Source organism: Epinephelus fuscoguttatus, linkage group LG8 (assembly GCF_011397635.1).
Source record: "Epinephelus fuscoguttatus linkage group LG8, E.fuscoguttatus.final_Chr_v1".
NCBI lineage: Eukaryota > Metazoa > Chordata > Actinopteri > Perciformes > Serranidae > Epinephelus > Epinephelus fuscoguttatus.
This window is the reverse complement of record NC_064759.1, coordinates 11193991-11266079: the sequence shown is the minus strand read 5'-3', so window position 1 is coordinate 11266079 and position 72089 is coordinate 11193991. Positions and strand designations below refer to the sequence as shown.

Genomic DNA, 72089 nt, shown 5'->3' with positions numbered 1-72089 from the left:
GCAGGGAGAAAATGAAGAAACGTATGTGATGGTAAACGAAACCTTTTCACAAAATTCCATGACTTTTCCAGGTTTTTCCTTGACTGCGGGAACCTTGAACATTGTGTAATCTCAAAAGTGAGAAGATCCTTCAGTGAAGCAATGATTACGTTACATGAAGACCACAGGAATGCAATGAAAATGGTCGGTGGTTTGTAAATGTCATGCTATCTGTGGGCATCTGTCGCCCTAGTTTTTGTGGTGTGTGCCGCACTGTTGGCCCTTGTCGGTAGAATCAGCATGCAATCGACGTGGGAGAGGGTAAAGCCCATTGGTGAATGAAATCACTTGGTTGGCAGTTCGGCTCCGTGCATGAGAAAAGAAATGGTAGTGAGGAAAGCAAATGAACACCTAAAGCCAAGACGGATTGAGATCGAAACAAACTTGTTATGCTGAGTAAGTTTTTTTTGTTCGTCTGTTTTTGCCATTGGGCTCTTTCGCAAAAACGGTCGTTTGTGTTATTGTTTGCTAGCATACGGTAAGTATCTTTTGTTCTTCTGACATCAGGTTGTGTTGTTAATGTGCTAACTGGCTAACTAGCATCTTGAATTTACCTTCTTGAAGGTGTGTCTTAAACCGATGATGGCTTGTCTTTAAAGTCCCCTGTTATTTTTGCTGCATGTGTTTTTCCACAGCAAGGCAGGTAAAAGAAGTTTACCTGTTGGAGGTGAGCTGTTTGCAGAGGTGCAGTAAGAGTCTGTTGTCTGCAGCCCTTCATCAACATCTCACTGTGGCTGTTTCTGGTTTCATTTTCCACCCTGCTGTATTATTAGACTTGTTCTAATAAGAGAAAAGCTGCTAACAAAGTTGTGCTAATTTAATTTCCTATACATTCTTAACAATAAAAGTCCCCAGTTATTTTGTTATGTATAAACTTTTATAGTGAAGCACCAAAAAAAGGAAATGTTGCATTATTTTGCAGCAACTTCACACAACTTCTCATACGGCTGATAGCAAACATGAAACATTAAAATAAAGCAGATATCTAAAGTAAAAACAGGACGCAGGAGAGAAACTAAACTCCGTCCGGGTGGGCGGTCTAGGTTTTGGACCTACTCTGGAGAAGGTCCATCTCCGGTGCATCTTGGCATGGCATGAGTGTCTAAACTGATAATGGGAATGCAAATCGGCACAGCGTGGCTTTACTCGGCGCAGTCAAGAGTGACAATGGAAAAAGGATACAGGTTTCCCTTTTTGAATAATAAAATCCAGACTACTGCCGCTTGCTGCTATGGAGAGTTATATCCTCTCTCACAGGCACAGAACATACCTGCAAGATGGAAGTTGGCTGTAGCCTTTGAATTCAGGTGCAATGGTCTTCATCACCACTAGTTCTTTGGTGTCGTTTTGGTGTGTCTGGACTTTCAAAGGAATATTTCACCCCCAAATGACCATCTGTATTTCAGTTACTCACCCCACGTTACTTTAAATTTATGAAGAAATCTGTTTTCTCACATGCCTCCATTAAACAAAGAATCCAAAACTGGAGAAAATTCCTGAATAACTGAAGCAATAGTCAGGTATTACTATTGTTAATAGTAACAACAGCATAAGTAGATCAAAACATCTGTATACAAACTGTCACATAACTTGTGTAGTATAATCCAAGTCCAGTGTTTCCCACACATTTAAACATTAATCTATCAAGTTTTGGAGCAGCGTCTCTCTCTCAGCAACAGAAAGTTTATTTTTACGCTCCTTTGCAGCAGCTGCTCCTCTAATGCATCAATCTGACCTGATCATTTCTGATCGACCGATCAGGATTCACAACTCAGACTCACCAAACTGTTGCTAAGGGAAAAAGAACTCATTAAGAGTTGTTCCTGTGCTGCATTCATGGACCTGTGAAAACCTCAGAATACAGAGAGGGGACACAAACAGCAAAGCCCCACAGTATAACACAAACCAACTTATCGAGGCAGTGGTAGACCAGCAGCTCCCATGTTCAGCAAGATAAAACTAGTTTATGCCAATGGAGTCTAGCTTTGAGGAGAGGCCTCAAAGGCAGATCAAGTCCTCCTTTTGTCCCTCTGGTTTACTTCCCACAACTTCTGTATATACAGTATATGCTTTTAATTGCCTGTAATTAAGTACTGGCAATCGTTAACGCCTTCTTGCAATCTGGTGTTTTCCTCTGTGTCTTTATCAAATGCCATTATCGCAGCACTTGCAGAAAGAGCAGCTTTCTGTCACACAGAATATATTGCATGTTAATTGCACCAGTAATAGATTACAACAAACTGAACCTGGATCTGTCATGAATGATCCAGTCACATCCCCACTGAGGTATAGCAGCCACTGTTGGTAAAATGGATGGTAAATGGACCTGCACTTGTATAGCACCTTTCTTGTCTTCTACTATGCTTTAACACGACATGACACATTCACCCATTCACACACACATTCACACACTGGTGGCTAAGGCTACTATATATATGGAGCCATCTGCTACTCTGTTTTAATGGACTCACACAGCAATGAAACAGCCACTGGGAGCAATTTGGGTTGGGGAATCTTGCCCAGGGATACTTCAACATGCGGACCAGAGGAGCCAGAGATCAAACCACCGATCTTCTGATTAGTGAACGACCTGCTCTACCTCTAGAGCCACAGCTGCCCCAAGTTTTGTTTGGTTAGAGTACAAAAATCATAGACTGTAAATATCATGGACGTAGCTACCATGACATCTCCCACTGGTTTGTTGACTGCCATTTTGAAGCCTAAAGTTTGACATTTTGGCTGTCGCCATCTTGGTTTTTTGGAGCCAGAGGCTGGAGCTGTGGAGACGGACAGTCTGTCTCCCAAAGCAGCCCGCACTTTATTAAGCGAAACTTTAAGCCTTAATAAAATGGAAATAGGTAGGTTATGTAAAACAGAGCCCATTGCAATCAATGCGGTAAACTCTGGCTGTGTCACAATCAGGATTTAAGGTACAATATTTTGGCCTTAAAAACAATAATGCTGGAGTCATTATTCAATTTTGGTTTTAGACGCCTGGCAACAACATGAAGCAGCTTTAAAATATTTTCTTGCAAAGGATGAGGCACAATGACCTCGGACACCCCTGATGTAGAGGAATAACTGTAGACTTTGTGTCAGACTGCACCATTATGAAATATATTGTCTGTGACACTCTTGCCAAAGTGCTCTCTCCACAGGTGGGCATTTTTTCACACACCAGCCCAGCGAGGGTGGTATGTGTTTTTGACCTTCAGCTTTCCAGCTCATGAACTCTGACAGGATGGGTTGGTGTTTTGCTTTCAAGTCCTTTTCAAAGTACAAACGAGAGGGATAGATAACTGTAAACTCTGAGGACTGAGAGGCTGCAGTGTGCTCTGATAACTCTCAGCTGGCTTAAGATCAATAATACAACCATAGCTACACTTTAGTGATGCAATGAACTGACAGGACGGACTAACTAATAGGGTTAGACTGTCTTCATATTGACAGTAGCTGTGGATGAGGTGATCTGCTGTGTGGGTCTGTTATCATCAGCATGGTCTTCTCTGTGAATTTCACTAAACTTTACCATGAAGACTGCAGTACATAAATTCGAGAGCTGGAATAAATATTTTTGTGTCGATTTTAGGTGCAAGCATGCAAATATTTAATCTTAAGTGGTATTGATTAACACTTCCAAGGGCAACAAGACAATAACATCAGTTTTAAAGGTTTGTAAGTGGCCTTATTTCTTATGAAACAGAATTTTTCCTTATCAGTCGACATTTTTTTGTCAGATTTCTTAAAACTCTTTGTAACCAGCTGACAAACTGCCGGTAGTAAATGCATCTCAGTGTTGCCAATGCACATTGTATTGTGAGTGTGAAACTGCACAGATTGTTTATACTCCACGGATAAAGAGATAATATGTAGAGAAAGGTGCATTTTGAAGTATGTCACAAACATACTTTTGCCCAAGGCATCACCACAAGCACACTTCATGGTAGAGAGAGTGATACAGGAGACAAGAGATGAGGATGAGGAAAGAATTCCCAATCAGAGAGAATCCCCTTTACATCTTACATCAGCGTTTAAATTCACTGAGGGTGATCAGACTGCAGTCAAATAGTGCTTGACTACATGAAAGTACAGGTACTGAGGACGGACTGTGATCCAATCAGCCAAACCACCTCCAGAGCTGGTCAGGGATACAAAATGACCACATTGAACATAAGAGTAAATGCAATTGTATTGTCATTCCACAACTATGTGGGCATAAATACCTAAGCTGTCAAGCTCTCCTTTTCCGGACGCTGAAGTTGCAGCTCTCATCTGATGCTAACACTACTGGGGTGTCTCTCTCATCTGTAATGTTCTTCCTGTCGATCACTGTCTTTGCAATCAGGTAGGCCTCTTTTGTCTTTGTCAACCTTGTTGCTACCCTCTAAATCTTCCTGACTGTCTTTGTTGCATATAACAAAGAAAACTATGAACCAGCAATGAATGCACACTCTTACGTAATGGGAATTTTTTTCAAAGTACTAAAACTTTTTATTAAAATCAGTTGTTGACAGGCAGGGACAGGGCCCGTTTGGACTGTAGGGGCTGCAACCGTACACTTTACAGGCCAGAGACAAGACAAGACCAAGTGCCTGCTTTCAATTTGGCCAGATGAAAGTATACAAGCAAAATTTGGCGATTCATATCACAACCGATCCATCCATGAAGCAATGGCTGAGTTAATAGTGAAGAACGACTTCACCTGTTCCATTGTGTGAGCTGGACAGAGCAATCTGATCTCAATGTGGATACTGGAGATACATATTAATACCAGGTGTAAATGTAATCAGGTTAAATCATATCTAGATACAATCTGGATACAAGACACATTTTAGTATGAGGTGTAAAGGGAATCATATACAGAAGTGAGGTAGAGGTGTGTGTTCAACCAGAGAGCAAAGCCAAGGAATAAATACAAATGTCTCAGTTCCCAAATATGAACATTTACTTTAAACTCAGAGTGCACTGATTGCAATTTTCTTGGGCCATTCCGATTTCTGCTTTTGTTTTAAGTCTGACCTGCCGAATCCCATTTTGCCTGTTTCTGATTTTAGAACTCTAATTGGCAGCATACACAAACATATTAAGCATTTTTCTTTAAAGCCACTGGAAACTGTTTCATTATACAAAAAACTGAGTGAAATTAAATCTTCATAATGTTAGAAACCTCATTCAAAAACAGCTCATTTGGCTGCTCAAGTCATTTCTCAGGATTGTGTAGGCATGATCGGATCACCTTGACTGACGGCTCCCTTTCAGCTCAAGTAACATTACCAAATTATTTTCCATTATATCGTTAGCATTAAAATCTTCAAATCAAATAGAGAGAAGAAATCCATCTAGACTAACTTAAACACTAAGTTAGACAACCCAACTCAGTGTTTTTAACTAACTATACCTCCCGAAATATGGCGCTAACTGTTTAAACATTTCCATTCACTTAAAAACAGTTAGTATCTTTTCTATGTGAAACTTTTGAGCTCATTATCAACTACCCCAGTCGTCTGTTAATTATCTTGACTAAGCAGCTAACTAGGAGACTAGAGTAGACCACCTATACTTGTGTTTTTATTGAGTTATACCCTCCAGACTAAGTGTTTTAGCGTCTTCCATCCACTTACATGGAACGGTTAGCATTAGCTTTGCTATGCTACACTTCGGAGCTACTTAACAACTCCCTGATTAATACAGATTTGGGTGGTATATCCAAGTGTGCTAGTAATCTTAACACAGTAGCTTTCAATCCACTGGTCACCAGTCATAGCTGATCAAGCCGAAAATCGGCCAGTTCCGGTCACCTACTGATCAATCAGTGCATCTCTACTGTAAACTGCACAATGATTTATATGTCATGTACATTTTTCTACATGCTATTTCCATATTTGATATACTTTTAGGGCTGATCTGTTTGACTTCCGTATTGTTAAATGTCATGGTTCATCACTGATCGACTCATGACCTACATCAGCGCATGTCATGCAGATGTTTCAGTTGTATCATGTGACGTTTACCTTATGCTACAATTGGGTTTTTTTGTTTGTCAAATTAGTTTTACTTTGTATGTAAAGCTCTTCTGCCTATAAATGTGTTATACAAATGACGTTTGATGTAGACTGATTAATGGTAAAACAGGCAAGACCTGTTACATTTATTCAGCAGGCGTCCTTTAATTCTGTCGTCTCAACAGCTTTAGACACTCTCCTGCTCAGGCTGTAAGCATGTGTGTGAGATATCGTGTGTTGTGGCTTCTGTACTGGTCTGTTGGGGGAGGTGTGTGTGTGTGTGTGTGTGTGTGTGTGTGTGTGTGTGTCTAGCTAAGGAGGAAACTCAGGGAGACAGTTGCCACCACCATTTCAGCACCCAACAGTTAAGTATTGATCTCTTGTTTCAGCAGCTCTCTCTTTTTACATCCCTCTATCATCAATCTTTCGTTCCTGTTTTTTTATCCCCTTCTTCAAGCTATTTTCCACCATTTCATTGCAACTATGTTAAATTAAATTTCATTTTTGTGTTCCATTTTCTATTTTTATATATGTAAAATCTTCCCTAACCATCAAGAAACAGTCTATGTCCTTTCCTTTCTTCCCCCCTCATCCTCTCTTTACTTTCTCTAATTCTCCCTCATTCAACCCTTCCCCCTTCTCCCCTCATGCTGTTTTTTTCCTCTCCTTGCATCCCTCTCTTCCTGACTCCTACAGATGTTAACCTTGTAGCGCAGTTTCCTCAGGTTGAAGAGACATGCACACTGAGACTGAGAGAAGAAACGATGCAGAGCTCAATACCTCCACCCTCAGGCCATGATGTGAACTTTTCTCTCATAGCTTGATGGTAATAAAATCAAACCTTGATAATTCATGGATTTTTACAGCAGCGCTGTAGAGGGCTATAAATCATTTTAAGATATCGTCCTCATAAACCTTGGCACAGAATCATGGTTCCTATGCAGACAGAGATGTATAGTAACGGGATGCTGCTCTCATGGGTCTCTGTTGTTCACCTGAAGACGCTGAGTGGAACTTAAATAACCTTTTTATTTGAGCTATTATTTTCAATGCAGTGCTGTAATCTTTGTAAGACACATAGAAAGACAGACAGACAGATAGACAGACAGATAGACGCTAGCTAGATGGATGCAAAGAGCTTACAGGGACTAGAAAAACAACTCAACATCTGTGAAATTAGCTGTGTCTCAGCGGAGTTTCTTGCTGTTGAGACAATAAATTATCTGTGATTCTCCACATGTGCAAGCATAATATTAATGAAAGTAATTACACTGAGACAAAACACAACAACAACAAACAAGCCGTATGCTAAATAAAAGCAGAACAAGGGAAAGTGATGCAGAACTACTCCCTCAGCTGAAGAACTGAGCCCTCCAGGATAAAAGCCATGGGACCATGCTGTTGATCTTTAAGAGTATTCTTAACTAAGGTCACTTTCAGGTCACAGAAGTCCTAAAATACACTGGTTATTTTAACTTTTATATCACCTGCCAAAACAACAGACATGTTACAGTCCAAAATTACATATTTGTCATGGTTTGGACTACAGTTTGGGATTGAGGGACTAAACAACACAGACACACAACAAGTATCTACACGCAGGTGTTTGCTTGGTGAAAACTGACTTCTCACTAAAACACAGACAACAATATGAAAACCCCTTTCACTTGTTTAAAGGGACAGTTCACCCCAAAATCAAAAATACATATTGTTCCTATCTGTAGTGCTATTTATCAGTCTAGATTGTTTGGTTTTGAGTTGAGTGTTGGAGATATCGGCCACAGAGATGTCTACCTTCTCTCCAGTACAATGGAACTAGATGGCTTGTGGTGCTTAAAGCGCCAAGAAATACATTTGAAAAACTCAACAGCAATGTCTCTTTCCAGGAATCATGGCCTCGTTAGTCAAGATATTCCATAGACCTTGTTGTGAGCAGTGTAATGTGGAACTATTTTCTTTCTACTGACCTACACCTGCAAATGTGTCATTGCACAGAAGTGAGAGTGCATCTTCAGTGGCTTGGGCTTAAGACACAGGCCACCAGGAACACCAATCAGCCTCCAATTCAATTTATAAAGTCCAATATCACAAATCATAATTTGCTTCAGAGAACTATTAAAACATTCGGCATCCCTCTGTCCTTGGACCCTCACAGTGAATAAGGAAAAACTCCCCAAAAAAACCTTTAACCGGGAAAAAAACTGAGGAAACCTCAGAGGGAGCAACTGAGGATGATCCCTCTTCCAGGACGGACTGATATGAAATAGATAGCCTTCTTTCCATTTTATCCCCGTGGCCACTTGTGGTATTGCAGCAAAAAATCCCCTGTGGCCCAAAATGCATTTTTCCCATAGACCACTATTATAAAAGAGACGCCTGTAACACCGTTGACAGGACACCTCCAACTGGAGCTCTCTCCCCAAACACACTGCGACTGCACTGACCTCTCCCGATTCAAATCACTCCTCAAAACTCGTCTTTTCAAAACAGCTTTTAATGTGTGAATGATGTTGTGTGTATTTTGCCGTATTCTATTTTATATTCGTTTTTAACTAATGTAAAGTGTCCATGGCCAAGGCTACCGTACATGGTGCCACCTGCCACTCTGTTTTTAACATACTCACACAACGATGGAAGAGCCACCGGAAGCAATTTGGGGTTCAGTATCTTGTTCAAGGATACTCTGACAGGGTGGAGGAGCAGGGGATTGAACAGCTGAACTTCCCATTAGTGGACAACCCGCTCTACCACTGAGCCACAGCTGCCCCAAGTGTATTATAATTACAATTTTCAACTGCACACAAGGTATATTCTGACTCTGTCTATAAAGAATTTTCAATGACGGTTTTATATTTGTAAAACTTTCCTTGAGTCGAGAAAAGTGCTTTTAAAATCTGCAACGGCATCACAATGTCAAGTTTTTGAGAGAGAATCTACTGTGCATTTTCAGTGGGTCGCATACCTCGAAAGTAAACCTGGAAGCTAGAAGATTTTTTGGCATATATACCAATGAGCAACTCTCACTAGACTGAAGAGGTGTCATCTTAAGGATCCAGTATCTGGATCTAATAATATATCCATGTTGTGACATTAGGGGATGTTAACAATATGTCTAGTTCCATTATATTGGAGAAAAGGCAGACATCTTTACCGCCAATACCTCCAACACTCAGCAACTCACACCAAAACAATCTAGACTGATAAATGAGCCCGGTCTCACTCTGAAGGCGTCGAAATCCGGCGCTTGGGCAGTGAGGGGTGGTGGACGAAGTGCATTTTTTTAAGAGACTGTATGTTAATGTTAAATTTCCTGTGAAAATGGAGGTGCATTTTAAAAGAAGACAATGCATGTAACAGGCTGAACTTGACACGGTGTCCCAGAACGTCAACAACCAACGCACCCAGGGTACCTTGCACGCTGTATCTGGACATGGAAAGTCCATGACGAAAATGTCAATATGTGACGAGGTCGGAGTGAGAATGTGTGAGATATATAGTACTTTTTCAATTTTGGGATGGCCTATCCCTACAGTAATAAGGACAAGGTGGAGGAGAGAATGGAAGAAAAGAGAAAAAAGGAGAGGCAATATAGGGAAGGGACAGATGGAGAAGGAAGAAGCAACAAAAAAATAATGGAGTAAAAGAGTAGAGTCATGTAGAGAAGACAAAGAAGTAGAGAAGAAGAGGGGGAGAGAGTGAGGCAGGATAGTAAAAAAAGGAGAGACGGGTTAGGTGAGAGTGTGACGAGGGAGAGAACGATAGCTCATGATAAGTGAGGTGTGTCTGTGTGGGTGTAGGTGTGTGTGTGAGAGAGGGAGAAAGTGTCTGTTGTCAGTCTCATTGCCGTTTCTGCTCCTTCACTGTCAGCCTGCGTCAGTTGAAACGCTGAAATTGGCATTTTCCACAACACGCGTACACGCACACATACACACATACAGGTAGTAGCAAACGTGTCAAAAGACACATGCGCACACACTTTCTCATGTCAACTTTAGGGGAGAAGCTCTTCTCTTTCTTCAATAAATAAGTGGACCTGTTTAAATCTAACAATCCTCATTATTCTGAACACCCACATGGACGTGAAGTTTGATGCTGCTGTTTATAAATTAACTTCCTGCATCTCCCAGGACCAATTTAAATGATTGAGCTCTTATACTGTGTTTAATGCCGGAGTAAAGTTTTTCGTTGTTGCCAGCAAATTTCTATGAATCATCGCAATTTATCAGTTTATATTTTACTGTAATAACAGTTACATAAATCCCAGCTGGCTCATATTTAATGGGACACTTAAGTGAATGAAAGTTAGGAAGAGATGAAATTCCCGCAGATTTGAAGCAGTTAGCAATAACATCTCTACAATCAACTAACCCTTCATAAAGAGGCTGCAAATAATCCCTGCTATGCCCCTGGTAGCTCTTCTTCAAATAGCAAGCACACACACACACACACATAAACACACATAATCACAGACACATGCCCATGAAATCACAGATACACATTTGAATATAAAGGGATAAACAAACACGTGCATAAAACACACACATGGAAGTTTTCATGCACACACCTCTTCTGGCAGCAGATCAAGAGAAGAAAGCGTGTGTGTGTGTGTGTGTGTGTGTGTGTGTGTGTGTACTGTGTGTTTTGTGTCTGTGCTTGTGGGTTTAAAAAAAAAAAAAAAAAGGGCTTCTTGGACAAATCCAGTCTAAATAATCATCCTATCCTAGCCGTCCAGATACCAACACTGTGTCCCATGTGGCTTCATTACTGTTGCTGCTAATTAAGCAGCTCCAAATAAACACCATCTTCTGCCTTCATTAACACAAACACAGCAGCATTAACACATGCTTAAACTGGATGTATTTGTTGATGCCGGCATGGATAAGTATGGAAATACATTATAAGCCGTTGATAGTGTAGAAAATTAACATTAGTTATAAAAGGCTATGCCATATTTAATATTCCATGTAGAGTTCACATATTTATATCTGCATTTTCTTACTTCTTGGCAATCTGTGGTTAGCAGCCGAATAAAGATGCCAGACTTTAGTTTGTTGATGGGAATTTTATATTTAGTATAACAGTGCTTTAGAAACCATAAACATGATGAAACAAGTATACTTCTGTGTTGAACTGATGCTGTACCTACACTGTAGCCCGACATGCACCTCCCCAGAAATGTAACCACAGGTCGCAGCGACGCACACCTCCTAACTATTTTTGTGAACTGAAACCATTTCCCTCAGTGGAAACGAAGCTTTTATTTACTTTAATTTCACAGATAAGAAACAATAAATTGTGAAGACAATAACGGCTCCATAAAATATCATTTTATGTCTTGTGTGTGATTTATCCTGGCTTCATATGAGTAGAGGAGATCTCCACTCATTGCTAGGCTAATTTATACAATGTAAAATGCCACAGGCTTGTGCTAATAACATTAGCATGTTAAATTTGTTTGGAAAATGTGTTCAGTATAAGACAGTTGTTTTGTCGGTGAACCTTGTGAGTATTAATGGAGCTGAATTTTATAACATCACCTTTGTTAAATGTTGCTGTTGTCCCTGGCTTCACATAAGAAGAGGAAACGTTTATTAGCTGCTAGGCTAATGTATACAATGTAAAATGCCATAGGCTTGTGCTAATAACGTTAGCATGTTAAATTTGTTCGGAGAATGTGTTTAGTATAAGACAGTTGTTTTGTCGTTGAACCTTGTGAGTTGTACTGGAGCCGAATTTTATAACATTACCTTTGTTAAATGTTGCTGTTGTCCCTTGCTTCACGTAAGAAGAGGAAATGTTCACTAGCTCCTAGGCTAATTTTTTCAATGTAAAATGCCATAGGCTTGTGCTAAAAACATTAGCATGTTGTATTTGTGGGAAAATGTGTCCAGATAAAGACAAGTGCTTTGTCTGTGAATGCTGCGAGTTATAGTTAAGCTGATTTATGTACTTGTGTTTGACATTGTCTCTTAAAAGCCATGTTTAATGTGTGTTTAATGTGTGTTTTGAATCAACTAAACTTTACAGCACTTCACAGAAACCCCACCACCAACTAGTGTTTTGGAGGTGTAACTGCAGAGTGACACAAACACACCACCACACAAGTATAAATGCTTACAACAGCGTAGGCCACATGTGTAGGCTATGGTGTAGGGTCGCACCAGTATAAATTCCACTTTAAACACCTTTAAATGACAAATTCATATTTCTCTGTGTCAAAATGCTTGTCTGCAGTGTATAAAATTACCTTTTTGACTCAACAGCCAAGGGTACTGGTAGATGAAAAATCTACCAGCCAGACATATTGTCTACCAGCCAAAAGATTGTATTATTTGCCTTTTTCCACAAAAAAATAATCACAACATGAATTGATTATTTAAGTAATCATTAACTGCAGCCCTACCAAATTTCATTTTCATTTTTTAGAGGTATGGCATGTTACTACAACGAACAAAGAAATGGAGACAGATCCGTAGCAACACCCTCACCCCGCACATGTCCACAGTTGTAATGTATAGAAACTGACAGCACAAGTATTTAAACTGTGCCAACATTACTGACTAATACTGGAGGATGAAGCTGTCCTATATCCATAAATCAACCTCATGACCACTAACTCACTGTATGGATAATAGGACAGTCACAATATATCCACCTCCTCGACTGCATCACTGAATGGTGATGTGATTTATCAGCAGGCGGCGAGAGGGCAGACAACAACTGGAGATCTACTTTAATTAATTTGAGTCTGCCGTGAAAAGTGTGTAATTACAAAAGAGCTGAGCGTGGAGAAATCAGTGAATTGAGGTGAATTACATCAGAATTGTTCAAGCAAAATGCTTCAGAGTCCTTTAAGGACAAGACGCACGCCTCAAAAACTGTGCATCTGGCTACACGCAGTCCATTTGTGTCAGCGCATATACATACTGTACATGTCCTTTGCATTCATACTCTATGTATGCACAGCAGTGTGTGTGTGTGTGTGTGTGTGTGTGTGTGTGTGTTTGCACTGGTGTGTATGAAATAATGAGCAAAAGATAAAACATAATTGTATGCTGAAATCTCAGCACTTCAATTTATTCCTCCATTACAGCTCAGAGTTAGACACAGTGCAGAGAGAGAGAAGCCTTTGATTATGAAGCTGTTAAAAGCCAGAACACAATGTAAACAACAGCAGACCGCCACACTGAACTTGTACGTTTTCTTTCATCAAAAACAGAATTGATCCCTGATTTGCATACAAAGACATTTGGCTACAAAATGCTTAGAATCTGCAAATGTTTGAGGCGTTTGTTTGAGGACTGCAGTGTTGCAGTTTTTTCAGAGAGTTTTGCTTTCACAAAGTGTGAGGTTGATAATGTCAGAGGAGCTGCAGAGTCAGAGAAAAGCTGTGATAAAATGCTTCATAACCCCGTGACTAAAGGACGCCTCGCCTCTCTTCTCATAACCCTTCAAATCTCCATCTTTCCCCACCTTTTCCATTTTCCAAAAGTTTACCCTTGAGTACCCTTTAAGGGTAAAAAAAACAAGTTGTACTAGTATCCTATTTTGAAGTCACAGACCAGAGGGTGTTGGAGATAAAGGGGGGAGACATTATCTGTACCTGAACAAAGGTTAAAGTGAAAGCACTGCAGCCTAATATTTTGAGCTATTAATTTTTAGGGGAGGAGGACACTGCTATATTTTACAAAATCAGATAATCTGACTTAATACGGGTGTCACAAACTGACAAATTAGCATCTTGTGTAGTATTCTGCACTGCTAATGAGCTCTGATTTTTCGGTGACAATTATATGGAGTTGACAAGTTGATTAGAGTGTTGTTTGTTCCTTCAAAGAGTTGATATGTGACTCTGGGGCAAATGTTCAAAATGATCAAAGTTTCAAACAGGGTTCATCACATTTCTATCAAAACATTTCCATAACTTTTCCAGGCCCTTGACAAACATTTTCATGACCACACATTCTCTGAAATCTCTGTGTATAAATGAAAGAAAGAAAATCATGTCAAAGTTGAATTTAAAATAAGGAGGCAGTCTGAAAGCACATATCCAGTACTTTATATCTGTATATCATGCAAATCTGGCAGCTATCAAGGAACATGGCCTGAACAAGCTGACTTGTGTTCACATGACTTGTAGGAATAGTGAGAATTAGGGTGCTTTCAGACCTAGAGTTGTCTTGCTTTGGTCTGAATCAGGGACTAATTTTGTTACAAATTTGTATAATTGCCTAGAGTAGGTTCGTGTTCTCACGGCAGCATTTGCAAGCGGACCAGATAAAATGTCTTGTGTCAGAAAGCTGCTCTTGATTGGTCAGGATTTCCATGCGGGAAAAATCCAGGGAGTAAACAGAACGTTGAATTAGAGTACATTTGCAAGATAAATGTGACACTTTCTAATGTCACAATGGAGGGACAACTACGCAGGTTGATTTTAGCACTGCTCATCGTGGACTATATTGCTGTCATTGTTCATTTTAGTCAAACCATACAGTTTGAAAACGAGGTGCGGCTCCAACTAGAAAACAATGTTTTGATGCATTGGATGTGCTGAATGTGCATATTAAGGCAGTACAGGAGGAGGTGCACATTAATAATCCTCCAGGACTGTAACATGCTCGTGTTTAACCCAAACAATATGTCATGTGACTGCAGTTGGTTCGGATCCAGGTCAGAACACATTCTCACCACAAATGAACCGCACCAGAGTTCGTTTGTAACCGGACCGAGACCACGTCTTCAAGAAGATCTCGGTCTGGTTGATTTGATGCACACTCGAGTGCGATTGCTGTGTTCACACCTGCCCAAATGAACCGCACCTTTTGGGCAAACAAACTTGAGTTCAACTGAACCGAACCAGACAGGGCAGGTGAAAGCACCCACAGACACCTTTAGCACCCATAGTACATCTGCAGTACCGGGTTTGTTTCTGGACACAGCATCTGAAATGGTCCTTTGCAGCTGGCAGCAGGTGTCATGTTGGTCTTCAGGGTGAAAACTTTATTTGTGCAGCAACATCAAACCAGGTGCTTAACATTAACTCCATTAGCTCCCAAGATCGAAATGTTGAACGTTTAACTATACAGACACATTAGTCTCTGCGCCTGTCTTTCTCAAACCCCACCTTATATTTGTCCAACTGAAGCCAGGCATCACACAAATTTACATCTCGTCAAGGTACGAGCTGCAACTCAAGTCGAAGTCTGACATTATGAACAACATAACGTCAAGTGACATAACTGATAGATAGATAGATAGATAGATAGATAGATAGATAGATAGACTCTATTATACAGGTATTTGTGAAGCAGTTTTCCATGACTTTTCCAGGTTTTCATAACCATGCGAACACTATTAAATCATCTCCAGGCTATATACATTCATATTAAGCCTATATTAAGAACCACCACTTTATTTTCATATGTTTTATTTGTTAAATGTCACCAAATGTAACCATGTTGAAGTTTAATTGATGAGTTAGATGTGAGCTAAAGTTTATGCACATGACATTGACTTAAGTTGTTTTTTTTCCCGAGGCTTCCTGAACCTTCATGAAGCCTCAAAAGAATATCTTTACATTTTGAATTTCAGTCTGTTTTTTCATCACCACACACAGTTGTCACATTGTGGGGAAAAAGGGGGTTTTCAACTGTCTTGCTTCAATAGATACGGTTCATTAACCTGCAGCCACCAGTAGCCTTATTTATTGTTTTGAAGTGTTTAAAAAACACTAACAAGGTTTTTCAGGATAGCCAAATCAGAATTCTATGCATTTATCAATTCATTGTATATCTTATTTACATACGTACATTTTATTTTTCCTCAGGGTCTTTAATTTTGTGAGATTTTCCTTAAAACTAAATAGGAGTGAATCAGAGCTGTGGGAGAACCAATTAAAATAAACATTTTCTGTGGTGACGCTCTCATGGGAAAAGTGTCACAATTAACAGCAAAAGAAAAAAAGGGAAGATGTTATGACATCATAATGTGACACCCCATTGAAAATTCATGAGAATGAATTAACGAGTGCACAAAGTGTCACCTCCAACAGATCAGCATACTGCCATAGTCCTGGGTTGCGTGTGTGTGTGTGTGTATAACTCATTCATTCCCAATGGTAGAATGACTACTGCTGCCACACAGTATCAAGCTGTGTTGTATTGGTCCTTTACAATAAATGATATCAATGCCCACATCAAAACTCAAAATAAAATATGGCACACGGTAAATATATATTTTAGCAGAGAAATACTACTCATTCATTTCTGTTAATAAATAAAAGGATAAATATTGCCTGCAGAGATATAAGCAACCAATAAGATATTTAATTTCTTCTAAAAGTCTGATGATTCTGTATGGGTGAAGTTTTTCTCTTTTAAAAACACTGTACATAATTACCTTTAAAGGGGACCTATTAAGCTTTTCTGTATATCCTGTCTTATATATAGAGTTCATATTGATAGAGGATTAAGCTTCAAATAATGAGGTAATACTTAGGTAAACTCTTTGAAACTTCAAGTTTTCTTCCGTTCTGAACAGTTTTTCACCTATTTTCAACTCTGGCTACACCTGACCCTAACAACTCACATGGTGGCCAGGTGGGTCAACAACTCACATTGTGACCTTAATGACGCTAAAACTAAGAGCTCACGTGACCCCTACAACTCTGCAAGGGTTCCCACCCACACAGGTTTGTACCAACACAGGTTCATTTAGAACTGAAGAAGCTTCTTGGATGAGAGACGAAATGTCTTCAAGAAGCGCAAGCAAGTCCAATTGCCTACTATACAGCACTTACCATTACCATGACCTGGATGACTGAGAATCTTCTCCGACAACTCTGGCTACAGTATGATGTCATAAGGTGCCGTTTTTGCTCCCGGCATGCCACTGCATGTGTTTACATTATGTAGCCTTCATTGCTAAATGTAGCTAGGGGTGTAACAATCAATCGTTTTGAATCAATATATCAATTCGATGATCAATGATTCAGTATCGTATGCAAAGTGAAAACATCGATCTATATCGTCATCTTTAGGGTATGCTTTATTTTGAAAGTGTGTGTCACCGTCAAACAGTGGCAGGCAGATGATAGCAAGCAGCCAAGAGAAAGGCTATGAGGATAACACTCTGTAGTCTGGAATAAATCAGTAGCATGGAAATATTTGGGATTTTGGAGAAAATACAGGTCAGACCACATGGCATATGTAAACAATGCTGGTACAAGTTAAACCATGACGTAACATTACCTGCCTGGACGGCATCTCATTCTGCTAATTTTTCACTACAGTAACACTGAGCTGCTCTGTCAGGAGACACAGCAACTTAAACCACTGGTGAGTAAGAAAAATAATAAGGTTACATGTAATTTGTTAAGCTACAAGTAGAGGGAAAATGTCTGCTAGCCGCTAGGCTAATTTATACAATATAAACATGCTTGAGCTAATTATGGGTGACTAGCAAAAAACAATAGTTTTGTCTATGAACCATGACGGTTATTACTGAGCTGAATTTGGTACTTTTGTTATGATCTTGTTGTCAATCTGTGTTTTATGTCTGTTGGGAGAAGTCTGCTTTATGGGTTTTAAGCCAGACAGCTCTAACGTTTTATGAAAAAGATGATGGTTTTCTTTCAGAAGGGTCTTTCTGGCAGAAAGTGCTGTGCTGTTTTATGTGTGTTAGTGGAGTCAATTTAAAGTAAACTTTACTGCACATAAGCCATTAGAGTTATTTACATTATTTAGCCTATGTGTTTTTCTTTTCTTTTATGGTCAAAAGCATAAGACAAAGGGGTAGCAGCCTCTCCTGTAACAGATTGTGTTAAATGATAATATAATATCGTCTCATATCGATCGCTGGCCCCTGAATCGCATCGAATCAAAATCTAATCGTGATTTTACGTTTTACGTTTACTGATGGCTTTTCATGGTAAAAAATGCTTCTATTCTCTATTACATTAATTCCCTGGCTGCAATGACAGTGCTGTGCGGTGCGGTGCTGAGACTAATGCTGGTAAATAACTTCTCTAACTAATCTAGGTCACTCTGCATGGACAGCAGCTAATGGTTACAACCTACTACAATATTACAAATGACATGTCAGCAAAACATTGACATGCAATATGTAAATTCATAAAAAGTTTATTGCCATCATTTAAACCTTTACATTCATCTGCCATATTTCTGCATAGACAACACCAACTCGAGTCGGCAACTCGTACCAAAACTTTCACCAACTTTTCAAGTTGTTGTTCCAACCTGAGGGGACATTCACATCAGTAACTCAGTTTTCCGACAGTAACGCCACATGAATGCAGGATCAATAATGTATCACATGATGAGCTGTCTGTGTAGTGTTTGCTCATAGTGACGAGCTCAAGAGAATCATCACTGCGGTTTCCCCTCAGCTCCATGGACCTTAATAGAGTCTGTGTATTTGTGAGGTTTGATCTGAATCAGTCACAATCACTTTGCTGTAAAATGACCAAAAGCAACTCCAAGAAGCAGACGCTAGCCTCAATGCCTCCCTTTGTGCTGGACTTTTTACATCAAAAAACATCCTCACCAAACCCTGTTTATTTTTCCTGCATGGACCCTGAATTCACACAGCATGCAGGTTTGAAGGTCTCTCCACTGAAACCAGATCTGATGAAATTCTTTTAGCCGGGGAGTCCAAACTCACCTATTTCACGGTAGGAAACACACAGAGGCTACAAATGAAACAGATAAAATGTTTCTCCATTCTGTCCCATACAAAATCATTTCCATTTTACATCACGCTCATATAGCGAGTGGTGAATGACATTTCCCCGGGCCAACTGTTAAGCATGGTCTGCTTCACATACACACACGCATGCACAGATAAAAAGCATGTGTATGAAAACAAACTGTCTTGTCCCTCTCAGCTCTCTCTGTCTAACTCCCACTTGTGCCCTTTAATATTCTGAAGCAAGTCAAACTATTTTAGGTGGCATTAAACTCTGCCTGCCGCTCGCATGTGTGCGATGAATATCACAACAGTGGTAAACCGCTCTGATTGTAACCTTCTACGTGATATAATTATCTCTGAACTTCAGTTTTGCCATCTTTTTTTAATACAATACAACACCGAATGCCAGCGGGGTAGAGAGTGAGGGGTTCAGAGCAAACGTGACATCTGACAGGTTGTGATTCATACTCATACTTCATTCATACTGACAACTTTGTCAGCATGGAGCATGTGTTTACAGCCAATGAGACCCAGGTGTTTAACATCACAGGGCACCATGAATGACAGCGATGTTTGACACATAATAAGGAGGGTTTTTTTTTATATATGTCATCAAGATAAATTATGATGTGATGACAGGCAAACATAGTGTTTGACTGAGAGATGTTTCTTTTTCCTGAAGTGCTGTTAAAGGTGTTTTTTTTGTAATAAGTTTGTCCAAATTCAATAAACAGCAAAGTGCTGAAGCTGACTAGAAAGCACAAAGTTTATTGACTGGCTATGAGGCTCTGATGCAAATAAGGAAGTTGCGCTGAATAATGTGAATGGACAAAATACAATTGCTGTCCTCAGGCACAAAAAATCTGATACTCTCCCTCTCAAAACTAGGCAAATGCAGTACTTTCAATTATTTATAAACTGGTAGAAATTGGTTATTTGATCATGATATAAATCCTTCAAGGAATACTTTACTGATTTTCAACCAGCTTTGTATCATAGCAATGTGAGTAGTATGTGTGAATGAACTACGTTAAGCTTCCCTCCATCTTAACAGGGCCCAGATCTCCCTGCTCTTTTTTCAGCGAACAATCAGATTTTCACTGATTCTAGGGCTGCTGCTCAAACTACAGATTGTACTTCCTCATTTCCATATTGCCACCATGGAAGCTAGGGCTGCCCCCTGATAGTCAACCAAACGTTAGTCGACCAGAAAGGATATTAGTCGGCAAGATTTCATTGGTCGCTTAGTTGGAGAAAAAAAAAAGTGAAACTCTATTAGTCAAAATAAATCAAAACCTACAGTGTTTCCTCTAGGAATTTTTTTAGCAGCGGGGGCAGGACATCCAACCACCCCCCCACCTGTCATTTTAAAAATTAATTTTTTACCTTCGTTTTCGTTAAGTGAGATAGTGGAGCTCTATGAAGCACCTTGGACATTTTGGGGACTAATATTAGGTCTATTTCATAGTAATATTATTTCAATTAGACTATTTATTATTAGTATCATTTTACCTTTTGAAATACAATCACACAATATATTTCTGTAGACTAAATTTTCTCATCTGTCTAATGTGGTCTGGATGTGGAAATATCAGTCATAACACCCTTTTTCTGTTTTCATAAGTAAAATATAGGTTTCACAAATCTATAAGTGGGTTAAAACAGCTTTTGCTATAATGTCTAACACTTTTTTGGAGGTGTAAGTGGAAAAAACAGAGAATCAGCTGCTAAATATTATTTCACTTTGTTTTCTCAGACAACTGTCTGTCTTAAACTGTGACAGTGATCAAACTGAGCGAGCAAGTGTTGAGCACAACGAACGCGTAGGAAGAGTCACGCGCGCTCGTCACAGCCCCGTGCACGCGGATACGGTTTGTAAGCTCGCGGAGCAGAAATAGGCCCTCGCTGTGATAGTTTCTGCTCGCGGTGACTGTTCTCTGCGCTCGTATCACTGGTTTATATCTGCTCGGGTGTTGGCATTTAAACGCCATAAAATCAACTCCATTTTATTTTCTTGAGTAGGCTACTTTACTGTCGGCTTGAAAACGAAGCTTAACGCATCCCCTGCCCTCGTCCGCCCCTCCCCCTGTGTCAGACTCAGAGGAGAGGAGAGGTGAGACAAAGTGCGCTGCAGCTTGAGCTCCGCAGCCATACCGGAGCAGAGACGTGCATCTGCCCCAATTCTGAAGCAGTGGCGGCAATAATTTAGCAGCGGCGGGCCGCCGCGTCTAAATGAATGTAGTGGAAACACTGACCTATATGACAGAACCATGTGGGAATTTAATTTGAAAGGACAGACACAGGAAGTGGCCATGCTCAGCAGTCAGACAGGAGTCATGTTACAAGATATCTTTCCCTTCTTCTGTAAATATTCAGTCTGAAAAATACGGAAAAGTTGGTCATGTTAGTGCAGGGCTACCCAGAGCTTTACATCTGTCCCACAGACGATAGGCCTACACACTTATAAACAGCTCCTGGAAGAAGATCAGCTCTGCACTCAGGGTTTCAGGTAAATAGGCTATACAATGCTTGTTAAGGTTGCTCAGCAACCTCTAATGCAACCTGCTGCTGCGCTCTTGAAAGCTGGCACAAAAAAGGCACAAGAGTAGCACCCAGTGCCCGACCTTGCGTTTTCCACACAGCTAAAGACACGGCATGTGTGCGGTCCCTAATTTCCAGGGCTGGTACCTGTGGTTATTCCACAGGCTAGTTAATAACATGTCGGGCAGGAAATCCAAAGTGCGGGATCATTTTGAGAAGGTGAAGGACGAACCCAAGGTGATATGTAAACTCATCTTCATTGGTCGACTACAAACATGACGTATCATCTGGAACATGGAAGTAGCTACATGCCCATTAGCCCACAGCGTCGTTAACAGGCGGCTCGCTCAGTGTGTGACGTGCACTTGTAGATAAAATATAGGCCTATATTAATGAAGGTTCATTAGTACGGTTTTGTATTTCTCTGTAATGTAGCACAGTGTTAACAATGTTACTGATACTATTCTTTCTCACACCTTCAACTCAAACCATTGTGTTGCCCCGCCTAAAATATATCATTTAATAATCAAATTAATATCATAAACATGCCAGTGACAAATCGACTAATTGTAAAACTCAGCAGTGCTGATCAAATATACAACAAGATTCTGTTACTGTATCACCTGTTTCTCACCCAAAACGTCTTCAGAAACATATTTTAGTGCACTGTTTAGCAGTTATATGAGAATTTGTAGACAGGAAGTTGGCACTTTACGGTTTCCTGTATTGTTAAAATGAAGGCCGATTAAAGGGTAAGAGTAAGCAGTGCTGATAAATATGAACCAAGGTTATGTTTCTGCGTCGCCTATTTCTCACCTCAAATGTTTTTAGAAACTAACCTTACCATTTAACTTTAATAAGTGAATCACCAGCTGGCGGCCATATTGTTTTCGGATGAGCCAGAAAACTAACTCGCATTACAACACCCCCCAGCAAGAGTGTTTATTGGTCCGAAGCAGCGCAGTTAGTTTAGTTAAGTTTAGTTTGGCCATTTTCCAACATAGATGACTCAAATACACACAAGAAAAATTAATAATAACTACAATAATTCATGACATTTGAGGCAATGTTGACCGTAAAGGTGTAGCTGAACCTTTATTGCACCTATCCTTTATACATTAAATGTTTTTGTACTGTTGTCTTTATATTTATACAATGAAAATTAAAGTCATACTGACTCACTCAAACTTTGAACAACTTCTTTACACAGTCTGGAAGCAAATTGTCTTTTGATTTTATACAATAATTGTGCAGTTTTACCTACAAATCTCTAAATTTGAGAATGTGAGATTATAATTAATTTTTGGTCAGTTCTTGATAATGAGCTCTATTTACGAATCTTATAGCTCTCTTCTGTAGCATAAAATTTGGATATGTGGGTGTTTTGTATGGATTACCACAAACCTCCACACAGAAGGTAATGTATTAGTTGTAGGTCTTCTAGCTCTTGAGCAAAAGCAAATGTCAAAGCTGTTTTCTGTGGTCATGAAGCACCAATTTCAAAAGTATTTGCATCTTACTACGGAATAGTTTTATGAAAAGTCCATCTTTCCAGCAATAAAATATTTATTTAAAAACTAATTTTCAACAGCAAAAAAATCTCAGATGACGTCTGGGAGTAAAAACACTTCAGGCAGACACTATTAATCAAGACTGAAATCCATCAAATTACCAATATTCTCACTGAAAGTCCCTAGAGTCAGAGCCAACAACATCTCTTTCTTACAGTAAGTGTGTATTTGAAAAAAAATAGGCACAGAGAGCTGAGGAGAAAAAGTCTGTTTTTAAAACACAAAAGAAGGATTTCCAGAGTGCAGTGTGATTCAGCAAGGAGGGGACCCTGCAGGGTTCTTTAAAGAATGAGCTTTCAGATATATCAGAAAACAGGAAGTTGCTCTGTACTTCTGAATCTCCTGGCTGAGAAGGTTATCCCACTGTTAGAAAGCTAAGAGAAGCCCTCTAGTTATTTCTCCCCAGGGACAGATGAGCTAAGAGTCCAGTAATACAGCATGCAAGGGCCAGAACACTGAACTGACCATGATCTGGATGGGACAGCTCTGCTAGCAGCTTGGTTGAGTTTTCAGTTTGATACATGCAGCTACATGCAGCAGATCTATTCCAGGGTCCTTGACAAGGGGAAGTTTGGTATCATTTACTATTTCACCGCTCTCCTCCTGATTCCAGTCCTCTAGCAGGAAGTCCATCTCTTTCCCTCTCCCTCTCACCCTTTGCCTCCCTCAGACACGCGGAGATGGATGGACAACGTGTGCAGGAGTCCTTGGCTGAACTGTAGAAGTGCTGACGTGGCGCCAAGCCCTCTAACAGCGTGATGACGCCTCTATCTGTCTCTCCATGATGCACTCTCTATCCCTCACACGCATATACACACACTCACAGGTGCATGTACAGATAGGTACTTCACTTACTAATATGAGGCTGTACACAGAAAAGTGCACACTTGCATGGATTGTATCTGCACATGGATTTATGTGCAGGCTCCGGTTCATGCACAAACACACATGGCACACATCTCTCTGTCACTGTCTGTCCATCTAGCAGCACCTTTATCACTCCATCCAGTCTCCTATATAATCAGCATCAGTCTCTATTGTCACACTCCTTCCATCACAAGCACACGTATACACGCACAGGCTGTCACACAGATGCATCCCCAACACACACACACACACACACACACACACAAACACACTCAGGTCAGCTGAGTGATGTTGGAGTGTGTATTTCTCTTCTGCCTGTGTTAAAGTGAGTCATCTATCCTTCCACAGCTTCATTACAACCTGCAAGGGCAAACACTATCTCTCGCTCCCTCTGCCTCTCCAGATGGAGGGAGAGAGAAAGACTGAGATATTCAATAGATAGAAAGCGAGATCTCTTTCTCTCTCTCTCTCTTTGTATCCCCCCCATCTTCCTCTTTCTCTCTCTTGTTCCCTCGCCTCTATATTTATCTTCTGTTTCTCCATCTATGGCCTTATATCTTAATGTTTTCAATCACACACTCCTTCTCTCTTCCTCTCCCACCTCGCCTTGAGCAAGTGCCAGCACGGTTAAGTAGCTTGTGATGTAAACATTTTAACCCACTGAAAGATGCAACAACGTGAATGCAACAGAGTGAATAGAGCCACAGAGAAACGTGGTCCAAAGTATGCGGACACTCCTGTCCAGATAACTGTGTGTTTGGAGCGTTTTTTTTAATGGTTGGGGCAAGGTGCCTTTGTCCCAGGTGAGGGAAGTGTTAGGCAAAACTCTAACCATGCAACAGCATACAATGATACTTTGTAAACTAACTTTCCAACAGTAAGAAAAGGAAAAAGAAACACAGAAGAGCTTGACTGCCCTGCCAAGAGCCCCCAAAACGCCCTGATCACACAGTAAGTGTTTTAGCAGCTGGAGGCGCCTTTTTCTAATTGTTTTTAATGAGAATGAAGCTTTTTGCCTGCGGTTTTTGTGTTGCTCGTGCCTCGCGTTTCTGCACTCCTGGAGCCCTCTGAACTCCTCAAGTTGAACGAGCTTCAACTCAAAGCGGAAAAATGCCCCACGTCATCTTTTTCCCCATTGTACAATTGGTTGATTTGAGAGGCGGCGGGTCCTCTGTTGTGGTCACGACAAGTTTACAGTTGGTAAACAATGGAGGAGAAACTGGTGGTAGCGGTTGCTGGATACCCAGAGCTATACAGCCCAACAGTAGACAACAGGTTGTTAAACTGCCCCCGAGTCATCCTAAAATATGCCTGGAAACGTCCATCATGAGGGAGAAGCTCTTGGACCAACTGGTGGTACTTCCAGTGATCCACCCGTTTTTTAGGGTCTCATGTACCCACACAAATCTCTGTTTCCCCGTGCCCAACAAACTATTTACTGACAGCCTCTTACCCTCAAACAGAGCTACAGCAAGTACCCTCTGCCTGAACATTGGTAGATAGGTTGGCAACAATAAAAAGGTGCTAGTGGCATTTGCAACCTGCAAAAAACCTGTGTGATCTGTACACAATAATGTGATTCTGCAATAAGATGTTCAAAATGTCATACATGGGTGTAATGTAAAATTAACCACAATGTGTATGTAGACAGATAAATGCAGATATTTGAAGTCAAAAAAGAGGTATTAAAAAGGGAATAGGTCATTTATAGGTCATGTTTCTATAGCAGGAGGCAGGAGAAAAGGCAGAGACATATGAAAAGAGGAATTTGTTGTGTTCCACCTGCCTCTCGCAGCTCAGACAGAGAGCTTGTAGAAAGCTTCAGTTTTTGAGGCCCTACAGAAAGCATGAATAATGCATAGGAGAAACCTCTTATTCTCTAAATTTTAAATGGCTAGCTGTTATCAAAAATAACTTCATCTGAGGAGCATTAGCAGACTTGCACGCAACAGAGTGGCTTCCAGAGTATAGGATTGGAAAGAGAAGCTCAGCTCTGATTCATATTTCCAACTTTCTAAATTTGCCTGCAGAACCATTTTAACTGTTTTACTATCAGTTACTTTTATTATTGATACTAATTTATACATGTATGCATTATTTAATAAGAATAAAGGTGTTGGATTATCAACAGGGCATTACACTGAAAATGTTTTCACAAAACATGGACTTCAGGTTTTGCAGCTGGGACCCTCAAATTAGACATGACAAAATGGCATGACTCACCAAAAGGTTGAAACAGGATTCAAGTCTTGAACTCCCTCTACTGGCTTGTAGCTCAGGCTGATAGAAAATGCTGTGGAAGCTGTTGCACCACTGTGGGTAATGAGACGTCCTTCAGTTGAATCAGACCGCTCAGCCTCTCTGAGAAAGATTATAACAAGCTGTTAGAAAGGACACCAGACAGATGCTGAAACTGTGAAGGAACTATGCTGCGTTTGTCCTTTATAATCAAACAATAAACTAGCTTTTAATTATACTGCAGTCACCACAAATTAAAAGACAAAAAAGCAAGATGAAAACCAAGAAAGCAACTTGAGGTGGAGCTTAATATCTTTTAATGGTTTGGGGAAAACACCGTAGTTCACAGAGGAGTTTAAGAGTTAAAACAATTAGTCATAAGTTTCCTATTGATCCCTCCCCAAGGTCTCTTATCCCAACAACTGCAGACAGGCTCATTACTCTAAAAGACAACCTTATAGACAGTAAGGACTGATAAAGCTGGATCAATGCCACTGATCAGTTCCCAGCACAGTATGGATAAGCACACAGAACTGGAAAAGACAGAAAGGGCATTCTCATTAAATGAAAGCTTTCAAACAGTCTTTTGGCTGCAATGCACAAAGAGTAACTTACAGGGTGTGATGTGATTATCCCATTTGTTAGTTTCAGTGAAGATAGCTGAAATCCCAAATCTTTACAGTACTTCGGCCATACAGTCAAAAGAGATCTGTATCTTTAACAAAGCTAACAGGCCATATTAGCCATTAGACACCACAAAACTATGGATGGATTAAAAGTAGAAACACTCATTTTCTTATATCCACTGTTTTTGTGAGATGTGTTTTTATACTGAGGGGTTTTTTTGTTTTTGAGGGAATAGGTTGTGATGTTCATGCTGAATTGAAAAACTTAAAATAAGATATTCAAAAATAAATAAATACATAAATAATGGACGTAGCTACCATGACAATCGCCCATTGGTTTGTGGACTCACATTTAGAAGCCTTAAGTTTGGCATTTTGGCCGTCGCCATCTTGTCTTTTTTTGGAGCCATAAGTGATCATATGCTCTGGTCCTTAATCATACATAACTTGAAGCCTTAACAGTCCATTGTGTAGGATTTAGGGGGATGTTTGGCAGACATTGAATAAAATTCAATCGGTATGTTTTCTTTAGCATACAATCATCTGAAAATAAGAATCAAAGTGGTTTTGTTACCTTCAAATGAGCTGTTTATATCTACTTAGGGAGCAGGTCCTTGTCAATGGAGATCACTATGTTGCACCGCCATGTTTCTACAGTAGCCTAAAACACATGTGCCAAACACTGGCTCTACATAGGGCCATTCACATTTTCATGTCGGCCACCATAGTTAATAGCCTCTCTGCAACAAGAGAGTTGGAAAAGACATATTCTTTTTAAACATGAAATGGCTTTATTCAGTGTTTTTTCCTGTTTGAATCACTGGGTCTGTTATTTTGGAGAGTAAGAGACCTCTGCGGACAATTTGGCTCGCGGCAAAAACCTCCTAAAAGTCTGATTCAGAAATAAAGCAAGCACACATAAGTTATCAGAGAAAATAGGTGAGCACACATCAGCAGGTTCTGGGCAAGTGGGCCATCTGCAACATGCCAAACAGCGTAGGAGAAACACAGATATTTAATGTGAAACTGCTTTATTCAATGTTTTTTACCGGGTTTAATAACCTGGTCTATTTGTTCTTTAGAAGAAGAGACCTCTGCAGATAATCTGACTCCCACCTGAATAATGAACACTGAAGGAATTCTAACCTGAAAAAGTTTCAGCTGGTTGCAATTTACAATCCTCACCACTGGCTGCCACTAAATCCTCTTAGATCTTCCACACTGGATCTTTAATAACATGTAAATGGGTGAGTTATACTAAAATTCACCCCAGGTACAGTTTTCATGAATGGAAAAATGAGCTATAGAGGCCAAAACTGTGTGTTGAACCAGGCTGTAAATGTGTTCATTTCTGCTGTAAAGCTGGGCATTTTAATTTGGGGGTCTATGGGGTTTGACTCACTTCTGTAGCCAGCCTTAAGTGGACATTCATGGAATTATTGTTTTTGCACTTTCGCATTAGTTTCATTTTTTTTAGCCCCAGAGGTTGTCGCTTGATTTTGGAGAGTGGATCCAGAGGAAACACCATTTTGTTCCCTAAATCATTGCGTGACATCATTCTAAGATTGTTAGGTTCAGCTCCACATCATCAGACTTAACTCAGATTTCATTTGCCTAAGCTGCATCGGCTCTACATCCATCAGGCTCTGCTGTTTTTATGGTACCTTTGAGATGTTTTCATAAGAGTCCATTAATAGGACCCATTGCTGTGATGTCCACTTACTGTTGTTAGAGGCATTTACATATTGTTGTGATATCCACTTACAAAGCCAAAAAAAGGCCACTGGCCCAGACAGACTAAAGGCATGTATTCTGGGATCTGTGGACGACAGGCAGCTTAATCAGCTCCATTTGTTTATAGTGAGCCATTGTGACTTTTATACATACTGCCCTACATGTAAAAGAGAACAAAAAGCCCTTAAACAAATTATCTTCTAATCCACCAACTATGATCCCATTTTGTGTCGAGCTAAAGGTTTTGGAGGCTGCTCTCTCATCAGCTGTTTTGTACGGGTGTGAGGTTTGGCTAAAAATACGCATGAAGTCTGTTGAATCTCTTCACATGACTTGGGGTGAGGTCTACAACATCTAACCTGCCTGCTGGAGGCAGGACTCCCCTCAGTGGAAGCTTTAGTGAGGTTTCTGACCAAGATGAAGCAGCATCATGGCATGCCTCGTGACCCCTCGTGGTATGTTCTTGAAGTAACAAGAAAAGAGAACCGTAGACAGATGATTGGGCAATTACAGTCTAAGGAGGGAACAAGATACAAGACCTACTAGTCATCAGGCCAGATATATCCATCCAACCACCTCAAACCAGTAAAACACAGCATGTTAAAGACCATTTGAGAATATCTTATATGTTCCAGTTGTCATCTCACAGACTGTGATTGGAAATGGTAAAGTGGAACCATACATCACCTGAAACATATTTCTGCAATACTGGCGTACAAAATGACCAACACGTATTAATGTGGCCTCGCACACAGGATATACATGGCAAAAATAGACGCAACTCCACTGATCTAAGCTCACTCTTTGTGAACACTGATGAAAGAATTTGAGTTCTGTTACACGCTTACTGTGTGCTATTGACGCACCAGCAAGTCTCTACTGAATGATGGGATTTTGTGTTAATTGTTTTTCCTTTAAACAGTTTTACTAATGAGTATATATGATTTTTTACAAAGTCTTAACCCAAATGTTTTATTTGTTTGTGTTAATAAAATGGCTAACTGTTATTAAAGTCTGTGCCCTCCAATTAAAGGTCCCATTTGCTTGAGAAACAGCAAAAATTGCATATGACATTTAGAATTTATACAGAAAATACTGACCACAGTTTAGATTTATTTCGTTTACATGGTCAGCTAAAACACTCACAAACACTTTTAAGCTGTCTGTACAAAGGGCTTGACATGCTGCTGACCAGAGATAATATATCTCTGTCTATCTTTGATTATAACTGCTTTGAATCTACGTCAGATTTGGGAAACGTTCGGTTACTGTTTGTCAAGTGTTTGTCATGTTTTGACGATAAGAGTAGTTTAAACCACAATTAATCGTTTGGTTTCTTCAACTTTCACTCAAGAGAAAAAATGAGCCTTTAAACTTGAAAGAAATTTTACATTTATCATGATTATTATTGATATCGAACAATGTGTTTTATTGTGATAACATTTATGGACATACCAACCAGTCCTCACACACACACTGCCTAAATCCTCCCAAAAAGCCTAAAAGCAAGTATACCGAATAACCTCCCACCAATGGCTATAACTTCCATCCTTTGTAAGTCCATGGAGAGCGTTCTAGCCAGTCATCTAACTTGGTCTGTAAACAGGCACTTAGACCTACTTCAGTTTGCTTAGAAAAGTTACAGAGGCACTGCTGTCTATGTTTAATGTCATCACTAAACATCTTAAGGATGCCAGAGTGTTATTTGTGGATTTTTGTTCAGCTTTTAAGTCTTTGAAGACACAAGCTTCTAAATCTGGCATGTCTAAAGTCAGGCCCGGGGGACCGATTTTTAACAGCCCAGGCTTGTACTTAAATATAAAATGTGGCCTAGCACACAATATTGGTTAATCAAGCACAATCGCAATCACCTCATGCTGGCAGGACTATCATACAGTTTGTTGACAGGCACCAACTACACAAGCAGTACTAATGCTCCTTCATAAACAGACAGTAAACAAACAAACAAACGGTTACCTAGGAGCAGACATTTCCTGCTAGGTAGCAGACACGACCACAGGAAAAGCAGAGGCGTCTGAACACACTTCTCAACATGGAGGTGGCTAAGCTGCCAGCTAGCGGCTAATAGTGCTAACTCCATAAAAAGAGCTAAGCAAAGGCAACAGTGCTGACAGAGCTAAAGGTGTTAACCAGAAGAGGAACTGCAGGTCGGGCACTACACTTGCGTGACAAAAACGCTGTCCTTATATCTGCAGTAACTGCCATATGACAGCAGTGCAAAGTGGCAGTGAGCTAGCTCGTGGGATACACATACGCACTAACATACATAAACAGCTAAACCGGCTTACCATAACAAACCACAGAGAGGCTCGGATTTTAACACACACAGTGGTAGTGTGATATCATTCTCTGCTCAGTTCATGATTGTTCTTGATTGTCAAGAGTGCTATTCTTGCCATCTTTCCGGCTGATATCGCCAACACTCAACAACTCACACCAAAACAATCCAGACTAGGCATGTCCGAAATCCGCCCCGGCAGGCCAACTGTGGCTCACGGATTGATATTAAACGGAACTTTGCTTGTCTTTCAAACTGTACTATATGTTGCCCACCACACAATATTGATTAATCAAGCAAGATTACTTTGCATCTTTTTGCGTTACTGTCACAATGGCAGAACTATCATACAGTTTATAGACATGCACCAAGTAGGAACTATGCAGGTGAAACTAATGTGTTTTCATAAACAGACAGCAAAGAAACAAACAAACAGTTACCTAACAGCAGACACTTCCTGTTACATAGCAGACATGGCCACAGCAAATAAGTGTAAAGTCAACAGCGAGGGCTGCCGCTCTCTGGAGCCGTGGAAAATTACATACTTTTCCACTGAAAGATGATGATGGACAGTTGAGTTTGTCTCATTTGTATGTGATGTTTTTTAAACAACCCATGTCATGAAAGAAGCAGCTGCCCCCAGGTATTTCCACATTATCTAATCTGCCCACATTCAAAAAAGTTTGGACACCCCTGATGTACAAAGATAAGTAATACTACAGGTAGGAGGAAAAATATGTATGTTTGATTTTGGGGTGAACTGTCCCTTTTAAACTCATGATCGTATTTATCCATGTATTTTGTTTCTGTAGCTGTCATAGGACACAGGAGTCCCTGCTGTAGTGCAGTGGTTACAATAACTACAGAGGGATCCTCAACTGGTGTGTGGTCATGCTGGTAAGACAAAAGCTATGGTTAGATGGTGACATGCCTAGTCGCAGCGACCCAGAGCTCTCTCTGCTTTAGCAAAATTAGGACTGAGACACTATAGACTATTTAATTTCATTTGAACATCTTATTTAAAAATATAGATATGAATGTGTGTGTATGTGACTGTAAGAATGATGTGATGAGCGAGTGTGTGTTGGTGTATCTAAAGTATCTACCTTTCTAATCTCCTAGCATTGTAGTGTGCATAGCTAATCACTCTTTCTATTTTATCCAACAGTGTCATAGATTTTACAGCTTCTTTGTCTTTAGTTTTTGCACATCTCAGGCTCCTTAAAAGGAGTTTAGTGACCACCTATTCATCTGTGTAAATAATTTCTGAGTTCTGTGTTGTTTGGTATTCATTTTTAATTTCTCCTAGCCATTTGGAGTCAGTAGGACACGATAAGCATAAAAAACGAATCATTGTCAATGATAATATTGATAGAAAGTCCTCAAATGACTGACAATAAAGTTGCAGCTTCTTTAAATGAGTACTTACTAACAATGTCTCAGCTTGTTACTGATGTTACAATTGGTCTAATTTGTTGCCATATCAAATTACACACATTATTAATTATAAATAAACAAGTTTCAACCTTAAAATGTGATCACGTTTTAAACCTTGTCCCCTTTTGTATCAGGATCAGCTGCAGGCTGACTTGGCAGAGATGGCTGCCATCTTGTTTTTACATGGATTAGTGTATTGTGGTCTTACTACACTAGATGGCCTAGATGAGGACGCAGGATGTCAGGATGATATGACACAGGAGTCCCTGCTGAGTTCAGCCAGTGGTTACAATAACTACAGAGGGATCCTCAGCTGGTGTGTGGTCATGCTGATAAGACAAAAGCTATGGTTAAATCTACTGGCATTGTGGTGTGCATAGCTAACAGCCAAAAAGTTTGGACTCCCCTGTACTAAATGGAGGCGTTATTATTTGCCAACTATCCTGTTGGCTCTTTTCATGCATCAGATACACAGAGCCATCTATTGTATTTGGGTCTATTGTGGGAGGAGCCTTGGCTTCATACAGACTGACAGAGAGTTAAATACTTCCTCGTTTCTCCTCTCTGAATAGACCCTCAAGGGTCTGACTCACCTGTCGCTTTCATGTGCAACAGTCAGACCAGTTACAGTACTGGGCGGCTGTCACTTCATGTGGCGTCATGAATACACTCCTACCTCCCATGTCAACACCACGGATATTTGAGCTTAGGGCGGATTGTTGTGCAGCCCTTTCACTTCCCTCTCCTGGGCTACTACGCGAGCAGCAACAGGCATGCTACCATCAGGAGTTAACTGTTGAAGTTCACTTTAAGTAGGTTAAAAGCTGTTTCTGTCATCATGGGTGACTCGGAAGCGACCGGGACCTTGACTCGCAGGAGAAGGGCGACCTTTGCGGCGAGGAGAGGAGTGAGCCTGCTGCCGATGAACGGGAGTTCTGCGGCGGGGTGTCACAGCTCAGTGACCGCTGACATTAACGGGGATAACAGCCAGGGGAAACAGGAGCTTTCACTGGAAACAGCCCGGAGTAAATCAAAGAGTGAGAAAAAGAAACGCAAGAATGACTTAACTGACAGACTGAGGTGAGTTTAACTCAACTTATCAGACTGTTTTTTTTTCGGAACTTGAAAGCCTCATGTTTCATGGTCAAAAATGTGACGCTGGCTCCAAAGCAGTGACGTCGCCTCACTTTGAGCTAGTATTTTAGTTACGGTGGTTAGCATAAGTTAAAGTGTTAGCTAGTTTTAATTTGCAGCGGACACCGAGGGGTTAACGGCTGGTCAGGGTCACTCCAGGTCGCCCTCAACGAGCCCTTTTGATTTCGTGTCTGTTGTCGCCCATTCACAACATCATTCCCACTACTTGGCAGCACTTACCCTTCATGGCTAACGTTAGTCCATGACTGTGTGTGTGTGTGTGTGTGTGACTGGGGCTGTTTCATTGATCAGGGGTGTATCTGACATGGACCGCATGAACAGGGTGAATTGTGGGTCAGATAATCCCCTTAGGCCAGTTATATAAAAATAAAGTACACCCTGTGAGCTGATACGGCACTAGTTGGTATTTAGTGTACAATAAATCAGTTGGCAATACCTAACTGTGGTGTATTAAAATATCATTAGAAGTAGTGTTGTTATTATGGGACATAAATTCAACCACACCTTCGGAAATTTGACCAGTGTCACTTTTAGTTTTCTGAGCTGTTTTATTATTGGCTGTAGCCTGTTGTTTTTGATGCTAAGATCTATCTTCCTTTCTTTTTACTTATCAAAACTGCAAATCTGGAGGTCAGTGTTGACATTCACAAAAGACAACAGTGTATGTTCCCTATATCCTCCTGAGACCCGAACTTTTGCTTGGTATGCATTTTCAGTTTCTCCTTGCTATTTGGGATCAGTAGGACCTGATAAGTACGAAAAACTAATTATTGTCAATGACAATAAAGTCCCAATGTCCTTCAACGAGCTGATGAAAAATTCCTAATGTCTGTACATGAGTACCTTCTAATTAATAACATCTTAGCTTGTTGCCATTGCTAAAATTGGTCAAATTTGTTGCCATATCAAACTACAAATGTTACAAATTATTTAAAAAAAACAAAACAAGTTTCAACCATTAAATTTGATCAGGTTTAGTACTTCGTCCACTTTTGTGTTGGGGTCGGCTGCAGACTGACTTGGCAGAGATGGCCGCCATCTTGTTTTTACATTAATTAGTGTGTTGTGGTCTCACTACCACCACATGTCACAAAAAAAGTGTCCACAAAAGAGGACAACAGGTCTAAGCTAAGTAAAATGAAGTATAAGGTCCAGTAAAACTGATGACACAGGGTCTCAGGAGGATATTTACTGTGTGATGATATGTAATCAATATGATACCAGAGTCAAATGGAAATAAATGTATTTTAAAGGGACAGTTCACTCCAGGGGCCAACTGTGGCATCAAGGACTGATTTTTAAACGCCCCTTGGCTTGTCTTTCAAAATATACTATATGTTGCCCACCACACAACATGATGCATTACTGTCACAATGGCAGAACTATCATACAGTTTGTAGACATGCACCAAGTAGGAACTATGCAGGTGAAACTAGTTTGTTTTCATAAACAGACAGCAAAGAAGCAAACAAACAGTTAGCTAACAGCAGACACTTCCTGCTGCGTAGCAGACATGGCCATAGCAAACAAGTGTAAAGTCAACAGCGAGGGTCGCCGCTCTCTGGAGCCGTGGAAAATTACATACTTTTTCACTGAAAGATGAAGATGGACAGTTGGGTTTGTCTCATGTTATGATGAAAGACGCAACTGCCCCCCCAGGTATTTCCACATTATCTAATCTGGCCCCCATTCAAAAAAGTTTGGACACCCCTGAACTAGACTGATAAATAACACTACAGGTAAGAAGAAAAATATGTATGTTTGATTTTGGGGTGAACTGTCCCTTTAAACTCTTGATTGCTCTTGATTGTCTCACCTATTTATCTGGGTAATCTATTTCTGTAGCTGTCATATGACACAGGAGTCCCTGCTGAGTTCAGCCAGTGGTTACAATAACTACAGAGGGATCCTCAACTGGTGTGTGGTCATGCTGGTAAGACAAAAGCTATGGTTAATCTACTGGCATTGTGGTTTGCATAGCTAACAGTGTCATAGATTTTACAGCTTGTTTGTCTTTAGTTTTTGCACATCTCTGGCTCCTTAACAAGAGTGTAGTGATTACGTTCAGGTTACATTATTAATAATAAGTGAAAGCAAAATATGAGTGAATCCCAAGTGTGTGCTGGCATGATACCCTGTTTGTACTCATCCTCTCTTTCATAGAAGAACTCACTGTAAAACAGAATCTGAATACTGAGCAGATAATACGCTGATATGCATTGATACAGCCGAAGAAACCAAAATTTTATAAAATGAGGAAGAAATAGTCCCAATTTTTCTATAAATAAACTGTGTCTGATACTGTGTCACATCTGGTTTACTGCGAGCTTAACCACAGTGGGTGTTAGAAATAACATTACGTTTCATTAAAGAGGCTCTTTGTAAAATTCAGAGTCGTCTGGACAAGCTTGTGATCATGGAGGTGGTGGGGAGTTTTTCCTTATCCGCTGTGAGGGTCCAAAGGACAGAGGGATGTGGTATGTTGTAAAGCCCTCTGAGGCAAATTGTTATTTGTGATATTGGGCTTTATGAATAAACTTGAATTGAATTGAATTGAATTGAACTGAATTGAATTGAACTGAATTGAGCCGCCAGCTAGCAGCTAATGGTACTAACTCCATAAAAAGTGCTAAGCAAAGGCAACAGTGCTGACAGAGCTAATGGTGTTAACCTGTGGGGAACCGGAATGTGGGCGCTGTACTTCCTTAAAAACGTTGTCCCAATATCTGTGGTAACGGCCGTATGAGAGCAGTGCAAAGTGGCGGTGAGCTGTGGGATGTACACATGCACTGACATGCAAACGCGGCCGGACAGGCTTACCACAACAAAGAAGCTCGGATTACAACACACGCATTCATGCTCTGAACGTTGCATACACAACCTTTAAATCAGTGGTTCCCTACTGATCCAGTCACAGGGTCCAGATTTCTCTTTAATCATTAGTTCAAGGTCCACACAGTTTAATACATTCAGCGTCATACTTGTGTTTGAACATGTCGTCCAGCTAGTTTGCTATCTCTGTTAAGTAGCTGTCTGTTAGTCGCTCACTCCACAGCAGGAAATGGCACTTGAAAGTAAAAGCTCTGTGCTGGAAATTAGCTACACTTCAAAATAAAGACTTGACACGTTTGTGAGTCACTTGCGGTCCATGTAGAAAGGACCTGCAACCCACTTTTGGACAGGGACCCACCAGTTGGGATCCACAAAAACATCTTACTTTATTTAAGATTGCTTATTTTGAGAAATTCAAACCCTTTTCTCAAAATATCAAAATAATGTGCACGTATAGTAAAATAATTCATGCCAAGCTCAACAGCTTTTCCTCCGTACTGGTGCGAGGTGACAGAATATGAGGGAATGTGGAGAAGACAAGGCTGGCAAAGCCCTCTGTTAATCCAGGCTTTGAACACAGATCGTTGTGTTCATCGCAGGAGGTTTTCCTTCACTCCCACTGAACTTCTGTCCCATCCCCAGGCACAGAGCCTTTGTGCTGGGTAATGAGATATTACAATCCATTTAGAAAGAGGAAGAGCGAGGAGGAGAGATAAACAAGAATGTGGGGAGGAGGAGGATAAAGAGGAGCAGAGATGAGATACAGGGTGAGGTAGGAAAGAGTGGAGCAACAGAAGAAGAGAGATATTCTGAAAGAGGGGTTTATATGAAGGGATGAATTTACTGGATTAGACTTGTTGGAATGACAATATGAACACATGAAAGAAACAGAGAAGAAGGTGTTATTGTGGATACACACATGAGATAGCTGGGTGAACTCTTGCTTTGTGTTACAGGTGCTGAGTAATGCTCGCCTCTTCTTAGAAAACCTGTTAAGGTAAGTACGTTTGGACTCTTCTGAAAAGCGTGTTATTTTTTACTCCTGTCTTTTTTCCTGGGCGCCTTTTCCCAGTATGTCATTCCTAAACAGAGATTCCAGTGATGTTAATGATGAAAAATACCAAACAGAAGTACCAGCTTCTCAAAAATGTCACTGTCTTCTAGTGTACTAATTCTGTAATGTCTCTTTATTGCTCAGTTTGAACAGTAGGCAAAGCATTTTGACATCTCTTGTAGAAAAGCACAGGCGTAATTGATACAACAGTTTCAGGGTCCTGGTATTGTGCATGCTGATACTGGGCCAATGTAACAGAGCCATCAGTAGTGTTAGTAGTCACACCTGCATTTTTCCTGCCGTAACAAATCAAAATTTCCGCTGTAAAAAAGTCTATATAAATAAAACATAAAATGAAGCCTATACTGGGGTAAATCGAAAACAACTCACTAAACTTAAATCACCCATTTCTTTTGTATTATGCAACAGTACTTATATTTGTATGTGATCTCTCCTGTCTTTTTTATGTATGTTTTTTTACTTGCTGTGCAACTAATTGCCCTCTAGGGACAAAATGAAGTTGAAGCTGAGGCACAGTTCTTAACTTATTTAATTTCAGAAGGAAATTAACTTCATTAATTGACTTTAGAAAACACTTCCTTATTTCAGCAGTTTACACATGCATTTTAAATATATACTGTCTATGAATTGTTGCTTACTGTTTGTACATAGCATCGCCTGTGAAAGTGAAAGCCGACTTCTAGCTCACCTTTTCAACTGCGCGTCCCATGTAGGCAGAGTCCTCTGCAGCAGCGCAGGCTCCATTCTGACCTGTGACCCTTTGCTGCGTGTCGTCTCCCTCTCGCTCCCACCTTTGCTGTCAGGCTTCAGCTGTACTATCACTAAAAGGCAAAAATACAAAAAATTATTTTAAAATAATAAAAAAAGTGAAGCTAATCCCAGATTTTTTCAGCCTGTGTCCATGATTTTTGTAGCTTCTTCCTTCTCTTGTCCCTACTCACTACCTTTTTATGAAGTCCAGACCTCACCTGTGTGCTGTGCCCAGGATCGTTCCAAACAGGGCAAACTAAAAAATAAAAACTAGAACTTCGTCCTCGTGGTTGTATGCCTCTGCCAACCAGTCAAGGTGTACATCCATGTCTGTCCAAACTCATGTAATATATGTAGAGAAGACTTTGAAGGGATTTGGTAATGGTATTAAGTGTATTTTTTGGCAAAATGTGGATACTTCACACACTTCAGAGGATCGGCGAACAACCTGTTAACACCCCGACCACTGAGTAATCAGATTATTGGAAAAACTAGAATCACCACGTCAAGGCTGTATGCCTCCAGTCAAGTTGCAGTGACAGTTTACGTATGTCCAGACTCATATGTAGCCATGACGTGGATGCTTCACATCTTCAACCCAGCAACACTTAAGATCTACACAATCAACAGTCTCAAGGTGGACACACAAGATTACTGTCACCAATTCAGTATCTGAGCAAATGTCTCCCGTCTGTTCCTGAGATGTGACATTAAATAATAGCCAGAAAGGTGTTTTTGCAGAACATTATGATGTCACAGTGAAGCTGACCTTTGACCTTTTGAATATAAAATGTCATCACTTCATTTTATTCTATTAGACATCTGTGTGAAGTGGATTAGGGTAGTATAAGGTACCTTTAATTTAGATTTGTCTTTTTTCATCTACCATTTCCTTTTTCTTTTGGTTGTGTTTTCAGGTATGGTGTTCTGGTGGACCCTATTCAGGTGATTTCCTTGTTTCTGAAGGATCCCTACAGCTGGCCAGCAGCATGCCTGGTGATTGGTAGGTAAACTTTTAATCTGTCCAACACAATCACAGTCGCCAAATTAATCAGGCGATTAATAAGATGAGATAAAAACTGTTGAACATCAGGAACACTGATTTATAATTAAAATAAGGGAAGAAAATCACATAAAATGTCACTGCTGTTAAAACTGAGCTTGAAAGGAAACTAGGATGAAATACAGGGATAGATGTCGAACCAAAACTGGAATCACTCATAACCACCAAAGCCTAAAAAATGATATGGGACACATGGAAGTGAGATTGATGTACATGAGTACTGATAGTTTGTCTACTGCTAAAATTTCATCTGGCCATGTCCCCTACATTACAACATTGAGTCATTTAAAAGCAGTGTAGCAATAACACTTCAAAAACATGAAGAAAAATCAACTTTTTGATTTTTTTTCTTTCTGAAATGAAATCACAACATTTTTATAATTAGGTAGAATAACTGAACTGTGTTTGAAGCGGTGTTTCCAGTTTTTGGTGGTGTGATCTGCCTCATTTCAAGCTTTGGTTTACTCTCAGGCGCACGCTACATTCAGAGTTTTTCCACTATTTATTTTTATGGTATATCGCACTGAAAGTCTGCAGTGGTGCAGCTTACAGTGTCTCTAGAGGGACAATCACCTGCCCTATATACTGCACACTGGTACTGTACTGCAGAGAGAGGAGGAGAGTGAGAGAAATGGGGAGCAGGAGAGGAGAGATGAGTGGGGGTGAAAGGAGAGAAGCTCTTGGGGGGGGGGGCTTTAAATGGAAGAGAAAATAAAGTGATTTAAGTTCTATAGAGAGGGCTGGAAAGAGGGAGAGGATGCAGGGATGAAAAAATGGAGGCATGCTGGAAAAGGGGGAGAGTAAAGGAGTGGGGAGTGAGAAGAGAGAGGGCTGATGTAAAGTGCTGCATCGGCACAGGGCAGGAGGAGAGGGAGGGAGGGAGGAAGAGATGGATGGAGTTAGGGTAAATGACCGCACTGACGATAGTTAAGAGACAGGTGAGAATGGGAGTGTGTTTACGGTAGCATGGACAGTAAAGCGGCTCATTCCCAGAGGGCATTCTGTACTTCTAGAGTCACTGCAGCAACTTGCGCACACACACACACACACAATGCTACACACAAACACCCCACCAGCGTAAATGAGAAGTCCACAGTTTGTGGTAGCCTACCAGCAAAATGGGTAAAGTTTGGAAAACCAGCCTGGGGAGTTTTAAATTTAGGCAACTGTGCCTGTGAGTCACCAGAATAAAAAGGAAAGCAGACACTAGTGTAAGGTATCTCACTACACTACAAGTCTGTTGCTGCCAAAATATCTGCCAAAAGCTGCTGTGCAGATACCTGATGAAAGGTACGTGTGTCTAACAGGTGCTAGATGGTGCTGTTTGTTCCAGTTTGATGCTCGACTGGGCTCAATAGTTGCTGTTTGTCAAAGATGCTCAACAGGCCTGTTTCCAGAAGAGATAAAAAAAGAACATTAGTGTGATATGCGTTTCCTGAGGCCTCTGCTCCTGGGTAGAGTGAAGTGTGTGATGAAGAATGTAAAATAAATCTTACTAGAGGGTTTTACTAAACTTTTGGACTTTTTCAGTGGAGACAATTTTGCATAAATGAGTGACATTTTTGCAAATCATAATGTAGCTTTGAGTGTAGGACTCAGATTAAAAAAATATGTTTTAAATAGTATTCCGCATTTTTAGTCAATGTACTGGAGGGATCAGTATGAGGTCAGAGTAGATAATTATGGCAACTTTAACATTTTAACAAGGGAGAGGGGAGTGGCACATATTAAGCTGGGGGTGTGGGGGAAATGTGAAGCATTTCCTACATTCTGGTGAATTTTGAACAGGTTTTCCACCAAAAAATTCAACACAAAACAAAATTCAGGCAGCAGTTGACAATTCCAGATATAGAAATAGAAGATATAATTGAATATAATGCAGTGAAGCTCTCTGGCATTGTGAATTGCTTTAAAATATTTTTCCCCCATAGATCAACTTCACTCATTAAATGTTATCCCTGCTGAGTCAGTACACGTGTTTGCATGATTTATTCTTCCCTTCCCTCTTTTGTTTGAGGAAGTAACCACTTTAAATGTGCATGCGGCACCTATTCATGTCAGTGACACAGTAAGTAATTTGAATTCATTTATAAACCCCTGTATTTATCTGGATTTATTTCTCTATCTACTGTAAAACTTCAGTTAGTAGCCTGAGCTATTATTTGCTTAGATTACGGAAATCAACAGGCCTATATTTGGGACAGGCCTTTAATTCCTTGAACACAAAACTGTTGCTCAGCAAAGATGGAAAATACAGTCAAATTGTTTATTTAAACCAGTATGAATATTACTTGTTTAAAAATAAGGCTTCAGATAATATATCAGTTATGACATATTCAATTGATCGAACTCCGACAGACAGCGCATCAGAAACAGAGAGTGACTTACGGCGCTCAAGGTCACAACACCACTTTATCCTGTGAAATTAATACTCACAACTTTAATTAATTTCTTTTAATTTTATTGACTTCTCATGGAAATTTAAGCTTAGTGATAGTTATGTGACTCAGACTCGCTCTCATCGAATGTCAGTCACCAGCAGTCCGGCACTGCTGAAACTGGGACAGTTTACCACACATGGCAGGCTGACAGATACGCAACCAAGATGTTGAAAATGTCAAGTGCAAAGATGACCCCCAAAAGTCAAGTGCCAGAAGTGCCAGAGGAAACTGGCATATATCAAAAATCTACTAAGAGCAAAGCAAATCACCTGAAACCTGTAAGCAACAGTTTAGCTGTCCTGTATTTATTTTTGTAGCTATCTTCTTACTATATAATGACGAAAACTGTGTGTGTGTGTGTGTGTGTGTGTGTGTGTGTGTGTGTGTGTGTGTGTCTGTTCCATTTGGCACAGTGGTAGAGGGTCATGGGAGGATGCGAATGAAGCAATATTACATCAATTGGCCAAAGGGGGGCGCTATAGCAACCGAGTGAAATTGCAAACTTTGAATGGGCATATCTCATGCCCCGTATGTCATAGAGACATGAAACTTTGCACAGAGATGCCTCTCCTCTCATGAGGAACAAATTTGCCTCAAGAACCCATAACTTCCGCTTATATAGATTTTCCACCATTTTGAATTTTTTGAAAAACACTTAAAATCGATCTCTTCCTAGGAAGTTTGACCGATCTGCATGAAACTGGGTGAACATAATCTAGGGACCAATATCTAAAGTTCCCTCTTGGCAAAAGTTGGAAAACTTACTAAAACTGAGCTTCTACAAGGCAATGAATATTGCGGAGGGCGTGGCTCATCACATAAAGGTGTATAACATCTCAAGGGTTTCACCCATCACCACGCAACTTTGTATGCATATGACCACACATAATCTGAGGGGACCCCTCCATTATTGACCCCATCAAACAAAATGGGGGCGCTAGAGAGCTAATTTCTTATCTAGGCCTAACTGCCATATCGATTTTTACTAAAATTATAGATATATAGAACAGGACGCCTCAAGGTGACTGGAGAAATTTAACTCTAATTTGCAACTGGGTGGCGCTATAACAACAGAAAAAAGCTTAAAAATGGTTAAAATGCGACCGATCGCTGTGGCTCCCCCTGTGGCCCAATGTTTTTTGTTTTGTTTTTTTCTAATTTTTGGTATGACTAAGTCATGGTATGGTATGCTGTACATATTCACGGAAACTGTCAGTGTGTCATTCTGTCAGTCAGTCATTCTGTCTGTCCCACGTTTTTCTACTCACTGACGTGGTCAATCTATGTGAAACTGCACACAGACATTGAGGATTGGCATAGGTAGAAGGTGACAAAGCTACTTTTTCCAAACATGTACATGTGCAACTGTTCACTAAATGTGTATGGACTAGTTATGGCTAATGTGTGACCTGCATGCTAACAAAGTGGCTAATTTTCATGTTATTTTAGGCACATCAGCTGATGTCCTCTAAGCTTCGATAAATCACAGATATTTCTCACTAAAGTTTCCATGACCAACACTGGTATTCTTTATTGTGCAAATAAACCTTTTATAAAGTTAGTTAACGTTTCTTGGTACAAGCTATTTATCAAATTATGCTTTTCAAATTAAAAAAAAAATGATGAGGGTAAAATTGGTAATGTCAAAAAGTGGTGGCGACATGTCCCTAGCATCCTTAATGTAAATGACACGTGCATGATTGGCTTGCTTTATGAACAAATCTGGATCACATGAAGAATGGTTTTGCTTGGAAGGCATCGGTTTTCTCTCTGAACCTCCTTGTCTCACTTCATAGAACCAAATACACCATGAAGTCAAAAACAAGCATGTGACTGCACCATTAAACAAGTTGATTTGGAATGGCAATGCTGATGGATAGATGCACTGATGACAGAATGATAAGACCCAGTAATCAAAATGTCTGACAGTTAACACATCTGCTCACTCGAGATTAGATTGATTGACATGCTAATGCACTGATTAGGGTCTTAAAATGGAACAATTGCTGCAATTATGTGCCATCAGTGTGGCTCAGCCTGGTCTAGTCAGGGTAATAAGCAATCTACATAGCTGTGGTTTCCCTAAGTTCATTCAGCAATGAGTTACCCCGCAGTTTGAACTGACACTGCTACAAGATTTTAAAGAAGGAGAAATCCACATGCAATTCAGCCCAATTAGCTCCACACTGAATCAGGCTTTGTGGCAACAATTAATACATATTAAAGTGCACATTAAAGCTGTAATTGGTAACTTTTTCGTATTTGCTGAAACTGAGAAAGCTGGTTTGCACAGTGCTTCTTATTTTGGTTGACCGTTTCCAACATGGCGGACAGGTCACAAACTCTCATTTTACAGCTAATTAGTCAGAATATAGTGAATATAGTGTTTATGCATATATGATACAATGGGGTTTTTTTTAATAAAAGTTACCTGCCACAGCTATAAATAAACCAGACTAGGTCAAAACCTAGTACATGACTGGGCCGTGTAAGAAACACCATAGCGCTCTAATTTGAAATGAGATCATAAGGTTTATGTTGCCTGAGCCCACAGGAACGACGCTTCGCAACGCTTTTCTTTTTTTCTCAGAGTGAGGATTAGAATATATGCAGTTCACATAATCTGGACTAAATTCATATATGTATGCTTGAAGATCCACGCATTACTATAAGTGTATGTCATATTAAAACTATTGCAATGGTCAAAGTTGTCACAGTCAAATTTAAGGTGTGTTGATGGATTCATGTCGTCACCTCATGCATTGAGTAACATTACAAGTTAACGTTCCACCTCAAAAGTCGCCGGCAGTCAGCCCAGTGAATTAAATTATTTTTTGTCAGACTCCAGCTGCTGTGAGAGGCAGCAAAACATCCTTTATTTTATAGCCACAGTTTACTAATAAAACTCTTCACAGTATGAACAGGGGTTACATGAGCCTCAAAACCAGCCACAACTCAGCCCTGAGCAGAGTGACCGTCCTCTACTGACCAATCAGACTGCAGTGTTCACAGCTCCACCTTTTAGTACCAGATCTGTGTGCTAGGTACCCCAACAGAGGGGGGACCAAACATGGGGACGGTACGGAACTGTTCCATTGGTACCATCCACAACTTTTCACAGTGGAAACGGAAAAAAATGCGCACTGAACTGAACTGAACCGTACTGCTCGGTGGAAACAGGGCTATAGACACAGTCACACAGCAAAAGTGACCTGCTTCCTCTTGAGCTGTAGCCACTGATCAAGCTCTGTTTTGCTCAATTTAACACAACCCTCCTCTCCCCTCTTCAGCTCCGGTCAGTGATGTATCATTATGTCCCTGCATGACTGGTGGAGGCTGCACAGCCATCGACCACAATCAGAGCCAAGTTCCACTAGTATCATTCATTCATTCATTCATTTTCCATAATTGCTTATCCTGTTGGGGGGCTGGAGCCTATCCCAGCTGACATCGGGTGAGAGGCAGGGTACACCCTGGACAGGTCGCCAGACTATCACAGGGCTGACACATAGAGACAGACAACCATATAGAGTCACCAATTAACTTGCATGTCTTTGGACTGTGGGAGGAAGCCGGAGTACCCGGAGAAAACCCACACTGACACGAGAAGAATATGCAAACACAGAAGGGCTCCCCCACCCTGGGTTCAAACCATGAACCCTCTTCCTGTGAGGCGACAATGCAAAGCACTGCACCACCATGCCGCCCAACCAATATCAGTAGCTTGTAAATTATCCCAATGGTGCCTATTACCAAAAGGAGAGTGGCGTCATCCATTGGACACGGTAACACGTTCTGGTCAATAACGTTAACACGTACATTTTTAGGCTTGTCTGTCATTCAGACATGGCTCTTCTTTACACAAATTAGTAAGGCGTTCCTCTCTTTTCTCTGTCCATAACTGCCGTTTTGACCACAGTTGGCTAGTTAGCTAGCTAGCTTGCTAATTACGCCATGCTTTTATGCTAACATTACAAAGTTGCAGCCAAAAATGGAGCACTAGAAACTTACTTTCATTCCAAACCATTTTTGGCTCTCAATCCAATACATTCTTTTTTTTGTTTTTTGGTTGTTTTATTCCTAAAATCCGAATATTGTAGCTGTTTAATACAAAGCAAGTTGTCTTTTTTGAAGTGTGTGTGTATGTGTGTGAACACGCTCAATTGCCTTGTCACTCTAACTAACTAGCAGTTGGCGTGTGCCTGTGCAACACATATGCTCTGTTAGTGCTGGCTCATTTCTTTCGTCAGGTGTCACTGTTTAATCATGTGAGACTGTGTGTGTGTGTGTGTGTGTGTGAGAGAGAGAGAGAGAGAGACAGCGTGTTTTATGTGTGAGGCAGCAGGGAGTTGCTAAAAAGGCAGGCGTAAATCTTAATTCACTTAAATACCCAACTTGAGACCAAACCAGGACACACATTAGACTTGAAGCCAACGAATCTTAACCAGTACTGCTTTGAAAAGAATGATCCAAATAAAGAAACATCCCTAGCCAGACTTTGATCCCGCAGAGACTCTTCAGAAGTGGCTTTGTAAGAAATGTAATCTGGATTGTTTCATGGAAACTGACATGAATCTGTCGTTGTGTTTTGACAGTGTCCAACGTGTTCATTCTGGTGGCTCTCTACACAGAAAGGCAGCTGTCGAAGGTGAGTGGAGAGACCCCTGCTTGCACTCCAACATCAGAGCACTGTGGATTTTAACTGTTGAATTCGGAGCACTTTCACAACTCCCAGGAGGGATTATTTTTCTAAAAACTGTTCACTAAAACCGACTGAGTAGCTGACCCTCCCCAGTTGCAACCGCAAATGTTAAATGGTAAAATGAGGAATTAGTTTCACCATCTGCATTTAGGGCATATTCAGTTATGCTCTGTCTGTTTGGCATGAATATGGAACATTGCAAGCTTTTTAAAACTTTAGTAGGCCACCATAACTTGAAATGTGGTTTGGTTTTATTCTAGAGAGCTGTTCAAAAGCAAAGCAAAAACTATTTACAGTTTTTATGTTTAGCTGCTGTATTCTTATTTTTTTTTTTAGAATAAGCTCGACAACAAATGACTGTAAACTGAGGCAGTTAGTCGGGTGATGATGGTTTAGATTAAACTTGTTGTCTTTAAGATTTAATGTTAAAACAAAAAAAAACTCCTGCTGTCCCTCTATGCCTCTCTTTCTACCCAGGGCTCATTCTCTGAACTTGTGGGATTTCTGGTCCATTGCATTAACATGGCAATCATGCTAACATTCCCTGCTGCACTGGTCCTACTGGTCCCCTCCATGACCCCAGGTAAAATGTTGTTTTTACTGTTATTAAAATACCATCTCTGCAGCCTTGCTGCTACCTGCTGTTCATAACGACAAGCAGTCAACTAAAATAGTAGCATCCAAACCATTATCCATTCATTGGTAGCTAACAGAGTTGCCATGTGTATAAAACAGAAAATAATGTAATTTTAATAAAGATTAAGGGGACATTCACATCCTTGCCCTTCAGAGAAACAGTCGACCAGTTTGATAGTGCAGTAAAAGGCATCCCTTATACCAAGCCATAATTGGAGTCGGTTAGTGGTAATGGACCAGTTGGTCATGACTGGATTATTTCCAGCTGGCTCTGAGGAGAAAAGAGGAGAAGAGACGAGAGGAGGGGAGAGGGGAGAGGAGAACAGAGAAGAAGCGAAAGACAGGAAAGGAGAGATGCCAAAGTGGGTGTGGTTAACAGTACGAGGTCATCCAAGGGTCACCTTCCTCTGTCTTCATCAGGCTGCCTGACAGAAACCATGGCCGCCCTCCACAAGTGACACAGTTCACCTGTGATAAATTAGCAACACTTTACACAACATGTTACAGATTCAGTCAAAACCTTATAGATCCAGTTTTTAATAAAGATTACAGATTACTAGTTAATCAGGATGGGTATCTAATATAACTTTCATATTCAAGTACACACATTAGATTATTATAGAGTACTTGTAAAAAAAACATAACGCAAGAATGGGAATGTAAATTAGCCAATGATGGAAAACAAGTGCAGTTTGAATTATATTTATTGCAAAATCAGGCTCCAGTCAGCCAATTAAACCACAAATTCAAATTTAACACAAAAAATAAGCAAACTTTCTGATGCTGCCGTTACAAAGGTTAGATGCTGTGGAGTCTGGAGTCGCACTCCTCCCAGTCAGTTGAATGTCTGCCCTGGTTAGCAAAAGCTAACACTGCAGCATTAGCAAGTGTAGCAGGTCACCAGGGGTGCTGGTAACTGCATTACATTGGAGTATCTAGTTTGGGTGTTTTACATTGAACTGTCCATTGAATGCATCACCTCGCGGGGCTTACAGCATGACAGTACATAGAGTTAACATCATTCAGGAAATTAATAACAGTACACTGACTTATTGGGTATATCGACCAGCACTAAGTTACTATACAACTTTTATTTGAAGTCTGTTCTATATGGCTTAATATTTTCAATCGATCCTTTGCAATGTTTTTCAAATAAAGCTGTCTGAAGTCTCAGTTCAAAGGTTAATCTTTCCATAATATAAATTTCATGCATCACATTAAACCAGTCAGTTAAAGTGGGAGGTTCTTAATTTAGCCATTTTGTAATTATTGCTTTTTTACAGGCAACCAGCATTATTCTATCCAACTTTTACTTTTCCCCAAGCCATCTTGCTTGCATTGTGGTAAAAGTAAAATGAAGGACCTCTACCAAGGATACATATTTTGGACATAATGAACTTGAAAACATTTCATGGCCAAAGTCGCATTCCTCACCTAACCCATAAACGTTTCACAGTAGAAGTGTTTCACACCTTTGACGTAATATATTTAGCTCAGATTTTTGGCACAGTCTCAGTCCTGTTTTCATCAAACACATCAGTTGGGACACAACCTTTATCTTTACCTTGTCCATGAGACAGACAGATGAGTGAGTTTCTGGTGTCATTTTGCACACATTCTAATGTTTATTTGGTCCAAGAAAATTACTGTTTTAATTCTCCGCTCCTCTCCTGTTTTGGTATATTTCCTCTCCTCTCCTCTCATCTGTTCTCTCACTGGGAGGTGAAGGCGTAAAGGAGTCAGTCCATCTGTCTGTCTGTTTTCCTCTCTGCGCTGCTGTTCACACAGGAAGGGCAACGACAGAGGGCAGGTGTTTGTGTGTGTGTGCATATGTAGCAATATGTTTGTGTGCATCTACTGTACACTGTTAATGCAACCAGTATTCAGCCATTCAGCAAGGACCTGATATCAAGCTTCATTTCAAACTGTTTTAAATTTCTTTTGAGGAATACTGGAGTGATGAGGGGAACCTGATCTGTACTGATGTCCTTAATTGTGTGCAAGTCTGCTACAAGGAATTCTTGGGTTCAGAATGAACAATAGGGAGTAGCTGTGTTTTTCTGAGTTTGATTCTATACACTTCTCAGTATAGTCAGACAATCTACGGTGTACATACAGTGTAGCCCTGCATACCTGATGTGTTCTTAAGTAGGTGTAAATGCACTGTAACACTTTGCTCATGCAGCCACTATTTAGCACTCTACATTAACCAGTGGGCTGCTGTACAATGAGAGGTGTGAAACTGTTTTGTTGAACTCTGTTTCTCTGTCATAAAACCTACAGCTCGCCAATGTTCTGATGAAGCAACTGACAGAAAACAGCAAGTTAAATATGAGGGAGCAGGTGTATGGCACTCTGACAGCTCTCAGAGGCCACGTCTACATTGGATATGGGTCACGCAAACAGTATATTCAGTTCAGATATTCCAAATTTCCAAATTTAGCATTTCACCAATCAGGCGTGGTTACGCCGGCATTATTCAGATTTTAAAAACATTATTTGGGCATGTATACAGTGCATTAGGAATATGTATCTCAACTGGGGGTTTCACCACAGTTTGCAACACACAACCTCTTGCCTGTTTAAGGTCAGCTTTGTGCGTTGTCATGGATAGGTTGTGTGCAAACCACCAACAGTTTGTAAGGCTGGTGTAGAGATGCATGCCCAAAAGAAAAGCTGGCATTTCTGGTCAGAAGCACAAGAAACACACCTACTTTTAAACATCATTAAAGACTTTGATGTCAACAGGTTTTTGATATGCGCAAATATCGCAACACCGACCTTTTCAAGGTGTTTGAAGGAATGAAAGAGGGAGGCTGTGTTTGCACAGTCTTAACAAGTCCGCCACCGATGGAAAACTTATAAAATCCTATTTTGATGCAAAGAAGAAAAATAACAAGCGGCTCCAGCCATTTCACTTTTCTAGGTTTTGACGTGATAAACAACATGTTAGAGCACATGTTACTCAGAGTTTGCACGGCTGCATGTACAAGGGAGTGTTAGTGAAATATTAATTTTTATTAGCCGTGTAAACAGCTTAGTAGGAATATTGTATTTTTTTGGAATAAGGATGAAAAATGTAATGTTTTGTGCATGTAAACGTAGTCAGTGTGATTAATGAGAGAAGCAGAAATCCTCTGCACAGCAAAACAATTCACACAGGTGCTGCTGCTCAAACATAGTGTACCTTTTTAGGCTCCTAAGGTCACATCTCAGATCCAAACCTAGACAATGATCTGTGTCACACAGGCTTGAAAGGGAGGTGTGTCAAATTGAGTAATCTGAGGTACATGCAGTAGGTATCATGTTCATATCATATCTAGCAGTGTAACGTTTTTTGTTTTTTGGTTTTTTTTTTGGTTACCTGTCACTCCAGACTGTTGTCCATGTCTGTATAATTTTATGTCTCTGCACCGGAGATGCCGTGGCTGAAATGTTATACAATACAACATTTCAAAAACACCTTGAGGGGATTTCTTTCTTTGGCACAATTGCCACTAAAACTCGAGAATAAACTTATTAGAATCAAGGTCAAGATCACTGTGACCTTACAAAACACGTTTTTGGCCATAATTCAAGAATTCATACACAGATTAGGACAAATTTCACACAAATGTGTAATTTGATAAAAATTATGAATTGATTGAACATTTTATATCAAAAAGGTCAAAGGTCAGCTTCACTGCGACATCTTAATGTTCTGCATAAATACATTTCTGACCATTATTCAACATCATATCTCAGGAACAGAAGGGGAGACATTTGGTCAGATACTGAATTGGTGACACTAATCTTGGGTGTCCATCTTGAAACTCATGAAACTAGATTCTGTGTGGCCCGGGGGGTAGAGGACGTGAAGCATCCACATCATCGCTACATATGACTCTGGACAGACTTGAACATAAACTGTAACTGCAACTTGACCAGAGGCACACGACCTCGAGGTGGTAATTCTAGTTTTTCCAGTAATCTGATTGGTCAGAGTTGGAGCACGTTAGCTGTCAGCATAAGTTACCACAGTTATTTATCACAGGAAAAAGTGAACCAGCTTCGTAGTACTGAAAACCCAGGGTTAACTTTGAGGTTACCTCTCTAACCCCTAACCCTGCTCTGTAGCGCAGTCTTCACGTCTTTGTCTGGAGTCTGCTGGCAGAGAAAAACAACTTAAAATAGTACAGTCAGATTTTTTTAAATTTTAACATGGATGGTTTTGAGTTTAAAGACACATTCATGGCTTCAGTGGGAAATTGTGAGAGGGTGATAATTGGCTCCTCTGGTATGTTTTTTCTCACCTAAGCTCCACCTCTCTGTGTTTCTATGATTACTATGTACAGTATTCGCATTTGGAGCCAATCTAGTTGTCTCAAAGCCACATAGAGCCAAAGAGGCAGATGGTTAATGAATAAGATCTGCTGTGGTTTGATGCCAGGTGTGCTAACCTCCACCTCACCCTGTTGGCACAACAGTTTTTATTAGTGTGTTTGTTTGTGCACATGTATGACTGTGTGTGGGTATATGCTTGTTGGTGTGTGTCTTCCTCTCTGTTCAGCATGATCCTCTGCTATCAAGCATATGGTGAATATTGATAAAGCCCCTGGTAGGCAAACTGCTCAGTTGGCCTGCGTTTGTGTGTCCGTGTGTCCGTGTGTCTGTGTGTGTGTGTGTGTGTGTGTATGAGTGCACACTAAAAGATTTCGAAATAAATTCATTAATCTCACATCAAGTATTTTTTTTTTTTTTTTAATATTGACTCCCAAAAACCGACAGTGACACAGTTTTAAGTGCACACACACACACACACACACACACACACACATACACAATGGAAAACACGGCGACTGTATAATAATGTCCTTGGCATAGTTAGCCTGCTCTCATACAGATGATTTATTTTACTGGGCTTGTTTTGCTGTTTGTTCAAGATCAAATGACGTCCTTTCTTCTTCTCTTCTCCTTCCCTTCCCCACTCTTTAAATCTGCCCTTCTCTCTCTTTGTTTTTCTCTTGCTCTCCATTCGGTCCCTCTTTCTCCCTCCATCAGCTAACACTGCCTTCACCTCCTCTGTGTGTTTGTCCTGTATCTCTGTGTGTGTATCTATCTGTAGCTTTACATGTTTCATTTTATTTTATTTTATTTTATGTTCTTGCATCTGGTACTTTGGGTCTAGGAAATAACTTTACAAATAACATTTATTATTATTATTATTATTATTATTATATTAGCATCGGTATTAATTAATTGTTTATCATTTATTATTATTAATCTCCTTCTTACACTTTGTGCTCACTTTCTCCTCAATCAATCAATCAAATTCTATCTACAAAGCACCTTTCAAACAAGTCAATGCACTTCAAAGTGCTTTACAAGGCATTGACAAAAAGGATATTAAAGATTCACAGCAGTGTGAAGGATTTAAAGGGATATATTGGCAGCAATGTAATATAATATAATAAGCAGGGCTGTCAAAATAACACGTTAAGTCAGTTAAATAATTACAGAAAAAATTGCGCTTTAAAAAAATTTACGCTGATTTATTGCATGCTGTAGTGCCCTTTGACCTGGTGCATCATTGAAGGCCACAGCAGCTTTGTCACATGATGGAGGCAGACAAGACGACACTGTTTGACCCCATTAATGGAACATTTATATTTGACAAACACCCAGATGGAGCTGTTGATAGGAGCAACGTTCTCTGCAATTTCTGCAGTAGGGAATCTTCGTAGCATTGGGTACTGCAAGCCTGAAATATCACCTCAACACGAAGCATTTAGCAGCAAACCAAGAGGTCTGAGCTAGCACGGCCTCTGATGGTAGCATTTGCAGCCAGCCTCATCCAGCCACTCTTGACCAGGCGTTCAGACGCAAACTGAGTAAGTCTGCCTACTAACTCCTTTACAAAATGGTTTGGCAATGGACTGCAGACCAGTTTCAGTGGTAGAGAACAAGGGGACAATTGTGTCTAAAATCCAGCAGCTTTACTACAACACACCTGCCAAAATACATAAATACGAAATAAATCTAAATACTTTCACAGCAAAAATTGATGTATGTGATTCATTTAAATTAATTAATCACAGAGCATGTAATCAATGAAATTATTTTTTAAATTACTTGACAGGCCTAATAATAACTAATAACTAGTTTACTTTAGTGTATAATCGCCTGAAAACACGAGTCATGTGTTTTTATTACCTTAGATTGAGTCGCTTATATCTACATAGTGGGCGGGTCCTTGTAGTAGGAAGTCGACATGTTGCATCACCTTGTCTCTACAGTAACCCAGAGTTGACAAACCAAGCACTGGCTCTAGATAGGGCCAGTTGTGTTTTTAGCATAAGCCATCGTAGTTAGCAGCCCTTCCACGACGAGCAGCATTGATAAAACACCTGCTTTGCTTGTTTGCTTGTGCTACTGAGGCTAGTGATGTTGAAGTGACCAGAAGGAGAGCAGCTCCAGACTCTGGAGATGATCCGCTAGTGCAGCGTCTAACCTATGTAACAGCAGCATCAGAAAGTTTGCTGATTTTTCTTATGTTAAGTTTGAATGCGTGGTTTAATCGGCTAATTCAAGCCTGGTTGTTCAATAGATGAATTTCAGATTGCACTTGTTTTTAGTTGTTGGCCAATTTACATTCATATTCTTGTGTATGTGTGTGTGTTTGTTTTTTTATGGCGGGGGGGTGGCGACACTTTTCTTAAAACTGAATCTATAAGGTTTTGACTGACTCACTCTGAGAAGTACAGCGTGCTGATGTATCATGTTGTGTAAAGTGTTGCTATGGTTTCTGTCAGGCAGCCTGATGAAGACAGAGGAAGGTGACCCTTGGATGGCCCTGTACTGTTAACCACACCCACTTTGGCATCTCTCTTTTCGCGCCTTTCCCTCCTCCGCCCTTCTCTTTGTTAAGTGTTTTTACTGGTTTTAAACACAGGTCTGTTTGTCTTGGAGAGGAAGAGACAGAGGATAATTTGGCTCCCGGTACAAACTTCCCGAATAAGGAACACAGGGAACTCAAAGTAGAAGTTTCAGCTGGTTGTAATCTGCAATCCTCACTGCTAGATGCAACTAAATCACCCTAAATCTTACACACTGTTCCTTTAGAAATAGTAAAATGTTAATAACATAAAAGAGCAACAACAATTAAACATAAAACGAGTTAAATAAATTAAGATGACAATAAAATCAGTTTAAATGAATAATAAAATTACAAAACACCACATAAAATCCAAACTAAATGTATTGGTTTTTAGTTTAAATATTAATAGAAACAGCTATGAGAGAAGAAGCTTCCTGGTTCATAGACTAAAAGCATTTCTGACAGGTAGTCTGATGCAAATCAATATAAAAACTAACATGTAACGAGTGTAAAGACAGAACATGTCTAATGTGCGCGCCCCTTTTGGTCTCCTCATCTCTCAGTCCTCTCCTCACTTCCTCCCTCCTTTTTTCTACCCTCTATTGGTTTCCCCTTATCTCTGCTTCTAATCCTCCCATACAGTGCATCAGTTGGTTACATGTTGTCACATTATCACCTCTCTGTTTCTCTGTTATAACAGTTGGCGGTGCCTTCACTCTTGGTACTTACACCATCCTCTTCCTAAAGCTTTACTCCTATAAGGACGTCAACATGTGGTGCAGAGAGCTGAGCACTGCCAAGGCCAAGACACTGGCCAGGTCGCTGTCTTGTAAGTCACAAACACACATGCACAGACATATTTAGGCCGGGGAGGGGTTGCTTACTAAATTTAACACCTAACTGAGAATGGTTCTTTGCTCAGTTTCTGTGTATGTTTCAAATTTCTTACCCAAAATGAACTCTCAGCCCCCGTGCTCATGCTGTTACAGTGACATCTAATGGCAGATAGTGGATCCTGCAGCTCTTAGATAAAATGGAAGTTTGACAGTTACAGGAACTGTCGCAGGACTGTGTGGAAATTTGATTGTGTAACAGAAGTTGCTGCATGTCAACATCAACACTTAATTGCATTAAATTATTTCCTCTGCATTTGTATGAAACTGACTGATAAAAAAACGATGTTGCCTGACACTTACTTTGTCTCATTTGTTTGTGTGTGAATTCTGCCCAAAGGTCCGTCCGCACAGCATCTCAAAGGCAACCGTGAGGTGTGTTACCCTGGCAACCTCACCATCAGAGGTACCCAAATACACCCTTCTTGTGTTTTTATGAAGTTTTATTGATAATGTCTCTACCATGTTCCACTGCCTCTGTTTTATGTGTTTTATTTTGGCGTCCTCTCCATCTCTGTAGACATGTACTACTTTGTCTTTGCTCCAACTCTGTGCTACGAGCTCAACTTCCCCCGCTCTCCTAATATTCGCATGGGTTTCCTGCTGAGGAGATTGTTTGAGATGGTGAGGAAATATCTCATGTCAGCATCAGCCAGAAAACAACACCTTTGCTGTAGCTGTATGTTCAAGTCAAAAGCACTCCCCCCACCTTTTCCTGTTAGTGATTGATCCAAGTGCTCTGGGGTATTTTTGTCTATGCTCTCACAATTTTACAAGCATCTCCCAAAAAAGTACTAAAGAGCAAGAACACCTGCACAGCTTTTAACAGCCGAGTGTTTGCTTTGCATGCTGGTGAAGAGGGTGATGAATTAAAAGAAATGCTGCTTACTTAAGGGAAAATACTGGGTTTTTGTTTTTTTTTTTAGTTTTTGCCATCATTATTAGCGGTTTATATAATATTTTATACATAAAATTAAATGCTTAAATTTGCGGACATGGTGATGCCACGGTCCAAAAAGGGCAAAGAACGTAAGCAGTCAGACAATCAGACATGTAAACCACCTCTGTTCTAACAGTTTAGTAGAATTACAATCCAGTAATGATATATAACTAAAAAAAAAGATCTTTAAAAGTTAAAAAAAAAGCCTGATTGTTTTTTTTATCTGATGTGCGCCCCATCTCCTCTGTCGATCGCTCACTTTATTGATGTGTTTTTTTGTCCCCAGCTGTTCCTCATCCAGATGTTAGTTGGTCTCACTCAACAGGTACGTCCTATAATGTAATCCAAAGCTAATGTGTGGTGCTGTATTTGACTATCCATTCACACTGCATTAATGACATGATTTTAGGTGTTTGTGTGATCATATTGCCTCGATTGCCTAAACCGTGGAAGAACTACGGAAAAATGACTCTAAACATGAAGACAATATATAAAGTTCCCAGTTATGTCTAAATGCTGCTTTTTGTTTTCTTTCTATCAGTGGATGATTCCCATCATTCAAAGTTCCATGAAACCACTAGAGGTGAGTAAGACAGAATGCGAGTGACACTTATACTGCACGAAACAACATTGCACTGTGCTGTTTTCAAATGCAAAGTGCTGTTGTGCATCATTTGTTAATCTATGAGTGTCTCCTCTCCTCTGTAGGACATGGATCTGTCCAGGATGACTGAGAGACTTCTAAGATTAGCTGTGAGTAAAAACATACATAAATATAGTACTACTTGTGGACACTCACGCTGTGTGTCTTCATGCTTTCTGTGACTTTAAGACCAGAACATAAAATATCACATTTCTTCGGTCCGGCGGCAGTGCACAGCCTCAAGCACTCACCTCTCAATCGGCACAATTGGGAAAAAAAAGGCAGACACTTATAAAAAAAAGTGATCATGCTACAACTACAATCACCGGACACTTTATTAGTTACACATTCTAGTACCAAGTTCGACCTCCTTTTACCTTTAGACCTGCCTTAATTCTTGGTGTCATGGATTCAACAAGGTGCTGGAACATTCCTCAGAGACTTTGGTCCATATTGACACAATGACATCACACAGTTGCTGCAGATTTCCAGAATCTCCCGTTCCACCACATCCCAAAGGTGCTCTATTGGATTGAGATCTGGTGACTGTGGAGGCCATTGGAGTACAGTGAACTCATTGTCATGTTCAAGAATCCAGTTTGAGATGATTTGAGCTTTGTGACATGGTGCGTTATCCTGCTGGAAGTAGCCATCAGAAGATGGGTACACTGTGGTCATAAAGGGATGGACATGGTCAGCAACAATACTCAGGTAGGATGTGGTGTTTAAACCATGCTCAGTTGGTACTAAGAAAATCACCCCCACACCATTACACCACCAGCAGCAGCCTGAACCGTTGATACAAGGCAGGATGGATCCATGCTTTCATGTTGTTTACATCAAATTCTGACCCTACCATCTGAATGTGGCAGCAGAAATCCAGACTCATCAGACCAGGCAACGTTTTTCCAATCTTCTATTGTCCAGTTTTGGTGAGCCTGTGTGAACTGTAGCCTCAGTTTCCTGTTGTTAGCTGACAGGAGTGGCACCTGGTGTGGTCTTCTGCTGCTGTAGCCCATCTGCTTCAAGGTTGGACGTGTTGTTGGTTCAGAGATGGTCTTCTGCACACCTTGGTTGTAACCAGTGGTTATTTGAGTTCCTGTTGCCTTTCTATCATCTTGAACCAGTCTGACCATTCTCTGACCTCTGGCATCAACAAGGCATTTTCACCCAGAGAACTGCCGCTCACTGGATATTTCCTCTTTGTCGGACCATCCTCTGTAAACCCTAGAGATGGTTGTGTGTGAAAATCCCAGTAAATACTCAGACCAGCCCGTCTGGCACCAACAACCATGACACGTTCAAAGTCACTTAAATCACCTTTCTTTTCCATTCTGATGCTCAGTTTGAACTTCAGCAGGTCGTCTTGACCATGTCTACATGCCTAAATTCTGCCACGTGATTGGCTGATTGGCTGATTAGCTATTTGCGTTAACAAGCAGTTGAACAGCCGGTGAGTGTATACCACTGCTCCACAGCCACTGTAGCGGCTAATAAATACATTATCAGAATCAAAATCACATTTTCGTTGCATTGATGTTTTACCAAATGTTACTGTTACACAAATGAAGGATTACATGGGTTACACACTGCTTATTGTCATGTGATGTTATTCATCACTGTAACAAGAGTATGTTATCTCACCATGACTTTGTTGAGAGTATAGACAGGAAACATGCTTGAGTTTTGCAACAGGCTTTTGCTAACAGTTTGGACATCTCCTCTTAAATGTCTCACAGTCATATATGTTGTCCTCTAACCCTTCTCCAGGTTCCTAATCACTTGCTGTGGCTGATGTTTTTCTACTGGTACTTCCACTCATCTATGAACTTCACCGCTGAGCTGCTGCGCTTTGGAGACAGACAGTTCTACAGGGACTGGTGGTAAGTGTGTGTGCATGTGGTGGGAATGGATTTGCATGCATACTCATGAATGGAAAAATGTAAAAGAGAAGCTATGATGGTGGATCATTTCATTACTGTACAAAGCTAATGGAGGGAGTCACTTTATGCATCCCACCTTTTCTGCATTGCAGGATAATTACTGTTTGTTCATCTTCTCCTGCATGACGACAAAGATTTTAGGCTTTTTCATGTTCATCATTATTGATAAAACTGCCTTAGATCAATTGTTTAAACCCTGTAATGCTTCAACACTGTATTTGCTGACTCTTCTTTCAGGAACTCTGAGACAGTGACATATTTCTGGCAGAACTGGAACATCCCTGTACACAAGTGGTGTCTACGGTGAGTTATTCGCACACTAACACACTGAGAGAGAGCAATGAAATTTATAGAAGTGAACACAGGGGACAGCGGTGGGTTTGATGCAGGGAGACAGACTTAACAAGGCACACTGATGTATTTGGGAAATTGATTCATCTGGCTGCGAGAGAGTAAGTGCTGGTAATAAATACGGCGCCTGCAGCTAGTTCCACATGCACTAACACAGCAGCAGGAGCAAATGCAGTGAGGTTATATTAAACAAGACAAAGCAAATGAAATGCTACTTAAAGCCTATTTCCTTTGAATTCCTGTTAGGGAGGGAGAATTAGAGCACATATGAGAGTTTAGATGTTTCAACAGTTTCAACATATCGTATCACACATTAGGTAAACAAATACTAAACGACTGACAAAACAAATAAGTCTTTATCAGTGGGTTTGACATCCTGGTTTACAGTAAATGTCCATCCATCCATTTCAGCATCTGTTCTTTTGTCTGTCTTGCAGCCACTTCTACAAGCCACTGCTGAGGAAAGGATTTAGTAAAATAGTCAGCCAATCAGCTGTCTTCTTCTTGTCGGCTTTCTTCCATGAGGTAAGAGCTTAGACCAAGACCACTTTCACTGCCTACGTTGAATCCTCTTTCAGGTTCTTGTGCAAAATCTTAGGGTGTTTTCACATATATAGTCTTTTTAAATGAACCGAACTCAGTCCTCTGAAAGTGCACCAAAAAGTGAACCAACAGTAAAAAGGCCTCAGTTCTCTTTCTGGTCAACTTCAGCTCTGATGGCCCCTCAATCCTTTTTCTGTTCACTCTATAACCTATGTGTAATATATATTGACATAGTTTTGTTTTTACTTAAATGTGGCACTGCAGTGCGGTTATGAAGCCCCTCACTTTCACGTGGACTTAAAATTGGAGGAAAACCTTAGTGTTTCTGTGCTGTAGACTCTTGCTGGTTGATGTATTCTGCATTCCACATCTGAAGACGTGCAGTATCTTCCGTGGACCAAACTATTCCTCGTCCTGCTTCCTTGCAAGCATTACAGGCCGACATGGTTTTGTCTGGTTTTTCAAGCATCCCAGTTCAACAGCACGTGATCTAGAGGGCTAAATACAATGGCAAAGAGCAAAGCGAGCCTGGAGCACTTTGTGTTCACAAGGCACAGGTTAAGTGAACCTCACCACAGACTTGAAGCAAACCATACTCATGGCTCGCTTCAGAGGGGTCTGAGTTCTCTTGGAGTGTTCACATATTCACAAAAAAAGTTGAGTCATCACTCTGAATCTGTTCAGAGGGCTGAAAAGGACTAAATGTGAAAACACCCTTCAGTTATATTTTGTAGAGAACGCAGTTTATTTGATATAATGATTTTTGTCTCTCTGTCTGTTTTGGTGTCAGTACTTGGTCAGTGTTCCTCTCAGGATGTTCAGACTTTGGGCCTTCATGGGCATGATGGCGCAGGTAAGAACCAAGACATGTCACTGATGAAATAAACTTACAACTGTGGTCGTAACAAACCTGTATATTACTTCATTTAAAACTGCATCATATGCACTGTAATCTATAGGGCTGTCATTAATTAAAGAGTTTACATAGTCTTGCCTAACGTTGACTGATGTGAAATGGAAACATGTTTGTTTTTTTGTCATTTGCGATATTACTTTCTATTTTTCCACAACAGACAAAAGAGCCAAAACACCCAACTACACAATTTGTCTTTTTGACTTGGCATGGCATTTGGTCATGGGTGTCGGTTTGAGGAAAACTAAAGCCTCAAACCACAAACAGCTGTTTCTAAACACCTTTCCCCGCTGATTTTTGACAGATAACCATTTATAAGTTCAAGAAATATGTAGCACTCTTACATGAGTGCTCTGATTAATACATTTATAGTAGATTATATATCAGGATTATGCCTCCACAATGGCAACAGCCATGGCTGAAAGCATTTGGGTTTTCCGCCCATCCCATTCTTGTGAAGTTGATATCTCAAGACAGCCTTGAGGGAGTTCCTTTCAGTTTTGCACAAACATCTAACTCAAGAATGAACTAATTAGATTTTAGTGGTCAAAGTTCAGGGTCACTGTGCGTGTCCGCCTCATTCTTGTGAACGCGATGTTTCAAGAAGGTCGTGTGCAGTTTCCTCAGATTTGGCACAAATGTCCTCTTGGACTCAACAACGAACCAATTAAAATTTGGTCAAAGGTCAATGTGACCTCAAAAATACCTGTTTTTGGCCATAACGCAAGACTTCATGCGCTAATTATGACAAAATTTCACACAAATGTCTAACAGTACATAATTATAAAGTGATGACATTTTATATCCAAAAGGTCAATTGTCAACTTCATTGTGACATCATACAATTCTGCACAAACACTTTTCTGGCCATTACTCAATGCTATAACTCTGGAACAGAAGGAGAAACATTTGGTCAGACACTGACTCTAATCTTAGGTGCCCACCTTGAGCCTGTGCTGATTGTATAGATCTGTGCTGCTGTGTGTGAAGCATCCATGTTTTAAAATATGTAGCTTTTGCAGCAACGTCTGTATTTGAGGCACTGTCAGCTATCACGGCTACATATGAGTCTGGACAGATACAGTACAGCTGTTAACTGCAACTTGAGTGGTTTACGAAGGCATCCAAACACGAGGCAGTAATTCTAGTTTATTGGGAGAAACCAAGCAGTTCTATGTAAAGTCATAAATTCAGCACCCCTATATAACACAAATGGAACAATCCTTTGTTTCATCAACACATTTTCCTGCAACTACACGACTCAACTGTGAGTTCGGCAGTCGAATCAGGCTTCTAAGATCTAATCGTCAAATAGTCAATTATCTGAGGTCACCCTTAGTTATCTAAATACACCATTGATACTAAAAGTCAAAATAAAGACAAGTGGATTTTTGACTCCTATGGGACATTTTAAAAGGTGCTCTCTGTGTTTGGCCTTGGCTCCAGTATCATTAACTTAATTAATAACCTCATTAACACAACAAGGCATATTTGATGTATTACGGTGAATATAGCAGGACAACAGGCAGTATAATTACCTCTTGGTCTTTGCTGACTTTGTTGGTTTGTTGTACATTAGAGAGTGCTGAGACTCAGACAACCGAAATCAGAAACAAAATGTGAGACTGTAATTAGTCATTAAAAACCCAATCGCCAACTGTGTTTATTTAATTTCTTTTTTTTTTTTTTTTACCCATCAGCTTCCATTAGCCTGGATTGCTGGTCGCTTCCTGCGGGGCGCCTACGGCAACGCTGCAGTGTGGATCTCGCTCATTATTGGCCAGCCATTCGCCGTCCTGATGTATGTCCACGACTATTACGTCCTGAACTACAGAGAGGAGTCTGAATAATGTACACAAACACACATATATGTACATACACATCTACCACCTTCATCTTGTACGTTCACACACAAACACAGAAGTACCACTTGCGTCCAGTGCAGCTCAACAGATATTGCCCTTTTTTTTTTTTCCCTTAGATTATTTTTTTGGCTGTATTTGATAGGATAGCTTTAGCATGGAAGGGATAGAAAGGAGGGGATGACATGCAGCTAAGGGCCATGAGTCAGGACCAAACCCGCAGCTGCTGCAGCAGGGGCACAGCCTCTGTACATGGGGCGCCCGCTCTATCAGGGAGCTACTGGGTGCACTAAAGGATGCTGTACTTTACACGTCAGGGTGAACTTATCACATCCTGATCATAGCATGTTTACATAAAACACTTTGGCTGTTGTATCTTCCTGAAATATTTTTTCATCCCAGAAAAAAAAGTTTTTTAAGCTGGGAAAGATAAGAATTGCTAACATGAGGAAATACTGTAAAACTATGTTGACTCTTGAAAAACTACTGTAACGCAGGAGAGTTCACTTCAGTATCCACTGATGTAGTCATCTAGCATTTCACTCAGGTGATTTTTCTTCCAGTGTCTTTTTAAAACCTCTCACTGCCAGTTTGCCAAATGTATAAACGCCTGCATGTGGTACTGCAGAAAAGCTTCTCTGTTTTACCAGAGAGGCTTTGCTCCTCTTCAGCCGTGTGCATGGACAGTATAATGACTGTGGCTGAATTTTATCAATTGTCAAGTTGACAACATGATTCAAGTGCCTTCATAAAAGTTATGAGAGAGTTTTATGACCCACTGTGTTTCCTCTCTGTGAGCCAAAGGGGCCTGAATGTGTCTGGTTTTACTGTGAGATGGAACATCACGAGGAGAAATGAATGGATGCTGGTAGGATTTTATAAATGTACAATATATTTTTTAATGATGTTTTACTTTGTCAGTTATGAAAAGGCCAGCATTATTGTATGTGTTTTTTCATCATAATAATACAGCACACATCCAATCATCCAATCAGGCCAGCATTTTTTTTTTTTTTTGTATTACTTTTTTGCAGAAAACAGACTATGCAAATTCACTGAATTGGTGTTTTTATTGTACTTCTATCTCATTGGACTGCTGGATTATCTAAATACAATGTGTGTGTGTCTGAAAATAAACATTCAGAATTCAATTTAAGTCTTGTGTTAAAGGGTGTGTGTTATTTTGTGCCGATGGTTTATCAGTCTTTTGTTTTTGTTTTTTTTGCATTGTGAGTGATCATGATATTTCTCATTAGATCAAGGGTTAATCAAAATGAAAAGCTAAAGGTCGGTGTGACAGGCTCTCCTCTTTACATTGAAACTTGCACACACAGAGAGCCAGAAGAGGGAGAGCAAGGTTTAGTAGCTACATTTGTTATACAGTGGCTGACAAATGTATGCAAACATTTATCAAATCACAATCAGTGGTACCCCTTAAAAGTTTTAATAGGGGTAACCAGATGGAGCCACTGGAAATCTTGGGGTGACACACCAAAACCAAAAGCCATAACTGAATTTAGAGAATTCAGTTACAGTGCCCTCCAGAAGTATTGAAACAGTGAGTCCAATTCGTTTACTTTTGTTGTAGACTGAAAACATTTGGGTTTGACATCAAAAGATGAATATGAGACAAGAGATCAACATTTCAGCTTTTATTTCCAGGTATTTACATCTGGATCTGATACACAACTTAGAAGATAGCATTACTTGTAATGGAACACAAAATTTTTAGGTGAGCAAAAGTATTGGAACATATAAACTTAAAATAGATTAAAGTGAATGAGACTTAATATTTAGTTACAAATCCTTTGCTTATCAATAACTGCATCAAGCCTGTGACCCATTGACATCACCAAACTTTTGCATTCTTCTTTTGTGATGCTTTTCCAGGCTTTCACCGCAGCCTCTTTCAGTTGTTGTTTGTTTTGGGGGGTTACTCCCTTCAGTCTCCTCTTCAGCAGCTAAAATGCATGCTCTATTGGGTTTAAGTCTGGAGACTGACTTGGCTAGTCTAAAACCTTCCACTTCTTGCCCCTGATGAACTCCTTTGTTGTTTTAGCAGTGTGTTTTGGGTCGTTATCTTGCTGCATGATGAAGGATCTCCCAATCAGTTTGGTTGCATCTTGCTTTAAATTAAAGCAGACAAAATGTTTCTGTAGACTTCTGAGTTCATTTTGCTGCTGCCATCGTGTGTTACATCATCAATGAAGATGAAAGAGCCCGTCCCAGAAGAAGCCATGCAAGCCCAAGCCATGACATCACCTCCACCGTGTTTCACAGATGAGCTTGTATGTTTGGGATCATGAGCAGATCCTTTCTTTCTCCAAACTTTCGCCTTTCCGTCACTTTGGAAAAAGTTAATCTTTGTCTCATCAGTCCATAAAACTTTTTCCCAGAATTTCTGAGGCTCATCTCTGTACCTTTTGGCAAATTCCAGCCTGGCCTTCCTATTCTTCTTGCTAATGAGTGGTTTGCATCTTCTGGTGTAGCCTGTGTGCTTTTGTTCATGAAGTCTTCTGCGAACAGTAGATTGTGATACCTTCACTCCTGCCCTCTGGAGGTTGTTGCTGATGTCACTAACAGTTGTTTTAGGGTCTTTCTTTACAGCTCTCACAATGTTTCTGTCATCAACTGCTGATGTTTTCCTTGGTCTACCTGTTCGACGTCTGTTGCTTAGTACACCAGTGGTTTCTTTCTTCTTCAGGACATTCCAAATGGTTGTACTGGCTATGGCCAATGTTTGTGCAATGGCTCTGATTGATTGTTCATCTTCTCTCAGATTCACAATTGTAAATACCTGGAAATAAAAGCTGAAATGTTGATCTCTTGGCTCATATTCATCTTTTGATGTCAAACCCAAATATTTTCAGTCCACAACAAAAATAAAGGAATTGGCCTCACTGTTCCAATACTTTTGGAGGGCACTGTATGCTGTTGTATAGGCTATGTGAAAACTATGTCAATAAGTGACTTAAGAAACTGCATACTGTTATGCTCTTCCACTACTTCTTAGTGCAAATTATACTCTCTCTCTAATATTAAGTACAGCTTGATACAGCCTATTTGTTTTACGCTATTTATTCCCAATTTTATGAATGACTATGTCTGTTATTAGACAGTTTTGTCTCTCTGTTGTGTCCATACAGTCGGTTTTAATTCTCACATACTCTTGTACTAGTTTCACTCACAGACATTGAACACACCACAAGTTAAATGACTTAAAGCGACCATTAGTCTGTGATATTCATCATGATTAAGCTACCTACCAGGCTTAATATCAAATTTAAGACAGTGATAAACATCATTTTACCACTTTGCTACTGGGCATCTCAGCCGGAGACACAAAACTGTGGCATAAACTGTGTGTGCTTGCACTTGTGTAGATTTGTCATCCAGAAATGTGAGGACAAGACTGCGAACCTGTATTTTGTCAGTATGACAGTGAATTAAACAGCAAGTCTGAGGCATATCACAAAGTTTCTGTAGGCGTGTGTACGTGCTCTGCTGGTGTGACATTTGGCTAAACAATCGTCAGCGGGGATTAGAGTGTAGATGTGACAGGAGACGCGGCTTTGCAGGACACAATATAGAAAATCAGCTCACAGCAAAAAGGAACTTTATTTTCTCCATTAATCTTGGTTTTTTTTAATTCCAAGAATTAAGATTAATTATTTCCAAAAACAGGACTCAGTCAAAGGGTGAAAAACTAGTCTGGGACACGGGCTCATGTGGGGACTCACTGGAAACATGCACACGACTGTTTGTTGAGAGATTTGTTGAGATTTTTTATTTTTTTCATAGAGTGGCAGAAAGATGCAGCATTTTCAGCATCACATTGTAAAAATTACATGTCATTTTCTTCATGGGTCATTAAAGGAGCTCTATAATAGATGTATCAGAATGGGAAACACTGTTGGAGGCGGGGTCCTGTTTATTATTAAAGTTACTAAGTGGCACATGAAGCCAAAAAGTACAACCTCCACTGTGCTTGAACATCATAGGTTCCATAGCCTCCTGCAACCCTGCATCCTCATATGAGGACATTACATTTTGTGTTTGCAGCCACTATGTCAAATTGGCTTTAAAGCCCAGCATTTGTTCCTGGGGGCTTGGACTTTTTGCGAAACTCTGAGTGTATGATACCTGGACACAATTCTCAACATGGAGGTAGCTGAGCCAGTGGCTAGCAGCTAATGGTGCTAACTCTATAAACACCCCTAAACAACGGAAACAATGCTGCCAGAGCTAACAGTGTTAACTGCTCAACATGTAGGTGGCTGAGACGACAGCTAGCAGCTAGTGGTGCTAAGAATATAAACAGTGCTAAACAGTGGCAACAGTGATGACAGAGTTAACAGTGTTAACTGCTCAACATGGAGCTGGCTGAGCTGGCAGCGAGCAGCTGATGGTGCTAACTTCATACACGGTGCTAAGAAAAGACAACAGTGCAAAAAGAGCTAAAAGTGTTAAGTGCTCAACATGTAGGTGACTGAGCAGACAACTAGCAGTTAACTGTGCTAACATGATAAACACCACTAGCCAAAGGTGTTAACTGCTCAACATGGAGGTGGCTGAGCCAACAGCGAGCAGCTAGTGGTGCTAACACCATATAACACTTCTAAACAACGGCAACAGTGCTGACAGAGCTAATGGTGTTAACGTCTCAACATGGAGGTGGCTGAGCCAACGGCAGCAGTTAACAGTAGGGGTCCCAATATAAGCAGTAACCGCCGTATGGGCACATATGAACTAACATGCTTGAGCAGCCAGACTTACTACAACAAACCACAGAGAAGCTCAGATTACAACACACACACACACACACACACACACACACAGAAGTACCATTGCTTCATTCTCTGCTTAGGACACCATTACTCCACTATATCTTTACATAGCAAATAGTGTTTGGTTGATGTATAATGCTCTGAATGTTGCATACAGAACCTTTAAAGACTCACTCTGTTGAACATAAATAATGGTGGGTGATGGTTGACAAGAGATGTGGTGGGCAAGCAATGTGTTTTTTTTAGCTTGCATCTCAACAAGAGGGATATCTGCAATTATTTGTGCTAGCAACTGATTGCTCACATCTGTCCTCATAACCGCCACCAGTGCCAAAAAGTAAGCTTTTGCTGCAGGACAGCCGTAATCCTCCATCCATCCCCCTTTCATTTCTGACAAATAAACCATGAGAGGACAAGAGAGGGAGGGAGGGGGGAGTAAGAAGTGCAGAAACCTCATCATCTCTCGTCTGTCATCAATATTCAGACCGTTCCTGACATAAACAAAGCTTTCCAGTTCCTCTGGTTGGACTGACTCACACATTTATGCACCTCTCTCTCTACCTGCACACACAAACATATGTCATATGACGACCCATCTGGAATTTCAACGCCTATACGTACAGTCAGACACAGTGTACTCGGTCTGTCTTCCTATCTTTGCTTTGTCTATGCTTTTTCTTTTCTCTCACACCTCCTCCCCACTTTCTTTCTCTCCTCTTTCCTTTATGTCCTCATCCTGCACCTTCTCTTTGTGCTCGTCCTCAGTAACAGGTTGATCCATGGCTCTTCTCCTGACATCCGTTATTCCGGATCTTTCCAAGGAACGCTGACAAACTGTGAGTGATGATGATCCTCTAGACAGGAAACCAGGAGACACAAACCTGTCTCATTCTGCAAGATGGATGGAACGTAGGTCCGGGAACACGTTATAAAGAGACAGACTTGAGCCTTACATCTAAATACAACTTTTTGGTCTGGCGTCTCTGTATTTAGATTCATGTATTTAGGTGATACACAGAGCACTTATACAGTATGTCCTGAAGGAGACCTACTTAAGACCCAGATTTTTACCTTGACGTCCTGCTTGTTTACGCATTCACTATACAGTCAAATGCATTAAAAGAGAAAGAAAGAAAGAAATTTAATTTTTCTTTGTTTCTGCTTCTGTCAAATTGTCTGCCTCCTCTAAAGATAACCTCCACAATACTAAAAACCTATCCTGAGGTTATATTCAGTCCAATAATATTCCTCACACAGTAGAGTACAGACGGTGGAGGTTTAATCATCTTGAGAGAAGCGATTGCCCCCATTAAGATAATATTATCTGTTTCTGTTTCTTTACTTTTAGTAAAAACAAGTGTCAGGATGAAAAGAACATCAAATCACTTGTTAAGCCTGATTTGTTTTGTAGTTCGAGCTCAGCAGAGTGAGACGAACAGGTCTGCTCAGGTTCACGAGTTTGTGTTTCAAGTTTATTTTTAATATATCACTGTGAATTATGACAGGGCACTGGTGCTGCATTACAGTCACACTTGATCAAAAAAAGAAGGGTTTTTTTAAACCTTTATTAATGATTATTACGTTTGTACAAACATGAGGTGTTCAAGCGTACAGATACACACGTCTTTTTTGAGTTGTTTTTTTTTTTTAATCTAGCACAAATCAGAGTGCTCTCTGTCCTTGTCTTCCAGTTCAATCCCATACATCACTCTTGATTCATATTCACATTTATCATCAGATACAGATTGAAGTTGACCAAATCCCTCCTCCTTGATAGAAGACATGTGATTTTTTATGTATTTCATTTCATCAAAATGGAAGAGATTAATGGGGTAAAATAGGGACAACATGGGCCGCAAGTTGGAATCAAACCCGAGCTGTTTCAAGGACTCAGCCTACATGGGGGTGCATGCTCCATATGCTGTCGCCCCATGCAGGTGATTTTGTAAAAAGAATTAGAATTTTTTTCTTTCTTTACTTACTGTTAGAGTTCTTAAAGCTAAAGATTATCTTTACAAGATTTTTTGGTATAAATTTAAATTTAAATTTGAAAATCCCAACTTTCAGCATGAAAATCCATTATTTGAACCTGTGATCCATTTTTATTCTATCCATGACCCTTCAAGTGGACAAAATGTCCACCTATCATTTAGCCATTTGTTATTGTTGCTGGGATAAAAATGCATTACAGGGTCAAATAATGGATTTTCACACCCCCATGCAAAAAATCACCCCCCTGTGACCTTTTAATTTGTCTGTGAGGGAGTTCTGAATTTTGGAAATAGACAAAAATGTCCAGGGGTAACACAAGGGTTAACAACGAAGTAACATTTTAACAAACTCGTTTCAACAAATAAATACAAATGTTAAACAGGTCTCCGAGGTCACTGAAATCCAGCGCTTGGGCAGTGACTTACAGTGTCAAACACTGCCCAAAAAGCTGTCCTTTCACGTCGACATGATAGGCTGCTGATTGCTGTCATAGTTTAACTGCACTTGGCAGTGTCAGGGGGAAACACAGCAGGAAAAGAACAAACGTTAAGGTGGCGAAATACCAAATAGGGTGGGCAGGAGGGGTGGTGGATGGGTCCACCAAACACCGACTCTCACCCAGCAGAGGTGTTTGCGTCCCGTGAGATGGCCAAATCCAAACTCTGTTCTTTTTTCCTAAATATGACCACGTGTTTTTGTTGCCTAAATGTAACAACGTGTATTAAATGTTGGAGGAAAAAAACAATTGCTTTGCTGTATTGACATATTGCATTTATTTTGAAAGAAACAGTATGTAAACTGTAAATTTCCTGTGAAACCGGAAGTGCATTTTGAAAGAAGACAATACATGTAACTTGAAACTCCACCCCAGAACGTCAACAACCAACGCACCAGGGTACCTTTCACATCGTATGTGGACATGGAAAGTCCATGACCAAACTGACACATATGATGTGACGAGATTGGAGTGAGAATGTGTTGTCATGATTTATGTAAATTTAATATTGGCATAAAATTTGGTGGGGAGTGCATGACGCCTTGTTTAGGACGCGAAAAAGTTTAGGATTTGAGTGCAAATACGAGATTTACTTTAAGTTTCAAAACAATAACTTGGTCGCCCCACTCATAGAGTTAGGTAGGTAGGTAGATAGATAGATAGATAGATAGATAGATAGATAGATAGATTCTATGCAGAATCAAACTTCTTTCGGCACTGGTGCATTCATAAAAAGCAGATCACTGTAGTCTTGAAATGTAAAGTACTGCTCATTCAGTAGTATTTCACAATTATACATACAACAACTAAAATTATTTTCTATGAGGGAACACGAAAAACCTTCATCATTTGTATTTCAAAGCAGTCCTGTTTGTCTAAGCTTTGTACATAGCAATATTTGATGGTTTGTCAACAGACCTCATGAAACTACACAGTATATCACATATTTATTGTATTACTTTTGCTTGTGGTATCTGGTGTGTGTGTGCGTGTGTGTGTGTGTGTGTATGTGTGTGTGTGTGTGTGTGTGGATTTGTGCTCCACTTTAACATTGGTGTGTGTGCATACTGTACATAGGCATTCATGTGCGTGTCCCGGCAGAATGTAAACACATACTAAGACTTCCTGTCTGAGGACCAAACTGAGAGGAGATTTAGAGTGAGAGGGAGGGGAGTAGAAAGACAGAGTCAATGAAAGGAGAGGGAGAGAAAATGATGCTAACAGGGAGAGAAAAAGAAGGAGAGAAGAAAAAAGACACTGAAAGGAGTGAGACGTACAACAGCAGAAGAAAGATCTGAGGATGTTTGAGAAATCTAGAAAACAACACACTGAGTAGACGCAAACAGGCTGAGGAAGTGACAGAAATGACAGGGATGCACAGATCTGAAGGAGTGTGTTGATTACTACAGCCTACTGGAATGACTCGAGAGTCTGAAAGGAGAGACAAAAGTGACACGCTGACAAGAGAGATGAAATCCTTACTGAAACGCTGAACCTGCTCCAGGCGAGACGCGACTGACGTAAGTGGATGTTCAGAGATGATTCGAGGGTGCAAAGGTCACTGAGAGTTGAAGCATCCTTGTCTGGAAAGGATCCAGCATCACCTGGTTGGACAATGACCGACATGAGGACACATCAGCTTCACCACACACAGATCTGACTTGTACCAGTGGCAGTCTACTGATTTGACTGGTTAGTGTCTGCTTTTCCCTCTAGAGGTAAGTTGTCTCCAACTGTAGATAAACTGTGTCAATAAAATATGTTGTTTTTAAAAGACAGGAAGTACAAATGTAATGTCAAGAATCACTACATTCAATGTACAAATATTAAGAACATAACTTCTATATTAAAGGGGAACACGTGTTATTTCCATGGCCTGGCCACAGCCCATGGAAAATTCAATTAATATTTGTGAACATGAGCTGCTCTCTCTCAAAGCCAGGAACCACAGACGTCAGTCTCAAACTTGTTATGTTATCAAGCATAAATTCTGGAGCTGGTCCATAGATAATAAATGGGAGCCTGATTTTGTGGACCCAAAGAGTGTTTGTTTTTTCTTTTTTTAAATCCAAGTTAGCTTTATTCTGTGACATCATGCATCATCAGTTGGTTGCAGTTACAATACAGTGCTGCAGGAATGAAGTTTATTTGTAGCCAACACAGTAATTGCCGTTGCCCTGGTTCCCTTGTCAAAAAGCCATGGGATTTTTCCATTGGATTTTGAATTACTGCAGAAAATAAGTATCTTTTTTAAGACACCTAAAAGCTTCAAAATTCACAAGGGGGGTATTTGCTGATATATTTTATGTCATAAAATAAAACTTGAAAGTCTCTTGAGCTGGTGTTAACCACATACTTTATTTTAGGCATCTAAAAAAAACTGATTCAAAAAACCCACTGACTTCAAGACGGGGAAACCAGGAGTGCTAAAATGCAAACTAATTTTGGGGTTTTTGGACTCATTCCTGGGCCACTCTATGTGCTGTGACAACCTCTTCATGTTTTTAGCCATAACCCAGATTTTTAATGGCGTATCACCAGACCTCTGGGAATGTTTGACCTATAGTAGGTAGAAAATTGAAGTCAACATTAGCTAGTAACATTAGCCTGACAGCGGTGCATCAATGTACAGAGGGGAAACGTGAAAGACAGTTATACTTGAGTACATTGACTCACTCAGCTATAAACAAGATGGCTGTTGTTTCAGTTGTGGGCCCAACCACACGCAAAATAGTTACAGGCCACCAGACTAGGCCACTGCTGCTATATGCCAGACTGAAGAAAGACAACCTGATGTCTTTGTGTTTTTTAAATAATGTTCATATATCTTTGTTACTTAAGTCCATTACAAATAAGGAGTGCTAGCAAAATGTAAACAAACCAATGGTCCGCCATTTTTTGTTCTTGCTTCAGGTTCCAACTCATCACACAATGCAACAATGAACATGTGCGGAATGAGGAGATGACATCTTTGTTTCCTAAATGTTCCATTTTTAATGCCCAAACGAATACAGAGGTAATCAGGGTTTTGAAAAATTTGCACCTTTGAATGCGTTTTAGTGATTTAGATTTCCATTTGTGTGTGGACGAAAGGACAAAGAATAGAGGAAAATATCAGTTTTCAAAAATATCTGAAACTGGTGGAAAGGGCCTC

At 40.3% G+C, this 72089-nt stretch overlaps 1 protein-coding gene across 1 annotated transcript; it reads left to right on the top strand.

The window, feature by feature from the left end:
* The first annotated feature begins 32754 nt into the window (after positions 1–32754).
* dgat1b (diacylglycerol O-acyltransferase 1b) lies at positions 32755–62816 on the top strand. The gene is made up of 17 exons (XM_049584316.1): positions 32755–33142; positions 35063–35150; positions 37006–37046; positions 38792–38877; positions 45974–46026; positions 46558–46663; positions 54273–54401; positions 54806–54871; positions 54986–55089; positions 55692–55730; positions 55947–55988; positions 56114–56158; positions 57819–57931; positions 58229–58294; positions 58780–58867; positions 59676–59738; positions 61499–62816. The coding sequence occupies exons 1-17, from the start codon at positions 32901–32903 to the stop codon at positions 61646–61648; spliced, it is 1521 nt and encodes a 506-aa protein (XP_049440273.1). The 5' UTR covers positions 32755–32900; the 3' UTR covers positions 61649–62816.
* Positions 62817–72089: the final 9273 nt, after the last annotated feature.

What these genes read in the sequence shown, in the direction of transcription:
- dgat1b (XM_049584316.1), top strand. Translation starts at nt 32,901, where the DNA reads ATGGGTGACTCGGAAGCGACCGGGACCTTGACTCGCAGGAGAAGGGCG. An exon ending in CAGAAAGGCAGCTGTCGAAG is followed by an intron (nt 46,027 to 46,557) that starts GTGAGTGGAGAG and finishes CTTTCTACCCAG; the next exon opens with GGCTCATTCTCTGAACTTGT. An exon ending in TGAGGAGATTGTTTGAGATG is followed by an intron (nt 55,090 to 55,691) that starts GTGAGGAAATAT and finishes TTTTGTCCCCAG; the next exon opens with CTGTTCCTCATCCAGATGTT.